This window comes from Vigna unguiculata, chromosome 2 (assembly GCF_037176805.1).
Source record: "Vigna unguiculata cultivar grain cowpea cultivar isolate G323 ecotype 2 chromosome 2, ASM3717680v1, whole genome shotgun sequence".
Classification (NCBI taxonomy): Eukaryota; Viridiplantae; Streptophyta; class Magnoliopsida; order Fabales; family Fabaceae; genus Vigna; species Vigna unguiculata.
Window position 1 is genome coordinate 22,654,908 of NC_140793.1, and position 72,089 is coordinate 22,726,996.

Genomic DNA, 72,089 nt, shown 5'->3' on the forward strand with positions numbered 1-72,089 from the left:
TAACTTGAAAGCTTGACTGGAAAAGTTTGAGGGATGATGCCTTGATTAATATATGAGGTTAAGATGTAAATGATATGTTGCTTCATTGTGTATGAATTGGAAAGCATGAGTTGTATGATTGGTTGTTATACATGATATTAGTATTATCGGAACTTTCTGATTGGTTGGTAGATCTTGTATCTTTTGAACTTCAATTATGTTGGATGGTGATAAAAAAATATTCATGACAATTACATTAAATTTTTCTATTGTAGTAAATAAAAGTTATTTATACAATTATAGTGAAAAAATTACAGTATGATTGATAATGAGTTAGAAAATAAAAAATAATTAGATAAATATATTGAAATAGTATTCTACATAATGAAAATAAACAACAAATAAAAATATTAAAAAATTAACAAATTAACAAATGTTTACAAACAATTTTAGAGACTATTAAAAGAAATCGCACAAAGGAAAATAAATGTATAATTATGGGTATGATAAATTGAAAAATATCATAGAGATCTAAAAAAAACTTTTCAAATATTAACATATATACTCAGTGGTGGTTGAAAAATAACAAAAATTGTTTTAGCGAAAGAAAAGAGTTCTTCAAATGAAACAAAAACTAATAATAATAAGTAAATGATTTTTTTTTATATTACCTAGCAAACAAAAGGTTTGTGCTATTAAATACTTAAATTAAGAGTATTAAACATTCTCATGTGAAAATAAAATATACAATAAATAAAAATATTTAAAAATAATAGAAATATTTAAATGTGAGACATAAAAACTTTTTAATTGACATACATCTTTTTAACATAATTACATAAATGTTATGATGAGATGAAAAATATAATTGAGATGCGAATGAGTTTCATGACAAACCAAATAATTAGAAAAAATAAAAATTAATATATATATATATATATATATATATATGGTTAGTTAATTAATTGTGAATATTTTAATAATTTAAATGGGGATGGTTATTATGGCGGATATATGTTCATCCCCATACCCATCCTCGTACCTAGGGATGGCAACGGGGCGGGGCGGGGACGAGTTTCACTATCTCATACCCATCCCCGTAAAAAAAATTCATCCACATCCCCATACCCAAACCCAACGGATATCAAACTTTTGTCTCATCCCCATCCCCACCAGGTAACGGGTATAATCTCGTACCCATACCCGTACCCGTTTACTTACTACTTTAATATTAATTTTAACTAATTTTTATAAAATAATAAAAATTACGGAAAGAAAACATAATATTATCAAATATTCAATATTAGGAGTATGATTGTTTCTTTGATATCAAATACTTTGAAATAAATTATAATTGTTTACATTTTAGATTAGAATACCAAATAAAATTTAATGAGAACCAAAACATTTATTAAATTTGCAAACATTAATGAAACCTAGTTGATAAACTTTAAAAATATTTTTTTAAAAATTATAAAAGGAAAAAATATTTTTAAAAAAATATAAAAGGAAAAAAATATTTAAATTAAAATATATTTTAAATGTTTGTTTACTTCAATTTTTTAAATTATAATGAATTTATATTTTATACACTAATAAAAGTTATAATACATCACTTGATCAAAATGACGCAAAGAACAAATAATAAACATAATAATAAAATTTTAACATAGATCTTGTATCTTTTGAACCACAATATATGTTGGATGGTGGTAAAAAAATATTCATGGCAATTACATTAAATTTTTATATTATAGTAAATAAAAATTATTTATACAATTATATTGAAAAAATTAAAGTATGATTGTAATGAGTTAAAAAATAAAAAAATAATTAGATAAAAGTTATCAAAATAGTATTCTACATTATGAAAATAAACAAAAAATAAAAATATTAAGAAATTATCACATGTGTGTCTTATAAACAATTTGGAGACTATTGGAAGGAATCACACAAAAAGAAACAAATATATAATTAAGGGTATGATAAGATGAAAAATATCTTAGAGATCTAAGAAAACTTTTCAAATATCAACATATATAATCAATGGTTGATAAAAAAATGACGCAAAGAATAAATAATAAACATAAAGAAATTTTATCATAGATCTTATATCTTTTAAACTCCAATATATGTTGGATGGTGATAAAAAATATTCATGACAATTACATTAAATTTTTATATTGTAGTAAATAAAAATTATTTATACAATTATAGTGAAAAACTTAAAGTATGATTGTAATGAGTTAGAAAATAAAAAATAATTAGATAAAATTTATCGAAATAGTATTCTACATGATGAAAATAAAAAAAAATATTAAAAAATTAACAAATGTGTGTCTTATAAACAATTTGGAGACTATTGAAAGGAATCACACAAAAGAAAACAAATATATAATTAAGGGTATGATAAGATGAAAAATATCTTAAAGATCTAAGAAAACTTTTCAAATATCAACATATATACTCAATGGTTGATAAAAAAAATGACGCTAAGAACAAATAATAAACATAATAAAATTTTATCATAGATATTGTATCTTTTAAACTCCAATATATGTTGGATGGTGATAAAAAAATATTCATGACAATTACATTAAATTTTTATATTGTAGTAAATAAAAATTATTTATACAATTATAGTGAAAAAATTAAAGTATGATTGTAATGAGTTAGAAAATAAAAAATAATTAGATAAAAATTATCGAAATAGTATTCTACATGATGAAAATAAACAAAAATAAAAATATTAAAAAATTAACAAATGTGTGTCTTATAAACAATTTGGAGACTATTGGAAAGAATTGCACAAAGAAAAACAAATGTATAATTAAGGGTATGATAAGACGAAAAATATCTTACAGATCTAAGAAAACTTTTCAAATATCAACATATATACTCAATGATTGAGAAATAACAAAAATTGTTTTAGCTAAATAAAAGAGTTCTTGAAATGAAAAAAAATAATAATAATAATAAGTAAAGATTTTTTTTATATTACCAAGTAAATGAAATGTTTATGCTATTAAACACTTAAATTAAGAGTATTAAACATTCTCATGTGAAAGGAAAATATACAATAAATAAAAATATTAAAAAATAATAGAAATATTCAAATGTTAGACATAATTTTTTTTTTAATTGACATACATCATTTTAACATAATTACATAAAGATTATGATAAGATAAAAAATATATTGGAGATGCGAATGAGTTTCATGACAAACCAAATATTTAGAAGAAATAAAAAATAAAAAGAATATATAGGGTTACTTAATTAATTGTGAATATTTTAATAATTTAAACGAGGATGGAAATATAGCGGGGACGGGTATTATGGTGGGGATATATTCATCCACATCTCCATACCCAATTGAAAAAACTGGGGATTTCTCATACCCATACCCATACCCATACCCAGTCAATGCGGGGATTCCCCGTCAAAACGGGGACAGGTTCGGGCAATATCCACGGGGACGGGTTTATTTGCCATCTCTACTCGTACCCAATTGAAAAAGTCAGGAATTCCCCATACCCATACCCAGTCAATGCGGGGATTCCCCGTCAAAACAGGGACGGATTTGAACAATATTCACGGGAACGAGTTTATTTGCCATTTCTAGTCCAGCGAAGGAAAAACTATAGTATATGGCTCCTTTTGTCTTTAAATATAATATATTTTCATATATAAAATAATTAAGTATATCATAAAAAGGTCGAGTATGTTTTTCATTCTAAACTTATAAGTATGTTTAACTTAAAAATATTAAATCTTTTTATGCTTGTTAAACGGTATTTTAATTTACATATAAATTAAAATGTGTTAAAAGGTTGCAAACAACTTAAATAAATCTAATTTAAGTGTTAAGATGACATATGAATTGTTTGTACTTATTTAATACGTTCTGGTTCAAATGTTAACTTTGAAACACCCTTTATCAAATACAATAATATTAACATCATTAAGTTAAAAGACTATATTTATTATTTTTAAAATTTTAAGACTAAAATATATCAAAATATGAAAGAAAAACAAATTACAATTTAACACAAAATTTAAGGACTAAAACATATTTAATCATCATTTTATCAAAGTATCTAAATATTATCATTTTAGTTCGTCAAATAGAATGTCTTGTAATACAAATCAAACCAACAATTGGTCTCTTAACAAACAATTCCATTAATTTTATCAAACCAATAAATAAAGAAAATCTATTATTGATTATTATACATGGTGTATTATGATATAATCTGAGTTTATAAAAGCATATTACATAAACCTTTTCTTCAAATTTGGCACAAAACCAACCATGAATGATTATCACTTTCAAAACTCTTGTTTTAAATTTACTGAACCCAGTAAGATCAAGAAAGAAAATTATTGAACTGAAAATGAACTGTTTTCTATCATTTTTTTCACAACCAATAAAAAAGAAAATATTCCAAGACAAGTTTCTAGCATTTTTTTATATTAATGTTAGTAATAGATTGCCTTTTTAATCCAAAATTAGTTTTTTGACAGACTACTCATTCTAAACCGTTACGTTTTTTTTTATAGATGATTACTCTCTAGGAGCATATAGGAAACATAATCATCTTAAGCAAAGTAAGTGGAAACAAAATGAAGGAAGGATTGAGATGCTTATAAGGGTAAATGTAAATTGTTCATTTGCTTCAACTGATCACTTAAAACAGATAAGACAACAAAAAGAAAAGGTTTGAAGTAAATAAATGAAAGGCACAGATCTTCTGGCTTTGGTAATGGAGAAAATGGCCCTGTTGTCTGGTCCAAATCCATTGCAAGAAAACCTGAAAAATGCCCTTGTTGACACCTTAGACATCTGACTATCGAATCATGGTCAATGCTGCAGAAGTAGAAGAATGTTAAAAGTAAGGAACCTTAAACAGTGACTAAAGTAAATACAGACATGTTTGATTTCAGAAAAAATGATTCTAGCACAAATCTTTGAACAGTAATTCTTTGAAAAAACCCGAGAAAAATGTCTCAAACTAAACAGACCCTAAGTTGCTCTCATATACAAGAAATTGCTTGTTTTCTACATTATGAATTGTCAAGAATTAACTACTATAATATGATGGCTTTTCACGCATTCAACAAGCAAATCATGTAAAGTAGACAACTTATTATGCACACACCTCAGGCTCGGTAGGTTTGGCTTCTTCAGCTTTTATGTTGTCCTCACCTGCATAATAGCATTAGCTTTTTAGTAGTTCCAAGTATGTTAGTATAAACCAAATAAAAGGAAACATGATCATGCTGTTAACTAGGAGTGACTCAGCTGAAGACACCACTCTTGAAACAATGACACCTTCATGATGATCTGTCCAAGAGCATGCAGTTTTGTTTTTCTCTGTTCATCCTAATTTGATTATTTATTTTTTTCACAAAGTTTGAGAGAGGGACAGAGTGAGTGGAAGATACTGTTGCAATGATATTGTACAAGTGTACATCAACCACTTTTGTCTCTAAGACATCATTATTGAGCAACATATGGTACAACATTTTTTGCTTTCCCTAGGAAAAAGTCAAATGCATCTTATATTAAGTTTTAATCATTTCCATACCTCCATCCTCTGGCAAATCAGAGGTCCAGAGTGTGAGGTTGTCTCTCAACAGCTGCATGATCAAGGTGCTGTCCTTGTATGACTCTTCACTCAGGGTGTCCAATTCCGCAATTGCCTCATCAAAAGCTTGTTTAGCCAAATGGCAGGCCCTGTAAGTTGCAGTAATGACATTCAGACAAGAGCTAGCAACAAATGCAATTCAACGGATCCATACAGAATAAGAGAACCAATAACTTACCTTTCAGGAGAGTTCATTATCTCATAGTAAAAGACAGAGAAATTGAGGGCAAGTCCAAGACGAATTGGATGTGTTGATGGAAGATCTGTGTTTGCAGTGGCTGAAGCAGCCTAATAATTAAAATATTTGTGAAAATCAAATGAAAGTATAATGTATAATATAAATAATAAATAATTTATGAAGTAGTTCAGTGCTGAAATACAGGACATAAAAAATGACCTCATATCCTTTCAGTGACTGCTCAGCTGCCTCTTTTCTTTCTTGGTCAGTCTTGAACTCAGCAAGGTACCGGAAATAATCACCTTTCCTGGACCAAAAAAAGAACAAGGAAATCAGGAATATCAAAGAAAATTATGAGGTAAACAAATAAATCCAATGACTCATTCATAGCATTAGATTCCCTACATATCCAATAGTGACTCTACCAATTGTGTGGACAAACATTACATCAGGAACAAAAAATAGGTCATCAAATTATCATATTCATACAGATTCTACACTTCCCAGAGTAAACCTGGCTGGTATCTTTATTTTAGACTTTAATCAGAAAAGACAATTATAACTACTCAGGGGAAGAAAATACTCAAAAAGAGTATGGAGATAAAGATAATGACTCGAACCAGGAAAGGAATTGAATTAATCGAGTGCATAACAAAGGTAGTGTAGCAGCATAACTCACATCTTATAGTAGAAAACACTAGCTTCTGCTGATCCAGAAGAAGGAATCAGGTGCTTGTCTATAATAGTCAGAATGTCACCACAAATTTTGGAGAGTTCATCCTCAACTTTTTGGCGGTAGCCCTTGATCAGTTTGACATTGTGTTCATTACCCTTAGCCTCTTCCTTCTGCTCAATTGAGGACATGATGCGCCAGGAGGCCCTCCGTGCACCAATGACATTTTTGTATCCCACTGAGAGGAGGTTCCTTTCTTCCACAGTTAGATCAAGATCAAGTTTTGCTACTTTCTTCATACACTCAACCATTTCTGCATAATAAGTATTAAGTTTCAGAAGTTTATTACAGAAACTAGAACAGTGATCAAAATATAATCTATATGTATTTAGAAAATTCAAAGTACAGGTCACTGGCATGCACTATGCCCTATGCAACATCAGACTTTGTCTATCCGGGCCCAAAATAAGACAATTAATTAAATAAAATTGGAAACGGATTAATTTTCAGCTAATCAGGCAAGAAGATGACACTCCAAAGGTAAAAGAAACAAACTGATCCGCATTTGCCTCTTTTCACCAAAAGGGTAGCCATGAAAATAGAGTTTATCAAGTAGAGTTCAAGTACAAATAGAAAGGGACAGTATCCTATTCTGAGTTGAAAGGTCTTCCCTCATTGGCCCCATCACAAACACTTTGGTAACACATTACAGTTTTGAAAATTAGGGCCCATTTGATTCCCTTCCCACCTTTTGATTTTAAAATCCAATTTTCCAAAATAATTTCACACACCAATCAATGATTCATCCAAAATTTTATTACTTTATGCAAATTATTTTCAAAATAAGTGTTTTGAGAAACAAAAAACATATTTGGGAGAAGTTAGCTCTAGTTTTTCTTATGCATTCATCTAATTCAACCTCTCCTTCAATTCTACACTCTTTTGTATTCCTTAGACCACCCTCCACCAACTATCTGAGTAACCTTATTCAGATGCATGTTGAAAACCAAAAACAATTTCTGAAAAAAAAAAAAAGAAGAACCAATCCCAGCATCAAATCCACAAAAAGAAGGTGGGGTTTCACACAGGGAAAAAGATCTAACCCAAAAACTGCTCCATAAAATAACCGAAAACCCACATCTCAAAATCAAATCTTTCGACTCTCCATCCACATTACTCACCCAACAGAACCACGAAACCGCTCCAAAAAAATAGATCCACATCAATGCCAGCATGAAATCACAAGCCCCATTAAGAAACCACAAAAGCAAACAGCGAATCCAAATGAAAATCAAAATAATAAAGAAAAACAAAAAGTGAGATTAAAAGAAAAGGGTGCGAAGACCTTCGTATCTCTCGGCCTGCTCGGCAAGTTTGGCCAAGTAAACCTGTGTGTCTCTCTCTTTCTCGGCAGCCATGGTGGGAGAGAGAGATGAGAAAGCTAGGAGAAGGACAAACACAGAAAATGGGCGTAGAAGATGATGAAGAATAAGGAGAAGAATAAGAGGGAAATGTGGGGTAATGCAAGGAAGAAGAAAAAAGAAGATGGAGTGATTATATAGTGGTTTTGAATGGAGCATGTTGTGGGGGTCAAAGGGAGACCGAAATCTCAACCGTTGGATCTCCTTGTTTGAAAGAGGAAGCGCGCAAATCGTGATCGACTCAGAGAAAATGCTTATGTGATTTTTGCTTATTATTTTCATCTACCACTTCCATGCACTTTCACTTTTCACTTCTAATTTTTCATTTTCTTTGGATCGATTTAATATAAATGTAATAAATTTCTTTGTTGTAATAAAATAGACTCACAATTTTTATTTTTTCCATTTCTTATTCATGCAAATTAATTAAATTACTAAATTTTGATAATGCCACATGCATATAATTAATCATGTGATAAATTTGTTTAATTCACAAATGTTATTGTAGTTTTTTTCTCTCTCTTACACTCTTTTTTTCTAACAGTCTTCTTTTAGTATGAATTGCACTTCTAAATCAGAAAAAAAAATCATTAAATGAAACAGTGAGATCATCAAAACTAATGATCTTAAATATAAATCTTATGAGAGTGTTGTTAATATTTTTGTTGCTTAATTATTACTCTAATAATTTCTTAAAAGCCTATTATTTTATGATTTATTGATAGTGTCAAAGTTATTATATTTATATATAATATATAACTATTAAATTATTTTTCATTTCATTTCATTTCATTTTTCATTTCATTTTTGCCCTATTAAATTAATATATGTCTCAAGGTTTTATTAATATAAAATGATATGATTACGTTGTCTAATTTTTTTTTCCCATTGCAACAGGATCATGATTTTAAGCGACTTTAACATGGGCTTCCTCGTTTTGTTTAAGTTATATTTTTAAGAAGTTGTTTTAATAAGAAAAATTAAATACATAAAAAAAAGGAAAACATTGATATTATATTTTTACAATGTTAATTAATTAAAAACTACACGGCTTTAACTTATAAATTAAATTATTTTAGAGTTAGTATACATAAAATTAAGAAAAAAGAGGAAGATGCTTTCATTTCTTTTACATGTAAATGTGGGACATTCTTTTTATGCATGCGTGGTAGATCATAATAATTAATTGTAGATTGCTACTTAAATATTAACACACTTTTTTTCTACTTTTGTATGTTAAAATTAGCATTATTTCTAAAGTTAAAATATTTTTATTATTTTGAAATGAGTTTTTTTTTTCTTTTATACTTTTTAATCTTTTTAAATTAATTTTTTTATTATGTAATATTTGTTAATTGATTTTGTATTGAATGGTGATAGATGAATGCATAGTATTTATTTCATATTTTTTTTAAATATCTTCTAATTGTATAATTTTTTAGAATTAACTTAAATTTTAAGAATTGGTAGAAATAATTTTTTTGACCTAATACTAAAAAATTTCAAATTTACTAAAGTAATATAAGAATATGAAATTCTTTATACTATCTCAAATTTATTTGTTTTTTTTCTTTATATCCTCTTCTTTGTTTGTATACACCTACTTAACAAAATATAGTATCTTAAGTTTATATATTTTTTCTTCATATTCTCCTTTTTGTTTGCATATGCCTACTTAACAAAATGTTGCATTTTGTATGTATTCTAACTTATTAGAATAATCATCTATTCTTTAAACTAAGTAAGTTCACCACACACATTTAAATTAAATACATAATCAATACCTAACATAAGTTTATTTTCGTTGGAGAAAATGTCTATTATCAACACTATCATATCCACAACAATTTTCATCTCGTACATACTTTAAATTTAAAACTCACAAAAATCAAAGTGCACTAAAATGTGTGTTTTACCAATGAAAATATAGTAAAAAAAAAAAAACTCTATAAACTACTTATAATTTTTTTTTTATCAATTTTTATTTCACTAAGCTAATCTTAAATTATGTTTTTTTTTTGGTTTGTGAAGACCTGGCTTTAATACTCATTGTTGTTGCTTTTTGAAAATTTGTTAAACATACATATCAACCCCCCTATTGTGTTTTTTTTTTACAACATTCAAATGATTAATATTTTTTAAAATTTTTTTAGCAACCTTGAAGAATCACCTACTATAAAGTCATTCGTAGACATGCTATTAAGATCATTCTCGACAAGTTTGATCCTCTTCTCTTTTTTCATAAGCTCTTCTACATATATACAAAATTTAAATTAAATTATATATATTAATATAATTAAATTAACTTAATTTTGTTATGGAATGCAGGTTGACAAATGGTTTGATCCACTTCGAAAGAATTAATATATTTTTATCTTAGTTAAGTTTTAAATATATCATAAATTTTGATATTTTTAATTAAGTTCTTATCAAAAAAATTGTTTTATTAAGTACTAAACATTTAAAAAAAAAAAATTCAAATGAGTCTTTCATTGTAAATTTCTTTGTTAAGGGACTTGCGTGATTTTTATATTGCCTTGTTACTTTGCTTACTATTTTCAGGGTTAAGAAATATGAAATTATGTAGTTAATATAAAATAATACTGTAGTTAATATAAAATGATGACAAGTGACTTTTATTAGTTTAATTAGAAACATATTAGACAATGAGATTATAATGCTTATCGATAATGCCTATGTTATCATTTTTAGTGATTTAGAGACTATCATCATCACTATTAATATAGGTGACGTTAACGATTTCCTTCTATCCAACATAATGAGAATAATAAATATCATTTTTTATTACTTTATAATAACTTCAATATTCTTTTATATTAACTACAAAACCTCACATTTCTTAATATCATTCCATTAAAAAAACAAAAACGATATAAACTCAATTTAAAAAAATACAAATTTATAATACTTAATAAAGTACCAAAAAAATTGTAATAAAAATTTACTTTAAAATACCCAAACTTATAAAGAACTTAAAACGTCACTAAGTTTTATTTATTTATTTTGCATACCTTTATTTTAATGCAATAATATTTAAGAAAAAAATAAATTAGCATTTTTGAGTTAAAAAACCACGCCTTCATGCAAATGGTGGGAATTAAAACTTTGTAAGTGACAAAAATTGTAATGAAATAACCTTTTTAACATGAGGGAAATTTAATAAGGTGGAAAAGTAAGATAACGATCATATCAATTACTTAACACCAATATTACTCGGTTAACAAAAATATTAAAGAGCAAAAGCTCAATTAAAAAAATAAATTTATTGTGGCAGTGGTGAATGTGATTTTAGTGTAGTGGTAGAAGTGATAAGGGTGGTGGTTGTATGGTGATTGTTGTTTTACCGTGGTGGTGATGGTGAAGATGACAACAATAATGATGGTGGTGACAACGATAATGGTAGTGATGATGACATCGGTGAAGAGTCATGAAATAGAGGATAAGGATATGATGAAGTGGAGGTTAAGAGTATTTAAGTGGAATATGAAACTAAATAGAACAAACTAAATGAAACATAATTTAACAAAATAAAAATCAAATTAAACATGCAAAAAAGAATAATCAAAATAAATAAACTCTAAAGACAAAAACCAACACAATATTTAAACTTTTTTTAATATTAGTTCTTAAATTTGATGGTTCTTCATCCTCAATAGTTTCTTCTATTCATTCTTGAATTTACTCTTGAAAGGGTAGATTTTGTAAATTAGTCTTCAAAATATTATTTTAAATAATTTATATTTGTCTTAAATATTGAGGATAAAGATTTTTTTTTATTTTCTTTATTTATATTTGTTACTGACTTATGTAAAGGTAAATTTTCACTTTTCTTACTTTTTTTATGTAATTATTTGCTTATTCTTGTATTAGATGATCACCATTTTCATTTCTTCTGTGAAATGATCACGTCGATAAGCAAAGGTATTTTCCTCAATTTTATGAGATATTTATTCTTTTCTTATTTGTTTATAATTTTTTTACTTTGACAATTTGAATAATAAAAATAGTTTTCAAAATTTGGACTCACACAAAATGTAAATAACATCAATTTATTTCCCTCTCTCATATAACCTAACAAGAAGAGAAACCAAAGCCATTTAATATGAGGCTAAACTAGAAGAAAAATTAATTTTCAATTATTTTTATATACTATGTACATGTTTTATGTAAGTCATAAATAAAACTGTAAACAAGAAGAAGGTGTAAATTCTCTTAAAAAAAACAGTAATGACTTCCTTATTGTATCACTTAAAGCTTAAACACATTTATTTAGAAATACAATAATATTTATATATTAATTATAATATGGAATTTTTATTTCTAACGTTAACCTCAACATTTGCTTAAACCTCACACACATAGCACAAATCAAATGCTTCTTCTCCGGCGAACCGCCACGCTAACATTCTCAAACCTCCGTTCCCTCCAACCCCTCCGCCGCCATCACCACCACCCGATTTCTCCGGTGAACCCGGACCACCTACTCCGAGTCTGCACCGTCCTCTACCAGCAGCAGAACTCGCCCGAGTCACGACTCACCTCCAAACTCACATCGTGCGAGTTCCAACTCACCCACGAGTTATTCCTTCAAGTATGCAACAAATTCCCGTATTCATGGCGTCCCGTTTACAGATTCTTCCTCTACACAGAGTCACAGCCTTCCTTCAAGCACACCACCGTCTCCTTCAACAAGATGCTGGACGTAGTAGGCAAATCTCGCAACATCGACCTTTTCTGGGAACTCCTGAACGACATGGCACATCGCCGTTTCGTTAACGACAAGACCTTCGTGATCGCGTTGAGGACTCTGGGTGGTGCAAGGGAGCTGAAGAAGTGTGTGGAGTTTTTCCACTTGATGAACTCCAATGGGTGTGAGTACAACTTGGGGAGTTTGAACAAGGTGGTTGAGGCAATGTGCAAGTGCAAGCTTGTTGAGGAGGCAAAGTTTGTTGTTTTCAAGTTGAAGGAATTGGTTAGGCCTGATGGGGTGACTTACAAGTGGTTGGTTGGAGGGTACTGCGATAAGGGTGATTTGGTTGAGGCTTCCAAAGTTTGGAACTTGATGGAGGAAGAGGGGTTTGAGCCTGATGTGGATGCTGTTGAGAAAATGATGGAGACCTTTTTTAAGGTGAATCAGTATGGTGAGGCTTTGAGGCTCTTTGATACAATGAGGTTCAAGAGGATGGATGAACTTGGGGCTTCAACTTATGGGCTTGTGATTAAGTGGTTGTGTAAGAAGGGGATGATGGAACAGGCGCATGAGGTGTTTGAGGAAATGCGCGAGAGGGGTGTTCGAGTTGATAACACGACTCTGGGGCATGTTGTGTATGGACTTATGACTAGGCGTAGGGTTAGAGAGGCTTATGAAGTTGTTGAGGGGATTGAAGTTCCTGATTTGAGCGTGTATCATGGGTTGATAAAGGGGCTTTTGAGGCTGAGAAGGGCGAGTGAGGCGACGCAGGTGTTCAGGGAAATGGTGAGAAGAGGTTGTGAGCCGAATATGCACACATACATAATGCTGCTGCAAGGGCATTTGGGGAGGAGGGGGAGGAAGGGGCCTGATCCGCTTGTTAATTTTGACACTATTTTTGTTGGGGGTATGGTGAAGGCAGGGAAGTCGAAGGAAGCTACTAAGTATGTGGAGAGGGTGATTAACAGAGGAATGGAGGTGCCAAGGTTTGATTATAACAAGTTTTTGTACTACTTTTCAAATGAGGAAGGTGTGTGTATGTTTGAGGATGTGGGGAAGAAGCTGAGAGAGGTGGGGCTGTTTGATTTGGCAGACATACTTGAGAGTTATGGACAGAAGATGGCAACCAGAGACAGGAGAAGAAACACAAGTTCAATTGCTGCAGATACTGAAGTAGTGATATCAGATACTGATAATCAGGCTGTGTAAATCTATAGACTATGTAAATCTATTGGATTATGATTATGTCAGTCATGCTTCACTGATTCAACAACAATGAAACTTGAATTAAACTATAAAAGAGATTGACATCAAAATTTTAAAATAAGAAATTTTTTAATCTTCCTTTTTATATGTTATTTAACTTTCATATATTTATTTAATGTAAAATTTAAACTTATACTTATATTCTTAACATATAAAGTAGCAGGTAATTTCTTAAAGGCACAAAATTGATTTAGTTCACTCTCGTATAGGTTTTATGGGTAACAATCTACAAATATCTTTGGTATCTATTTTTTAAGTCTTAGAGGTATGTGTTAATTTTGCTGGGCTATCATGATTCAATTGACTGAAACTTTTTACTGATAAAAGAAAAGAAGGTGATTTTTTAATATGAGATAATAAAAGTCGGTTTAATTGGTCAAATTTGGATTTGTATCAAGTTCTATAGACACAATTCATCGAAACCTTTTACTGACAAGTAAAATCTTTTCATAAGCACTCACTATCATTTAATGTGCAAAAGTGTTTTTGCTGATAAGCAAATTACTACAATAAACATCTAAATTAGTCTCTAAAATTGGTCAATTTTAATAATTAATTTTCTCAATTTTCTGTTAATCTTAATTTACGTGAAAAAAGTTCTTTATTTAAAATTTTCTTAGCCCATTTGTTACTAAATAGGAAAGTAAATGATTTCTGTAGAGGTAGAAACTGAGAACGCATTCAGAGAAGTTAACGGGAGTTTATTTTGCATTAATATAGTTTCCACAAGTGTCAAATAATGATCGAAGAATTAACAGAGAGAGAATATGAGATGTAATGTAATGGACAGAAACAAGCAAAAATATGTTTATACAAACTGGTGCATGGAGTTGTTGTATTACATGTATAACACAACTCTAATAAGTTATGTACTTTACGATAAATACTTAAGAATTGCTCTGTATATCCCGTCAACAGAAGAAAAAAAATACTCTGCATATGCTACAACTTCAAATTCATTTTTAAACTTCGTGGCCATTCTTATTCTTACAAAAATCATTGCGATTGTTTAACAAGAAGGCATTCACGTCCAATGATAAAAAAAATTGCTAACAAGATATAAATGAATGAATTAATGCAAACACATTTGACAAAAACAATGAATTGGAGAGCTAACTTCAACGTGAACCTTGACAATCTAGTGCTTCCACAATTCCCCGATCCAATTGCACAAAAATATAGAAAAACGTCAGGGCTCCAAGCAGTATATACAACATGCACTACAGAACAATTCACTCCCTGAAACTGAAATAGCAAACAAAATTTGTATTTAGTGTGCAGACAAGTGGCAGTTCCAAAAGTACCAGTGCTTCTTGCAGAGTACAAGTTATCATGGATGTTTAGATTCCAACTCTCCACACAATTAATGAAGCAACAAAATGAAGTTTGACAGATACATTCCACCTAGTACTAGTATAAAAAACAAATCCATATTAAGACCAATGTAGATTCCATGTCCTACATGACCAACACTAGAGTTTTACAGCATCCAATGATTTTCAATTTTATGTAGAATTAAATGATCACTAAGTGCAATAGAAGTTAAGAAGAATTACCAGAGGAAAACATCAAGTTCATCCGCAGGGTGAGACAAAATTTGGCAAATCCAATCATTTTTTCAGAAATGGTTTCTGGCAAACAAGAAGCAGCTGGTCACTTCCATTCTGAAGGTTGATTATCCTTGCTTCCCAACGTACTTGTGCAGCGAGTGTGCGAGCCATCTCTATAATTTGCATGTTATCAGAAAGAATAACCCATCCCTACCAAGCCATGTAATATGTCATGTCAATAAAGAGTTCAAGATCGTGTTCGTAGTAACACATTGTGCATATGGGGTCCTATGTAAATCAAGTTACCACATTTTCTGGTACAAAATAGTTATGACAAAAAACACACAATGATACCTCTGGACGCAGTATTCTGTCCATCTCCAAGAATAGGTTCACCATGCTGCATCTCTCTGAAGTGAGATGAGAAAGAAGTCCACTTGCGTGAAGCATATCATACGTCCGGGGGTACGTAGGGAAAGGTTCACACCTAAAGATCAATCACCAGATCACATATACGAAACCACTTATTTCATAAGAGCACTTATTGTCAAACTCAAGTTAACAAGAAAGTTAAGTACCGGAATCAAGAACAATTCTTATCCCCCCACCAGTAACAATGTTTTACTAGGACTCAGATGATCTGAAGAAATTAACTTTTTTATCCTCTTCACAACTTGCCTAGACCAAGAACAAAAAGCAACTTACCAGTCATGCACAACACCAACAAAACCTTTATCCAGTATAAGAGGAAGTGAATTAGAAACTGTAGCAGGAACAACATTCATGACCCAAACTGATTTTTTCTCTTCCAGAAGGGCAGAGTTCAACCCCCCATATTTGGTATTCATGTCCATTACATTACGAATCATGTTAAATGGAGGTAATGGATCTTCATCTCCCGGTCTCTTTGGATGATCAGAGAAAATTAGTGGTGTAAGCAAAGACCAATAGTTCTTGAGAGTTGATCTCCAGAATTCTAAGTCTACAAAATAATCTTCAGACTGAACTCCTGCTACAGTAGAGAGATGTCAGTGAAAAGACAAAGCAGTAGTACAGAAGGGTTGCAAGCAAATCATCTGAAAGTAAAATACTTTCCATTAATTTTAAGCTCCTCTGAACTCAAATCAGATCCAGAGGATCTGTTCTGTATTGCAATCCAGCGCTTGCTAGAGGTCCCACGTATACATGGTTCAAGAGGCCGATAATATGACTGAACATCATCAAACTCTTTGCATAATGGTATATCATGCTTCTTTCTACAGTGTAAGGGAACATGTCACTAAAAGAATTATGGTAGCAGACTACTTCAAGAGACCCATGGAGCAAGCCTTTAGCAGAGATAATGGTAGTTGATATAAGTAATCTTAAATAAACATTCTGTAGACAATATTATCAACTATCTTTACCTAGATGCATAGCAATTAACGTCAGCAGTTTTCTGCCAGATTAACAGCTCATCTTGCTGAGCTAGAAGCGTCCAACAGAGTTGCTGAGCCAGTTCTTCCACTGGCTTCAACATATTCCTCCTCTTCATTTTTGATGAACTTTCCTGTGACCTGCTAGGGGTCGAGGTTAACACAAAGTATCCTCCAGGTTTAAGAACACGGTCAACTTCTACGAGGAAAATTCCATCTGTTGAACATGTCAATGTTAGAGAAAAAATAAAGATACAAATTCATAAAGAAGCTAAATGTTATTAGCTAATACTCAGGAAGTAAAGACAACTCCCTAATTCATAAACATAATGGAGTTACCTTTTTCATCCCAAATGATGCCACATTGAGCACAGTGAACTATGCCATATGATAATGAAGGAAACGGAAGTTCTCTTGCAACGAAGTTGCCAATCACAGCAGGAAGGCCCCTCTCAAGAGCCAACTGAACCTGGCTACCTGTTGCCTCATATGCAGCAACGCAAACTGTCATTATATTCAGTGATGCCAAATGAGCTGCAAAGCTACCAAATCCACAATTAATGTCTAGTATAGTGCGAACCTGCGATAAAGTGATCAATATGGAGCAGCTATATTTATTATGCAACAAAAACATCAAAGTTCGTAATGGGAATCAAATAGACTTTACTACACACTAAACCATTTTCCCCCACAACCAGTGATCCCCAGAGGAGAAGAGCTCGTGTTGTGAGTGATGATAAATGGAAGACTTACACCAGCTTGAGGAAACTCGTTATCACTTCCCAAGCCAATCATCTCTGCAATTTGGCGAGAGTAGTCTTTCACACCGTCATCCTCCGAGCGGAAAGCAATTTGGTTCTCTTCTAGAAGCATTAACCTACATAATATATTGCAAAATTGAAGAAATAGAAAGACCTTAATAGTAATAATATTAACAAACTACTTGCAAAAGTTGCAGTGGTTTTCTTTAAGCAGTCCATTGTTATAGCCTAAACAGTATTTTAGCCCAAAGAGGTTCCATTTCAGTATAGTAATTGGCAAAGAGAAAGAAGTACCTTTTGGTCATACTTCCAGATGAAAGAAATTGGTTTCTGGTTATCTTCACATTTCCACTCCATATAACATCCCTGCTAGTTGGCCATTGGAAGGGAATTTTATATTCCGTAGGAGGACGAACCAAACACCTTTCTGCTTCAACTAACAGTTCACAATGCCTATCAAACTCTTCTCCTTCTTTAAACCCTGCTACCAAGTTGGATGAAACATTGTAACAAGGCACAAAATTCTCTCTTTCCTTGCCACAGAGGTCAAATTCTCTTTGTCTAGAGACACCCCTTGCCACAGACCTTAACTCTAAATAATCAACCGCCGCTTGCTCCTTAACCCTCCTATAGTTTGTGTATATGAGAGACACCGGAATATGAGGTGCCAGATCAACAATATTAGAAGAAGATGAACCTAGAACAAAAATCAGCAGAAGCAGGCTGATTAGGCACAAGAATAACCAGTTCACCGGGGATCTATGGCCAATAATGATGGATAACTTATTGAACCACGAGCTTCTCATGTCCAAATCCTTTAGCTTCCTTTGACAAACAGATTCAAAACCCAGAATTCCAAGAGCAGCAAGCAAAGAGAAAAACCACAACCTATCATAACATAACACAAGATTCTATGAAACCCTCACCATCCCTTAAAGCATTGAAACAATACCTCACACTCCTTCCCCAATAACGCAGGAATGCCAATGGATTCATCAAAACCCCAATTATGGTGCAAAAGGAGGTGCTCAAATTTCTCAATCCAAATTCCCAATTCTGAATCAAACCCAATACTTAACCAATCACATCACCTGCAACACAAATTCAAACGAGATTCACTCCATCAATCAATGCGCCCCAGCAACCACTCTGATAACAATTCATAAAAAAAAAAAAAAAAGAGAACTAACACCGATCAGATCAAAGCTGATAAATTAAGTGGCATATAACAAAGGAAATGGACATTTAGGGTTTGGTTGGTACCAAAGAATTGAGTTAGTTAAGAAGAGAGTGAGATTCATAAAGCAATTCGAGGGAATTAAGTTGAACTTTGTTGTGATGTCATGTGGTCGTTTTAGCATTTATATAAATGGCAACAATCATTCATAAAACAGATCATCACATTAAAATATAAAATAAGCATTCATAAATGTTTTGGGAAAACGAAAGAGAATAAGGAATAATTGCACTTTAATCATTGTTTCTTCCCACTACGCACCTTTAACTTCAGGGAATATATATATTATGTAAACCTGACGTATATAATTTGATAACCATCCAAAAGTATTAGTAGCTCCTTCCTAATATCTATATGTGATTTAAGATTTCTACACAAAAAGTAATCTATATCTATATGCATCGTCTCATATATTTTTATTAAAAAAGTTATATTTCTTTAATCAAAAGTTTACTTCCGTATTGTTTAATGTTTTTCGAAACTTACGAAATAAAACATATTTTAGTGTCTTTGATAAAATATCTATAACTTTTACTTTAATTTCACATCACAAGTATAATATCATGTATCTATTATAAAATATAACCAAATATGTAAGCATATACCTATGCATGCACAAAATATATATATATATATATATATATATATATATATTAAGTTTAATTTCTATTTTAATTTTATATTTTGAATTTCAAATTTTAATCTTTGTTTTTAGTCCAATCAAGTTCCATTATTTGTTAGATTCATGTGTTAAGTCTAATAAAATGATTAATTATTAATTTGATCCCTATATTGTTTTTTTTGCTTAATTAAATTTCTGTATTGTTTAAATAGAGACGTCGTAACACCTTTCATAAAATCAACCAAGTTAACATAGTTAGAAGGTGAGTTTAAATCCTTTACTCCTTCTTTAACCTCTTCTTTCCTGAGATCACAACCCCACCGAGATTGCCTCTTTCATATCCAAAACCAATTTTGATTCTAATATTTGTTTTTAGTTCAATCACCTCTCATTATATGTTAAATACATTTAATTTGTTAGTCTAATAAAATGTTTAATTATTAATTTGATTCCTATACTCTTTTTTGGACTTAATTGAGTTTCTATATTATTTAAATAGAGACGTTGTGGTCCCTTTCCTAAAATCAAACAACATTAACATAGTTAGGAGGTGAGTCTAAATCCTCTACACCCTCTCTAACCTCTTCTTCTCTGGTAGCACAACCTCACAGAAATCACCCCCTTCATATCCAAAACTGAATCCTTTTAAGGAAAGGGGGGGGGGGGGGGTGTCAAGGAGGGAGACACCACAACCAACATATATATACCAGATTACATGATGAAGAACGTCCATGTTGTCAAAATTACCTCAGGTAATGAAAAATTAGGATAATTAATCATGTACAAAAACCCTAAAATAGGACTAACCTACAAACTCTATACTCATAAAGGTTAGGGCCCATACAAGTACTATACATAACCAGTATTCACAAAGTATGCTAATAGATTTCATTTATTACATCATTTATTACTCCTACTACTAGATCAAAAGAAGACACATAGACAAAAGTTAAGTTACTCAAGACATAATGATTAAGAAAAAGAATGATACAAGTAGACATGTGAGACATGTGAGAGACCCAAATACATTTTGGTCCTACAATATTAGATTTAAAATAAAATAATTATAATATACAACATTTTGTCTCAAAAAAAGTTATTCGGAAGTAAATTACGTCATTTTTTATTCCTAATCTTATCCAAGATTACTAAATTTCTATACAACTTAATACCATCTAAAAAGAATAAGAAATCTATCTAAGTAATATTTATTCATATTAAAAGTCTATTGAAATTCTTATATACAATCAAGGTTGTTTTTAACACAGTTTACAAAGTCTTATGCAATAACCTCTACCTTTTTACCATGTATCACTTTACATAATTTATTACATTATTATGAAACTTTTATATATATATATATATATATATATATATATATATATATATATATATATTCTTTCGATAATTGATCTGAACTAGGTTAGATTATCATTCCATGTAACTATTTATCATTCCATATAACTATCAATTGACTAAAGTATACAACACATAACTAATATGTAATTTAGATGAAAAAATCACACAAAACATTTTATTTCAAAGAATGTATTTAAAATAAATAAAATATTATTTGAGGGAGATTTTATCGCTTAAGCATCATTCTTCTTACATATAGATAGGTTGTATTATACCATGCATCATACTCATAAATTTCCTTTCAATTGAATTTCAACATTTTCAAAAGTCTTTCTAAAAGGACTTTAAGAACTTATTTATTAGTAATGCTTTCATTAGTCGTAGCAGTCAGCAAGTGTAAATACATATCATTCATCCATTTCGTGAACTTACTCTAATCAATGTTTAAATAGTTTAAGTTTACAATTATTTTTAAAATAAAATGTTAATCCCGATACTTTTATCATTAACTAAAATAATTATTTAAGATTTGTCATCTAAACTAATAAACTAATTTTATTTTTCTATTTTCCATTTTATTATTTCAATGTACATTTATACATCATTACGCTTTCTTTCCTATTATAAATAATTTTTTCTCTTAATTAAGGATATAATATAAAAATAAGTTATTTTAGAATATAAAAAATGAGAAATAAAAAATTATTAAAAAAATGGAGAATTAAAATAGAACGACTAATTAGGGGTATTATAGAGAAAGGAGGTTGGCAGTTTGCGTTGTTGATCTGCGTGCACGTCGTGATCTTATTGTCAGCGAAACGGACGGCTAATAAATGAGTGACTACGTGTTCCTGTTGCCCTATTTGGGGACAATTCACTTTTTTATGCCACCCAATCACACTACTTTTCATCTCTTTCTTTTTCATCTACTAAAAAATGAGTCATATATTAAATGATGCTAATTTTTTATAAATATATTTTGAGGATTAGATCCGAGAGGTAGAAAAATTGAAAAAAATAAATAAAATAAGAGTAGAAGTTTAAGATTTGATAGATATAATAATTTTAAAAGAAATTATGAAATTAAATATTTATAAAATAAAAAATTATTCTTATTATTATAGATTATTTTATTTAATTATTAAGTTATAATTTTATTAATGTGGAACAAATGATTAAAATTTATGAGATAATATTGTTAGACAAAGGTATCATATGAAGGCTCAATATGAGTCTCGAGACATGTTAGATATGCAAGCTATCAAGACTAGACAAATCTTAAGATGCACTAAACGTAAGATATTAAATGTTATTCCTCATTAAACAAAAAGAGGTAGGTGAAAGTTGATAGCATAAAGTCAAGCACATTTTGAAAAAAATAGGATACAGAGAACAAACAAAAGCACGGGCTCATGGTGATGCTTTGTAAATAGAATATTGATATATAAATTTAAAGTTTAAAAGTTTGATAATTGCAAACTTGAAGATCTTGATGCTTCCAACCATACACTAACCATACACTAACATTAAAAATATGGGTGATATTTTTGTAAATAATAGGACCGTTTTGACATCGATCCAACCCCGTCCAGACATTACTTAACGTTAAATCAATAGCCTCCGACTTCAATTAAGCACATAATGTTGGCTTCGTTTTCCACCATTGAACTTGTTAAAATTTTATTGTGAATTGATTTTATGCGTTTTGCACCGAATACTTTTCATTTTCGTCCTCATTTGTAGTGTTTCTTTGGTATGTCCCCATTTGATATTGTTCTTCATCCCCATTTGACCGACAATGCGTGGAGACCCTAAGGCCACCCTCTCATATTTCGTCTTTGGCTTTGCTACAAGAGGTTAGTTTCACACATTTTCTTCCTTTTGTACTTTGTCTCTTGTTCATTGTATGTTTGTAATTGCTTATATTTTTTCTTTCCTATTATAGTTTTAATCTTAGACTATTTTTTTAGTTAGTTTTCATGGCCTATTTTTTTTTATTTGAAATTTTATAATAATATTTGCAAAATTTGGAAAAATTTATATTTATTGTTAGATGTTGCATGTTTAAACAATTCTAATTGTATTTGATTTTTGAATATTATCGTTGCATTGTTATTTTATATATGAATGTTGAAAGGGGAGTTGTTTCAACTCAAGTGAAAATGGTTTTGATGATGTCCAAGGCTACACATCATGTGCATTACTAAATTATGATTAGTCCTGTTTTCCTAGCTTGTGCATTAGATGTTGTAGATAAAAAATTACATGTAAAACAAGCTTACATTGAATGTATTAACCATCAAACTCTTGAATGTGAACTCGTAAATATATTAGCTACTTAACTAATAGATTAGATGAGGGCACTACATTGATGCAGTGAAAATACACTTACGATAATCTATTAGGTAAATGCCTAATCTATTAGTCACTACAGCAGAACTCTTGTATAAAAATAGTTTTTGAAATCAGTTTTGAGAGAGAGAGAGAGAAAACTAACTGAAAAACTGAGAATTCATCTTTCAAGACTGCTTTTTTAAGATTTATAGAGTTCTTGTGCGTTCTTGAGAGATCATTCAAGTGAACCTTCAAGAAATTTGATGGTGGATTCAATCTTGATGGGTCAAGCTTGGATCTAGGAATCAAGTGACAAATCTACACAACTACTAGGTGTATTCTTTCCTTGTTTCTTTTCTTGTTGTATTTCTGATTACAGATTAATTCACTGTGTGAGGTGAAGGTCTAGGTGCAATTGCATTGCATCTAGGGGGAGTTCTTGATTTGTAGATCAAGCTCCTTAGTCTTTAGGATCTTGAATTATATAAATGCTCTTGTAATTCTTGTATCTCTATTTGATTCCCTCCTAAGTGAGTTGCTTAGGAGAAGACTGGACGTAGATTCATCTTGAATTGAACCAGTATAAATTGTTGTGTTCTTTGTTTCTCCCTTCTTTCATGCCTTTATCAATTGCTTTACACAGTCCATTAACACAGAACTGTAAAACTGGTTAATTGAGGTATAAAGCTTAAAGAAACCTTCAAGATCCGTTTAAAATCAGTTAAAGATTCAATACCCAGTTCATCCCCCTTTCTTGGTTAGGTTATATTAGATAGATATGTTTTTAATAATTGGCACCAGAGCAGGTTAATCGCACGATAATCGATTAGACAGATCCTAATATGTCTAATACATCTCAAACCTTTGCTGAAGGGGCATCCATCAACAGGCCACCTCTGTTTGCTGGTGAAAACTACCCTTTTTGGAAGATTAGAATGAAATTTTTTCTTGAATTAATGGACAAAGGTGTATGAGATGCTGTGGTAAATGGACCTTTTAAACCAATTAAAATTGTGGAAGGTGAAACTGTTCCCAAAGACTTCTCACAGTGAACTCTTGATGAGAATAAGAGGGCACACTATGATGTTAGAGCCAAACATATTATATCTTCTACACTAACTTTGGATGAATTTTGTAGGGTATCTGTGTGTGAATTAGCCAAATAAATGTGGGATGTCTTGGAGGTGACCCATGAGGGCACGAATGAAGTAAAAAGGGCAAGGAAGAACACTTTCATTTAGGAGTATGAAATGTTTAGGATGAAAGCTGGAGAAAGCATATGTGATGTAAAGAAGAGGTTTACACATATAGTAAATCACCTCCTAGCCCTTAGCAAGACCTTTGACAAAGAGGAACTAAATATCAAAATCTTGAAGAGTTTAAATAAGACATGGCAGCCTAAAGTCACTGCAATATCTGAATCCAGAGATCTCACTAGCATGAACATAGCCACTCTCTTTGGGAAACTGAGGGAACATGAATTAGAGCTTGGAATACTGAAGGAAGAAGATGATGGAGAAAAGAGGCACATAATAGCCTTGAAGAGTGTTGTAAAATCTGCAGTAAAACTGAAGAAAGCAGAATCTGTAGATGACTCAAATAATAAAAATTCTGACAGTGAAGCCTTGAGTTTAATAGTGAAAAGGTTCTCTAAATTTTTGAAGTTTAAAAATAAGACTAGCAATAGCTATGCACGAAATAAGAAACAGTCTAGAAAACAGGAACGTTCTAGCACTCCAACCTGTTATGAGTATGGCAAAACAGAACACATCAAACCAGATCGTCCTGTACTGAAGATGAAATAGAAACTGGAAGAGAAGAATGAGGCAGAAAAGCACATGAAGAAAAAGAAAGCTTACATTGCTTGAGAAGAAAATGATTCCAGCACATCCAGTGAATCTGATGAGAGCACTGAGGAAGAAAACAATTTGTGTCTAAAGGCTGAAACAAGATCATCTAAAAGCAGTGAGTAGTTTCAAATCTGAACTTGAGGAAAATTATTACCATGAACTGCTTGATGCTTTTAATGAATTGCATAAGGAAGCCACGAAATTGCAAAAGTCAAATAGTAAACGTAAAGGAGAAATTAAATGGCTTGAAGGTAGAGTAAAACAGTTAGAAGAGGAAAATGAAAATCTGATAACTAGTTTGGAGAAACTAGAAAAATCTGAAAAGTACTCTTGGTCCAAATGTAAACAATGCCTAGAACAGCTAGAAAAGATAAAGTATTTAATGAAAACTCTCTCAAAATTCTCTATGGGAAGATCAAACCTAGATATTGTGTTAGGATCTCAAAGGAGTGTGCTTAAGAAAGAGGGAATAGATTACAATGACAAATCTAGCCGATTAGGTCCCAGAAACTTCCTTAATATCAGTAAACCATCCTCTATCACCTGCACCTATTGTTATGAACCTGGCCATTCCTCAAATTCCTGCTACTTTAAAAACAGCGGGGTTCCTAAAGGGGAATTTAAATGGGTACCCAAAGGCACTACAAAACTGTCTAACATGAAAGGACCCAAGTTTACATGGGTACCTGCTTCATCCAAACAATCTGATTTGCAGGTAAATGTTGGAACTAAGCAGTCAACATGGTACCTGGACATCGGTTGTTCTAGACACATGATAGGTGATATCAAAAAATTCAGCAAAATCTCTCACAAGGTGAGTGGACATGTCACATATGGTGATAATAACAGAGGTAAAATTCTGGGTACAAGTAAAGTAAGGTCCTCATCTGTTGTTGAAATTGAAGATGTGTTGCTAGTTGATGGACTCAAGCACAACCTTCTTAGTATTAGTCAATTGTGTGATAAGAACCTAAAAGTAACTTTTGAAGTTAAACACTGTTTGATTTGCCATGCATCTACAAATGAACTGGTTTTTGTTGGAAAAAGCATTCAGAACATATACATGGTAGATTTTGAAAAAACCTCAATTGATTCTATTGCTTGTCTATTTGCTAAAAATGATGAACCTTGGATTTGGCACAAAAGACTTGCACACATACACATGGGACACCTAAATAAGCTTGTGTCAAAGCATTTAGTTACTGGTTTGCCTGACATAAAATTTCAACAAGACAAACTGTGTGATGCATGCCAAAAAGGTAAACAAGTAAAGTAAATACATCTTTCAAGTCAAAGCAGCATATTTTCACTTCTAATCCATTAGAATTGATACATATAGATCTGTTTGGGCCATCTAGGACCAAAAGTTTAGGTGAAAATTACAATGCACTTGTACTTGTTGATGACTACTCTCGATTTACCTGGACCTTCTTTATCTCATCTAAAAGTGACACCTTCCAAGTCTTTAGAAAATTTGCCAAAATTGTTCAAAATGAAAAAGATTTGAAAATCAAGTCTATTAGAAGTGATCAAGGGGTGAGTTTCAAAATGATTCTTTTGAAAAGTTTTGTGAACATCATGGCATCTCTCATAATTTCTCAGCCCCTAGAACACCACAACAAAATGGTGTTATAGAAAGGAAAAATTGTTCTTTACAAGAGTTGGCAAGAACAATGCTAAACTCTTTGCCAAAATATTTTTGGGCAGATGTTGTAAGCACAACCTGCTATGTGCTGAATAGGGTCCTAATCAGACCTGTTTTGAAACTCACACCATATGAAATCTTCAAGGGTAGAAAACCAAATGTGTCATATTTCAAGGCCTTTGGTTGTAAGTGTTTTATACTAAATAATGGTAAATCCAATCTTGACAAGTTTGATTCTAAAACTGATGAAGACATCTTCCTAGGTTACTCCTTGACTAGTAAAGTTTATTGAGTCTATAATAAACACACATTAACCATAGATGAATCCATTCATGTTGCATTTGATGAGTTTATTGAACATCAAACTAATTCCTCTGGCCCATGAAATAGAGCAGAATTAATTGCAACAGGTGCATATTTGACACAAGATGACTCTAAAACAGCAGTAGGAGACTCACCTAGTGCTACTGAAATCTCATCCCCTGCAACCCACAGATTGGATTGTTCCTAAAAACATGTCTCTTGACAATATTATAGGAGATATCTCCAAAGGTGCATCCAATCGAAGTCAGCTCAGCCATTTCTGCTTGAACATGGCTTTTGTGTCTCAATTTGAACCAAAGTCAGTGGTTGATGCCCTCAAGGATGACAGCTGGTTTTTAGCAATGTTATTACTAATTGTTGGAATTATCTGTTGTATTATTACCGATTGCGGGTGTCGACTTAGTTTTAGGAGCTTCTTGGTTAGCAACATTTGGGCCTCATGTAGCTGATTATAGTTCTTTGACCCTTAAATTCATGATGCAGGGGAAATTTATGACCTTACAAGGAGAGCAACATATGGAAGCCCAGCAAGTAGAATTCCATCAGTTTAAGAGGCTGGTCCACACTCATTCCATTGCAGAAGTTTTCATGATGCATTGGCAAATGTCGAATTCCATTGATGATGAATTCCAGCAACTCCTCACAGATATTCCAACCGACTTAGCCTTATTATTATGCTCATATAGTACCATGTTTACTAAACCAATAGGCCTTCCCCCTAATAGGGGGCAGAACCATGCCATTCCTTTGATTCCAGGCTCAGCAGCAATCAAGGTTAAACCTTATCGGTATCCCGATAGCCAAAAGACACAAATTGAGAAAATGGTACAAGATATGTTGTAGGAAGGCCTCATCCAGCCTAGTACAAGCCCTTTCTCTTCTCCAATTATTTTGGTGAAAAAAAGGATGGGACTTGGAGATTTTGTACCGATTACCGAGCTTTAAATGCAATCACAGTTAAAGACAACTTTCCCATGCCCATAGTCGATGAATTGTTGGATGAATTGTGTGGCGCTCATTATTTCTCTAAACTGGATTTGTGGTCCAGCTATCACCAAATTTTGATGCAAGTTGAGGATAAGATCAAAATGGCTTTCCGAACTCATCATGGCCACTATGAATGGTTAGTAATGCCATTTGGACTAACCAATGCCCCAGCTACATTTCAAAGCCTCAAGAATCAGATTTTTCAGCAGCATCTTAGAAAATCAGTTTTGTTTTTTTTTTTATGATATTTTGGTCTCTAGCCCTTGTTGGGCTTCGCACTTACGACACCACGAATATGTTTTACAAGTACTCCAGTTGCATCAATTATTTGCTCGACTGTCTAAATGTTCGTTTGGATTGACCGAAGTAGATTATTTGGGGCACAATATCACTGTAACATGTGTTGGTATTGACAAAACCAAGGTGGAAGCAATATTACACTGGCCAACACCTTGTAATGTTAAGCAATTGAAGGGATTTTTAGGCCTCACGAGGTACTACAAAAATTTTATATGAGGTTATGCTACTATTGCTTCACCTTTGACAGATTTGTTAAAGAAGGACGTGTTTTGTTGGACTGCATTAGCTCAAGATGCCTTTGCTAAATTAAAGTTTGTTATTACTCATGCCTCGGTGCTGGCTCTCCCAAATTTTGCTCGGCCATTTATACTTGAAACGAATGCCTCGTGTATAGGAATTGTAGCCATTTTGAGTCAACAATAGCACCCTATTGCTTATTTCTCCAAAAAGTTGTCTTCTCGGATGCAGAATTATTCAGCATATGCAGGGGAGATGTATGCCATCACTAAAGCATTAGCCAAGTTCCGCCATTATTTTTTAGGTCATCAATTCATTATCAAACAGATCAACAAAGCCTCCAAAATTTGACCAATCACTCCCTCCAAACCCCGAAACAACAAAAATTGTTGTATAAGTTTCTGGGCTTTGATTTTAAAATTGAGTACAAACCGGGAAAGGAGAATGTGGCTGCGGATTCTCTATCTCATTCTTTTTTATTGGCATGGTTAGAAACCAAATCTGAATTTCTCGACAAAGTCAAGGCAGTTGTGTTAAACGATGGTGAAGTTAGTAAACAATTGCAACTATGCTTGGCTAATCAACAAACTGACCTTCACTTTTCCGTTAAAGATGAAATGTTGTATTGGAAGAAATGATTAGTTATTCCCACTAACACATCCTTAATTAAGGATATATTGAAAGAGTTTCACAGTTCACCAATTGGGGGACATGCAGGGATTGTTCGAACCACGACTATAATTAAAAGAGAATTCTATTGGCCAAGAATGCAAAAGGATATTCGGCATTTTGTTCAACATTGTGTTATCTGTCAGCAGGCGAAATCCTTGAACACGTCCCCTCCAGGGTTGCTTCAAACCCTTGCCCATCCCAAATCTATATGGGAAGACGTGACGATGGACTTTATCACTGGAATACCAACTTTGTTTGGATACTCGGTTATAATGGTGGTAGTTCGACTATCAAAATATGCACATTTTTCGGCGTTGACAACGAATTATAATAGCAAGAAGTTGGCGGTTGTGTTTATGTTAAATATTGTGAAACTAGATGGTATGCTCAAATCCATAGTTTCAGATCGAGATGAAGTATTTATGAGTCAATTTTGGTAACATCTGTTCACAGCCCAGGGAACTACACTAGCCATGTCATCAACATATCATCCACAATCCGATGGTCAATCAGAGGTATTGAATAAATGTTTGGAAATGTACATTCGTTGTTTCACCTTTCAAAATCCCAAGAGTTGGTTCAAGGTATTAGCCTGGACGGAGTATTGGTACAATACAACTTATCATGGAAGTTTGGGAATGACCCCGTTTAAAGCAGTCTATGGCAGAGATGCCCCAATGTTAACTAAGTATAATCGGGATGCTCTGGATCCACCCGCTTTGCAAGAATTGTTGCATCAGAGGGATGCAATTATGGCACAGCTAAAACTAAACTTAATGTAGGCCCAAGCATATATAAAATTCCAAGCGGATAAAAAGCGCACCCACCTTGAATTCAACATTGGAGATATAGTCTTAGTGAAACTTCAGCCATACATGCAATTGTCAATCTCTAAAAAAAAAATAAGTTAGGCATGCATTATTTTGGCCCTTTCAAGGTGTTACAAAAGGTGGGATTTGTGGCCTACAAACTGCAATTACCCGAGTCAGCTAAAATCCATCCAATTTTTCACGTATCTTTGTTGAAACCTTTTAAAGGAGACCACTCCAATCCGTATGTTCCCTTATCATTGTTAACAAGTGAAGACGACCCAATGCTGCAACCGATTGCAATCCTACATTCTAGAGTGATTTTGAGAGGTAGGGAGCATATTCCCAAGTATTCGTCAAATGGGAGGATCTAAAAGACTACGAGGCCACTTGGGAGAATCTGGCAGTGATGGAGTAGAATTATCCAAATCTTAACCTTAAGGACAAGGTTCTTCGAAAAGAATGGGGCAATGTAACAGATCCAGTAATGAGTAATGCCAACAAAGAACGTGAGCTGGATAATTTAGAGATAGGGCAAAGTAGTAAAAATGATGGTCACAAAAGAATAAACAGCTAACACAAGATCCAAGACATGTGGGAGTGCGTAAGAGTGGAAGGAATGTGGTACCATGATAGAAATAGGGCATCAGAATAAGGAAAGGGGGGACTGATAGAATTTTCCTCTCATTTCATTTTCTCAGTCTTACGTTTCTAAATCTGTACTAGCTAATAGCTGATGAAGCTATAGCTTTTCTTCCTATACATTGTAAGAAACCCATCACCATAATACGAGTACAGATTATCTTTTGGATCTATCCGTTCTTTCACTTTACAGTGGAGCTTACAGCAATCCAATTGAAAGAGAGTTTTATTAAAAAATAAATAAAAAACATCACAAAACAATATCTTATAATCAAGGAGAGAAGGAGTACTACTCATCATCTATTTGTCAAATCTATTAATAGAGCAAAGTGGTAATTCAGAATTTGACCTATGATTTCAAACACATTGTGATTTGGTTGAAACTCAAATTCATTCACCAATTCATTGATTATTGAACATAGCTTTACACGGTTGCACAATCTCTAAAAGAGTTAATAAGAATATCTTCTTTCAGATTATGGCCTGTCATTCAGAAAGAAGAAAAAATGAGTATGTTAACAAGGTGAAGAGGGTCTTATTCACACCCCAAATTTGTGCTAAAACAAGAAAAGTTCATCAAGTTACCTATAAAGACTATCTTATTTATGCGTTTCTCTTCCTTTTCCCACTTGCGAGATGGAACAATCTCGTATAGTTCCCTCACTGCCTGCAACATTTTCATGAACATATGGTTTTAAAATAATACAGACTAAATAAATATAAGAACCTATCAATCAGACAATGTAACTTCTTTGCATTCATCTCAATCAAATAGCATATAGGATATTAAATAGATTAACTAATCAAATCTTCAGAAGCATTTATAAATGATATAAAACCTTTAATCAGGTTAGAATCTGGTGTTTCAAACCCTCATGCTTGCAAGAGGTAAAATAGACAATAAATAATAAGGAACTAAAATCAATCAGCATTATGAATCTGTCAAGGTCTGATAATTTCAAATAAAATGTACTTGTCAGTTGAACACATGGAGGTGATGATGTTTTATACACTAAATACTATTATCAAACAGTGTTAGTGAATGAAATGGTACACTTAATGTTAGCATATAAATAAAATTTTAAATATCCAACCATACAAAACAACATGAATGAAGCCACCAAAGTCTTACACATTGTGGAAAATCTAAATCATGTTAAGTGTAACTTACCTGCAAAGTATGCAGTTGATCAGAATTTTGAACACTTAACACTCCCTTGCAACGGTATACATCCATATCATATTTCTTCTCCCAGAGAATCTCCTCAAGCCATATTCGAGTCTATCATGGTTGTAAACAATTTATAAATAGAAGACAGGACAGATAGGGGTTTATACAAAACACTAACTTGAAAAACAGTGAGTTCAAGACAAAATGATTTTGTGCCCTGAAGAAATAAATGATTTTGCTTCTGTGGAACCTGTGGAAACATAATCAACATATTTTGAACAAATAAATGCACAACTTTCCTATCTTTTTGAGAGAACTTCTAAAAATAAGTGACTATTTCCTAAATTCAAGCTTATCACAAACATGCATAGAGCAACCACTAATTCTTGAATAAACTACAATGGTAATCGACTATAAACTGTGGAAAAAGGGAAAACTATATACATGTGCCTGTGGCTACATTTAATGAAAACAAAAAAACTATTTTTACAAAGGAGGAGCAAATCTGTCACACAAACTATACATGAATGACTGAGATTAATAGCTAAATCACATGAGCATCCTAAATCATCTTTATATTTTAAATTTAATCATTCATGATGAGATCTCATGGTCAATATTTGTGCCTCTTACAGAAACAACTTTCTCATTTGATGGGTCTTATTGGATATATACCTTATCAAGATCAATCATCTGTGTCCCAGAAATACATAAGGTTCTCACGCCACTATCATGGAGCTTTTTGGTAGACAAAGAACGACTTTCTTCTAACAAAGTCTCTAAATGTGTGGCACGCTAAAAAGAAAAAAAAGCAAAAGTAAGTGTAGTCACATGGAGTGGGAAGAAAAACTAAGCATGAAGAGCAAAACAAAATGTATTATATTAACTGCAGTATCGTAAGCTTGGCGGTTCAATATCCTAGACAAATCAACTTGACACCGAACCGAATGTATTATCTCTGCAAGGGAGTTAATGTTATGTATTTCCTCCTCAAGTTTCTTCAGAGCTCCAGAGCTCTCTGCAGATACCAAATCAACCTTGTTAAGAATTATAATGTCCTGAAACAAGTAGCAAAAATGATTAGCTCTTCAATACCCGATTTCACTAAATACTTGAGCTAGATATACTACACCAATACCAGACCTAAATCATTAATATAAATAGGGGTACGAGATCAGTATTATACAAAACAACTACTTCAGAATCTCAAATGAAATATATCTTTTAGTGTTTCCTCTATATTTTTCTCCTTCATCAGTCTTCGAAATTCTGGAAGGTACTATGGGAAAATGAAAAATATGTAATCAATAAGCACTAATAATCCAATATCAAGTCAATATAATTAACAATTACCGCAAATGCAATCTGAAAATATGCTTCAGGAAATGAAGATGAGTCACGGTGCTCATCAAGCTGGAAGCGCAAATTTATAGCATCCACCACCTAGTTGAGAAGAAACTCCATCAAAAAGAGGCCATGATTCACAAGCCATGATTTTATATACCAAGGAAAGAATAAAATCTATCATTATATAAGTGGAAGAGCCACAAACACAAGAGAATGACAATTTTGCCGGAGGCGACAATAATTAAAAGAACTTTAGTTCATTTGACATGGAATGAAACAATTATAAGCATGTCTTATTATAGAGGAAATTAGAGCATATTCATGCCAAAGAAGGGAGACAAATTATTATAAAATACATCAAAAAAGAAACTTACGGTGACTATAGAGTCAAGCTTCACTTCTGATTCCAACTGTTCATCCAACCATAGAACAGATGCCAAAGGTGCTGGATTTGCCAATCCAGTGGTTTCCAGCAATATATGGTCAAGCCTAAAGACACACAATAAGAAAACTACTTAATCGAGCCAAAATATGCAGCAGAGTTGGCCCACTTTACCGAACACCATATCAAATCATGATAAAATGAAAATAAGGTAAAGTGAATGGCAACGTTAGGGACTTGTTTGAAGCGCTTCTAGAAGAGAAAAATAAGCAAGAAAATGAAATTAGGTTATTTTTAAGCGAAAATTAACTTATGCAAGAGTTAAAAAACAGATTTGGAGAAGCTAATAGGAAATATCTTCAACAAATTAATTCAAACATAAACCAATTTTAACTTATGGAGGAGGTGATTTCATTTTGCTCTCTTCCTTTTCTCTTTTAAAAGTGTTCAAGGAAAAGTTTCTCCAAAACAGACCCTAACTGATTTAACCCCTGCTTCAACTTTCCATGCCCCAATTTCACCACAAATATAGAAGTATTTGCTTGCTTTACCTTTCCTTTCTCTGAACAAGCTGCTCAAGTGCTTGAACCAAACTATGCTTGACTGTGCAACATATACACCCATTGGCAAGCTCAACCCATTCTTCAACAAGTGCACCCTTATCCCCTTCATTGATCATGGCTCTTTCCACGCCAATTTCCTCACCGAACTCATTCAAAATGACAGCAATCCTCTTCCCATGTTGCGAATTCAAAATATGATTCACTAGCTGAAACCCAATGATGCAGTCACAACATAACAATTCCACACCACAAAAACACAAAAAAAAAAAAATATCGTCACCATTCCAAAAGAACTAATGCCAAAAAGGGTTTAGAGTGAATCATGAGCATGGGAAATGATGGGGGTGTTTGGAATGATGATAGAAAAAATCAAAAGGGTTTAAAAACTTACAGTGGACTTGCCCGCACCAAGATATCCAGTGATGAGAGTGACCCCAACAGAAGATTTCTGAGAAACGAATTCATCATTTCCTTGAATCTGAACAGCAAGAGGTGGCTCTTCGTCTTCCTCGTGCTCCATCTTCTTCAACTGGTTTATTCTGTGTTGCGTCGTTAATGGCTTTTCTTCTCTATTCGCTATGTTCTAATTTTTCGTGTATACACAGATAGCGTTTAGGAACGAAATTCCGAATTTATTTCCTCTTCAACAATCATATATTTGAAAACAATTAATTGAAATCAAATAAAAAAACAACTAATTGAAATTGTTTAATATGTTTTTTATCCTCAAAAGTAATAGTTTCTTTGTTAATTTTAATTTTACATTTATTAAAACTGAAGTAATTTTAAGTATTCATTAAGAACTCACAACATGTACACTATTGAGACTAATAAATAAATAAATTAATCATTTAGGTGAATATATATATATATATATATATATATATATATATATATATATATATATATATATATATATTTGGTGAATTTATATTTATATCTCATACTTATGATACACCGATACTTTAATTTGGATTACGTATATGTGTTTGACATGTGTCTGATACTTTATGATACTTTAGCGATACCTATCAATGAAGTATCTACTTGATAAATATCTAATTTATAAAATCGTAGTATGCTACAATAAACTCTTTGAATAGTGACAAATTTTAGTGACAAAAAATAATTAGTCACTAAATAATGACCAAATTGACAACTAAAATAGTTTCAAAAAATTATATTTAGTCTCTAAATTGATAATTAAAATAGTTTCAATTATGAATTAGTTTTAAAATTGGTCACTAACATTAACTACCAAGTTTTGGCTACCAAAATAATTGGTCTCTAATTTGAAAATTTGGATTCACATACTAACAATCATATATTTACTATGTTTGTAAGAATTATTGTACACTTTCAATTCATATATCACGTATCCTATCCTATACATATGGTATCCGATACGTATCGTATACTATTATTTTGATAAATAAATATATCGACGTATCAGATACGTGTCACGTATCATATCTATGCATCATAGTCTCAGACAATTGCAATATTATTATTTGATATTTTTAAGGAAATAAGTTAATCATTTTAGGGGTATTTATGTTTACTTAAAAAATTAAATTGTGTTAATGAAATTAAAAGAAATAATATAATCTGTTGTAATTTTTTAGTCAATTCCAACTAAGATTACAACACGTGGAATTATCAAATTGGCTTAAGAAAATGAAATGGGAATATGTGATATTATATGAAATATCACAGAGTTGGGTAATGTCTATTTAAGGTGGCAAGTCCATTAATTTGCATTGTAAATGTCCATATAATTTGTATTTTAATCTGTTTTTAACTTTTATAAATTGTATTTATAATTAGAATCTGTGGATAAAACAGGTTAGTTCATACTTAGAAAAATATATTAAATTTTTTCACATGTATTTTAATAACAACAAAAAAGTGAAAGGTTGAACTTCAGATTGAATTAGAAATAGTAAATTAACTCATACGTTATGTAGATCGTACATAAAAAAATCACATTAAAAGTTTATGAAACATTTCTTCAGCTAATCTCTTATAAAACAATTATTCATATTCAATTTTTTATTTGTGTTAAAAAGTGGTAGTACAGGCATTCCCAATACAACCTTTTTCATATTTAATTTTATCTCAAATTATTCTTCTAATTTAGTCTTGGTAATGTATTATACCTTTTAAATTTATCTTAAAATTTCTTTCTATTTTAATCTTCGCAATATTCTATACTTTTGGTTGTCCAACATATTATATTTTTGGATGTATAATAGTATATATTTTATGTAATTAATAAATTTTTAACAAATAAAAAAATTCTTATATTTTAAAATATTAATAATACCTTTTTAAGTTAAATATATTTTTATTTTTTAAATTATGGGTTAAATATACTTTTTATCCGTCAATTGTAACAAAAAATTGCATTTTTCTTCAAAACTATAATTTTGTTTGGTTTCGTTCATTTCTAAAGTAATGGATTTAATCCAAATTTTCTAATGACATTAAATTTTGTCTCACATGATAAATGATATTTCACAAAACATCTACATTGGTTACATTGCTTATAGTGACATGTGTCTACTTCTATTGAATCTTTTTTTGAATAAAAATTAAACCTTTTTAATGAAAATCTTAAAAATCTTCATTATACCCATTCCTTGTTTATTCTTTAAATCACAAAAATCTCAAGTGTTTCTCCATCCTCTTCATCACGTAAAGCTCTAGGAAGGGCACCCAAGTCTCGCCATTGTGCGCCTTATGACTTTCTTAAAACTAAACTATTTTACTCATTTTTATTGTATTATAGTTAAATATTTTTTTTAATTTATTTATTTTCTTTTATTTAAGGGAAAAAAACAAATGTTGATGTATAAGCAATTAGACATATTTCTTCAGCATCACACCATACAACTTATAATTAACTTATTTTACAATAAGTATGCATCTTATATTTTACATCATTTAGTTCATATTATATTTAGTTATATTTCCTTCCTCTTGAATTATGGAGGAGGAAAATTATGTATAGGATTCACTTGAATTATTGGAGTAGGTAAAAAGTGACTTCAATTTGTCATTCGATGATAACAAGTGCATTTGGTGCGATTACTAAGTTATTTACTGCATTCGTTTGTCATGCATTTCTTGGAAAGGCGGTTACAATATCGACAAGGAAGGGATCAAGCATATTAGGAGCAATCATCTATGATGAGATTATAAAATTTTGTTTTTCATACACAATCATAAAATAAGAAAGTGAGACAAATACCATAAAGATAAAACGAAATAAAGCCCAACATTTATATAAATATACATAGACTTTTTTTTATAGAGCAATTATAAATTATTTTTTAAGTGACTAGTCCAGATAAATGAGCTTTACATGACCAATAACAATAATTCAAAATCATCTTCTCCTGAATAAAAAAATTACTCATTTAAGTCTCCAAGGCATAACCTTCAATTAAAAATTAATTTAAACTTGAGAGAATATAACATATGTAAATAACCCGATTAAATTGATGTAAAAAGTCATATACTTTAATTGAAATAAAATAGATAAAATGATAAATCAATATATATTATTTATTTATGATAATAAATTTGATTTCTTACATATAAATTTATATGTATATATACATGTATTAAAATAATATTACTTAGGTAATTACAATTGCCTTTTTATTATCGTAATAACTTGTATATTTCTAATTAAATGAAATTCTTTAAAAACCTTGCATTTGGTTAGTGGATAAGATATTTGAAGTTAGACATGCCTCACACATTGGGAACAAGTTTGTGGTGAACATTGATCAAGTATCATGCACCTACATGAAGTGGAGCATCACTAGGATTCCATGTTGTCATTCCTTGGCTACAATGAAGTTTTTAAACATAAATGGAGAAGAATTTATATCCAATTGGTATAAGAAGTCCATGTATGAAGAGACCTACTCATCCATCATATTCCCCATCAATGTCCAGAAGGTGTGTGACATTACACCCTATCCTGATGTCTTGCCTCCTCCAAAAACAACATTGCCAGGTATACAAAAAAAAAAGATTACAAGAATGGGAGCAAAGAAAGGATGATACACAAATGAGCAAAGCGGGATTACGCAAAAGATGTCGTATATGTAGGCAAGTTGGGCATAACAAAAGCAATTGCCCCCAAGCATATCAGGCACAATCACAACAACCAACCCAAGCACCACAGGCTTTTGCTCAGTCATTCCAGCAACCTTCACAACCTTCTGATGCAACATCCCAACAACATTCACAACCATCACAACCTTTTAATCAACCATCACAACCTTTTAATCTACCAATATATTTTGTTCTTATATGTAATTGGGTACTGGTGGACCAATTTTTTTAGATGTTAAATTCATAAGTGGTGGACCACTTTCTTTAGGGATGTTAAACATTTAACTAGTGGACCAATTTATTTTGGAAATATGAATATGAAGTAGGTGTTCAATTTTGATGTGCAATTTTGAAGTGGTGGACCACTTTAACTTATAGTTATCGGTATGTATGTTTCAGAACCAGCGCCAAAAGTTTTTTATGCAACTTTAAAAAAAAAATATTGATAAAGACTACAACATTAACATTGATTTTCCAAATATTACATAAAGAACACAACCCACTCCTGCCAACTACAAGAACACCTCTCTAAGGTCATATTCTAATTTTTCATCAACAACATAAACACAATAACCATGTTTAGTACACAACCAACATAAACCACTCCAATCAACACCTTAATCCTATTTTCAAAAGACTTAATACATGTTTCCAAATCATAATCTTTTTTCATATGAGCAACCACTTCTTCTGCCATGCCGCAAGTTGTCCCATTTGTTGGGAATCGATAGTGCCACCAGCCCTTGCTTCATTCGTGACAATGCAAACAACCCTTTCTTCAATCTTCACACTGCCACTAACCTTTTCTTCATTCTTGACGTCGCCACAACCCTTATCTTCAATCACAACAGTGCTTGTAGAACCCCTTTCTTCAATCCTAACCTCAGTAAACCAACTGAAGCAATTAAACCTACCACAGTGTTCACTTCCACTTTGTTCCAAATACACCATTGACATCATTAACACAAAACAGAAAAACCATACAAAAATTACAAAACAACATTACCTTGAAGTTGGGCACCCCTGAAATCTTTTCCCTTTGTGTTGTTTTCACGGTTCTCAACACATACTTTTCACCACAATAGCAAGTGGGTGTTCCAGTTATGCTTCTACACCCACCTCCACCACAACAAGACATACTAGGGTTCTGCTTTCCCCAAACATTCGAAGTGGAAGATGAAGAAGAATTACCCATATTCGTGACTCAATGAAGGAGAAGAAGATGAATGCTTATTGAACAATTTAGGGATTCATAACATATGACACGTATTTCTGCCAAAAATTAAATTTTTTTACACTGCATTCCAATATAACTGACATGTATCCATAACACAAATCCACCTCAGCAACCACAAATGATGTTTACCACAACTTAACAGAAAGGGCATCTTTGATACCTTTTAACAAAATTGGGGACCTAATTGAGACTTCTCAAAAAAGAGGGACCAAATTGAGATTTTGGAACAAAAATGGGACCAAGGGCATAATTAAACCTAATTTTAATATGGTGAATTAGTTTATCATTGTGAAGATTGTGTTAGATGATGAATTACATGCACTTTTGTTTTCTAGCTCATCACTAGACAACTCGGACATTTTAGTGGTATCTTTGAACAACTTTTCTTATAATGCGAAATTAACTTTTGACATGGTCGATGCTAATTTTTTAAATGACACAACTAGGAAGAAGAGTAATATTAGGGTTACCTTTACTCAAAATAAAGTTTTAGGTATGGAGTTAAGGGGAAGAAATTCATACAAAAATTCTAAAAAAGGATTTATTATCGTAGCAAGCCAGGAAGGAAGTTAGGGACAAGGAAAGACATCACATGTTTTCATTGTAATAAATCAAGACATGTGACGAAGAGTCCATGATCTTCAAGCGAAAAATATCAAGGTGAGAGAAAAAACAATAGAAGAGATGATAAAGATAGATTTATTATTGCAATTGTATTTAATAATGAAGTTTATATTATTTATGAAGATGACTTTGTTATGTGCCAGAAGTATGAATGGATTATTGACTTTGTTGCCTCATTCATGCTACACCACATTGTGATTATTTAACATCTTATACTACTAGAGATTTTAGACATGTAAATATGAGAAATTATTTAACAATAGCAAGGTTATTGTCATTGGAGAAACATGTTTAGAGACTAATACCCGATACAAGTTATGTTTGAAGAAGTTAGAGACATTCTTTATATATGTCCAAGGCTTATCTCTATATAGGTACTTGACAAATATGATTATCATAATTCTTTTACTATGGTGGTAGCAAAAGAAGAGTAGTAAAATACTCTTTGTTGGATATAAAAAAAATTGTTTACACCTCAAATGAATGCAATTGAGAATTGTTCTACAAAAGTATGACATAAACAACTTAATCACTAGAGTGAGAAGGCCTCGCTACTCTTGCAAGACAATGGTTACTTTTTGTTAAGATGTACATTTCTTAAAACATGTTCGAATTGTATCTTTGGTAAGAAACATAAAATTTGTTTTCTCTTATCCTCCGCATAGAAAATCACATGTCTTGAATTTAGTTTAGAGTGATGTTTGCACTATGGAACTAAATCAATTAGTGATTACATTTATTTTATTACTTTTATTGATAATCATTCTAAAAGGGTTTGGACTTTTATTTTGAAATTCAAAGACCAAACAATTGATGTATTAAAACACTTACATACAAGTGTTAAAAGAAAAATAAATTAGAGTAGATAGTGGTTGTGAATACATATAACCAATTATAATGAATAATCGAATACAAACTTTACCTCAAATATCAATTTTATAAAATTGAGTTAGGCCTAAAATCAATTTTCATAATATAAAATTAAAACCTATTAATATGTATAGAGAGATTTATTTAATATATTGTAAAGCCTGGTATCATACTCCCTTCTATTCTAAAGAAACTATGCTCTCTATGTGTAAAGCATCTTAGAGCAAATACATTGCATAGATAATTGCCAAGAAGAAATATACATTGTGATTAAGCCATATCCATCCACACTCATTGTAGTTATAAACTAATAAAATTCTATACTTTTTAATTGACTAGTGTTAAATTTAGTAATAAGATGTGTTCATTTATTCTTCAAGCAAGATAATATATTTATTATAGTGTTTGATATCCTAAGGTAAATCATATTCATCTCCGCCAACAAGAGGGGCCTCGAAAGCACAAACCTTCGTAGAAACCACCGATCGATGGGTAGGTTTATATGTGAAAAATGTCTTGCTACAGCTTATTAAATTGTGTTACTTTTGTTCTTATATCAGTGGAAGCTTGCAAGAATTTGAATCATCAACTGAAAAATAAATTAGAATATATATAAGATAAAGATCTTTACGTTATGCCCTAGAATATGTAGGACGGCCAAGTAAAATCACAGAACTTGATAATGTAATTTATTGTATGAAGAAGAAGGAGAAGAAATTATTTAGCCCTAGTTTTTGTTTGTTAATTGTTCCATTGAGCAAAATCCATGGCGTTGAGAAGAAGCAATGTTTTTGCAATGGCAGTGATTGTGAGTGTAATTTTTCAGATTGAGAAATGCATCTCAGAGATCAATAGGCAAAGCTTTCCAGAAGGTTTTGTTTTTGGCACTGCTGCTTCAGCTTTTCAGGTTTTCTTTCCACTCTTCAACACTCACATTTTCTATTTGGATCACCCCATTCATCAATATTTTTAAACAAATAATCACTTTTATTTGTGCAGTACAATATAGTTACTGTTCAAGAAAGTTTTTTTTTTTTTTAGATTTTGGGGGAATAACTTTTTGAACACTCTTTTTGTTTTTTCACATTCTTGAATATCTTTTTAAAACACTTTTTATTTTCTTTTTTTTAACAATTTGGAAAATATTTTTTAAAACATGAAAATCAAAAAAGGATTTTCAAAATAATTGTAATTCATAAGATTCTGTGTGAGTGGAATATTACCATTTTGAATAAGGAAGAGAGAAAAATGAAGATAAACATGTCATTTTAAATAAGAGAGACAAAAGGTGTAAGTTTATAAAAAGTGTGAGTGTAAATAGCAGAGCCTTATTTCACCTGAAAAAAGAGGGAACCAAATGGGCCGAAAATATAAAATTAGTGAATCAATACCCATCTTTCCACAGAGCCACACTATTATGTCAATTTATAATTTTAATTTAAAAAACAATTGGAATGAACTGAGTTATTTCTTGTAGATCCACCATCGAAGCACTTGATTCCTAAGATTTAACATAATATGCAAAGTAATATTAAGAAAAAAAATTAGCAAATATACCTAATTTCAAAACATTAAAATATATCAGGTAAAACACTTATCATTGTGAATTAATAAAAAAAGTAAAATTCTATAATTACTATAATATAGTTTTTATTTTTACATATTTACATATCTGTTGAATTAATAATATTGTTGATATTTTTATAGTACGAAGGAGCAGTAAAAGAAGATGGAAGGGGGCCATCTGTGTGGGATACTTTTTCTCATTCACCTGGTAAGATATTAAAAATGACTCTGAATAATAAAAAAGAAATGGAAAAATTTTCTTATGTGTGCTTAGATTAATCATTTGAATACAAATTTGTCAAGAATTAAAGTAATTTTTTATATTTTATTTGAAGAATATAAGAACATTGTAAATTCAACTAGTTTGAAAAGATTTTGAAAGGAAACACAATATGTGATTATGTTGTTACTGCAATTTGTGTTGCATTTGTAACAGGAAAAATAGTGGATAATACTAATGCTGATGTAGCAGTGGATGAATACCATCGTTATGAAGTAAGATGAGTTTAGTTGGTGGCACCATACAATTTTATGACAATTTTAGTTTCATCATAATCATACTGAAGTTTAAGAACCTGCTCCACTTAACAAACTGAACCAAATTAATTTTACTTATATATACCAAACTCAATTCAACCAAACATAAAATTTTATCATCTTTGATTTAAGTGTCTAGCAAATTGATATTTTATTTACTGAAAAAAATTATCAGTACTTTTTTCTTTCTACTTTTTTTTTTATTTTATACCAATTTTTTTTTTTTTTCAAATAAATGGTTATCTCAATCAACACTAAAAAGTTTATTAAATAACAATAAAGTTTAGAAATAGAAAAATTAGTCATTATATTTAATTATGTTAGACACTATTTTCTAAACTAAACATTATTAGTATCTAAAATAGTTTTTTTATTAACAAAAATTATAATTAATTTATAAATTAGACTTTAAAATTGATTAATTATTAAAGTTTATTTATTTATTATCATTAATTTTAAAATATAGACACTAATTTAGAATAATTGAATCAATTATAATAAGTAGATCGGTAACTAGAGAGAATAATTTAGATTCTAATTCACAAATTAATTATATTTTTTTACTAATAATAAATATTATTTTATATACGAATAGTTTTTAATTTATATAATGTATCTAACTTAATCAAAGATAATTATTTTTTATTAAATTTAGTTATTATTTAATACTTTTTTAGTGGAATTATTTAAATATTTTTTATTGAAGTTTGTAGTAATCATAAGGAAGAAGTAAGAGTTGTTAATTTGGTCCAGCTTACAAGATTTGGTCCTAAATCACATGGGCAGAGGTCAAAAAAGTCCACAGGACAAAAAACTACATATTAGAGAAGTCCACATGGGCCAAAAATCACCCTAACAGTCTTGTGGGTCAAGGCTAGTCCATGGACTCTCTTCTTAAACATGAAAAATGTATTAGTTTTTAAAATATATTACTAAACTTCCTATTGTCGACTTAGGTCGGCCAATCTAGACAATCAGCTCGTCGGCCCATCCAGAACATCGGCATGTCCGGACCGTCGGCCCAGGCCAACCGATTTCGATCATCAGCCCGTGGCCGTCCATCTCAATCGTTAGCCCGGATCGGCCCGTCTCGGTCTTCAGTCCATGTTGTCCCTAGCCCTTAGGCCGACCAGTCTCAGTCTTCGACTTGGACTGGCCTATCCAGACTGTGGGTTCGGGGTGACCGTTCAGATTGTGGGTCTAGATCGACCTATCTCAACCGTCAATCTGGCTAGAACTGTCCGAATCGTGGGCACGAGCCATCCCGTTCAGACCATCGGCACAGACTGACTCGTCCAAACTATGAGTATGGGTCGGCCCGTCCAGACAATCGACATGGATCGACCCGTCTGGACTATCGACACGGGCCAGCCTATCCAGGCCGTCAACACAGGCCAGCCTATCCAGGCCGTTAACACAGGCTATCCTGTATGGTTCATCAACATGGGCTGGCCCGCCCAGATCGTTGGCTTAGGCCAGTTTGTAGGGCCGACTTGTTCGCACCGTCGGAACCTTCCATACCGTCGACATGGGCTTGATGTTTGATTTAGACTGAAAAGATTCAAAGTGTTGTTTTTAGTGGGTCAAACCTTGACCCAAAGCCACTTGATAGAGGTCTTTGGGGACTGAAACTCTTTTTTGGCTCTTTCATTTGGACGTCCCCTAAAAGGGAGTTTAATAAAGTGTGTAACGTCCCATTTAATCGATAATCATAATTAAAGGAAACGTCACACAGGATAACATAGTCGCGCTGTCTTGGAACATAAGTATAACTCCTTACAATACTCAAGGCACACCACGATGGCAAAAGCCAAATAAGATACAAGGTTCAACAATACTCCAATTTAAAATTAAAGGCCAAGCAAATACATGGGCCATAGCCCTATAACGAAGCCTAAAGTAGTATAATCCAGTCCAGGCGGACTACACAGCGGAATCATCCATTCCCTGTTGACCTCGAGTGCCTCTCGCATATGCTCACATCAATAAATTGATGATCATCGCAAAAGGAGAAGAACCACATACAAGACAACCAAACAAGCAACAGGGTAAGCTAGAGTAGAAACAATTTATCATGCAGTCACATGTTATCACACAATCCAAACAATATTTATCAACCAATCATGTTATGACTTCTCAAACAATACACTAGACTCAGACTCGACTCATCCGGATTACATATAATCTAGTCGGATTCAGCGAATGCTTGCACTTGTGGTGGATATCTCTGCTCACCCCCGAGCTGCTAACCCCCGAGCTAAGTGTTACAAGTGGTACAAATCCCCCACACACAAGGTTATCTCTTAATGAGTTTCAAGTCTCCTGCTACTCTCACCACAAGAGTCAATCTGCTCTAAGTGAGACTAACTTACTCCTTAGAGTGTCAAGATGCAACATTACCTTGAATCCTTACCAAATTATATAGATGGGGCACCACCATGAACTCCCACTAATAGGGGTCATGGAATTACGTCCTGACCATTGAAGCACCACCATGAGGTTTCACCTAGAGGCTCATGGAATTACGCACTGACACAGACCAATCATACTCAATCAATCAAGTATTATTTATCATGCACATAACTCTCATGCCAACCTTTATAACCAAATCTACATTCATATTCCATGTTGAATCCATTCCAACTCATCCTTCCCAATCCGTGAAACCCTAGCTTCCCTTACCTGGAAAGGGGTTAGCAGAGGACTTCGACACCCAAACCGTGACGAACAGTAGCTCAAGCAATAGCTTCGAGGGCTTGAAAACAGTGGAATAAGCTTAAAACGAGTTCATTAAGACAACCCTAGTTGGAACTACGAAGAATGAACAGAATGGAGCAAGAGCATGAGTTGGAAGCTGACTTACAAAGAGTAGAGAACTGGTCTGAGTCACTTTATGAGAAACAGTGGCTGAACCCTAGCAGAACTTCATAGTTGCTCAAAGAGGAAGTAAGGGAGAACTATTTTTCTGAAATGATACGAATGAGTGGGTTAGGACAGGTCTTGTGTCATTTAGCTCCCTATGGACCAACCCTTAGGTCCATTAGACCTTAGGGTACCATAAAGATTGGGGCTAAAATAAGAGGGTTTTACAAAGTGTAGATGAGGACTGACCCATGAGTCAAGCGATTATGTCACCTTTAAATTATAATCTTACAATAATAAGTTTGTTGATTTTTTTTTCATATACTGTTTATCTCACTCATATTTATTTAATTTCAAACTCTTACTTCCATATTTCAATACTCAAGCATAAAATATGAGATTTTAATAATTCTTTTTATTTAAACCCATTGATATAAATTCCCGTGCATATATTTTAAATGTAACTAAAAGAATGTAATAAGTTGTACCGCGCAAATAAACTCTTTCTTTATGCGTTGAGTTGATTTTTCAAGTATAAATGGTGAAACCCGATTTCATATAATGTAAATGTAACATTTTATCCCACTATTACTTTAAGCTTTTTAATTTTGTTTTTATTTTTAAATTTACTAATTTAGTATCACTTATTTTGAAATAAATTTAAGTAGTCCATTTCCTTAAATTAAATTAATGGAAACGTTATAGATGGTAAACTTTATTCTTTATGATGTGTTGGTGGATAAATAAATATTGGTGCAAACATAAAGACAAAAATATAGTGTTAAAAACGTTTTATATGTTTAGAATCAATTTTTAATCATTGCAAGTGATTATAGTTTTTCATATGCTGAGATCATTAAAGGAGTAAATATTTCACCCAAAACCTTAAAAGCGAGTATATCACATAAGTATTAAGGAACATTTTCAAGTTGAAAGTTAATTATCTTTTTTGAAAGGGATTAATAACTCAACAAGTACATGTTAGTTTTAGAAGAGAATTGAATATTCATTTTTGAATATTTTAGAATACTTTTCAATAAGAGTGAGAAGATTAGTTTAAAATAATTTGGTTAAAGGTTTAAGAGTGTTTAATGAAGTAGACTCTTTAAAAGCTCAAGAGCGTCTGGTGTTGTAAGTATCAAACTGTCTCTACTCTACATTAGTTATAATTTCTTTTGTTTCTTATTAAAGCTCTTATTAAAGCTCGTCTCATTTAACACTCCAAGTTTAGATGTGAAGCATTGTTCACTTATCTTCTTCAATTTATGTAAAGTGTTGTCACTATAGTTTATTATAAAAAAATGAAAAAATATTTAAAAGAACTATTTAAATGAAAATCAAAACAAAAATATATGCAAAAAAAAACTATTTTAAGTTAATTATTTTTTTAGAACCAACAAAATATGTATGAAGTTATTTATTTGGTCGTGATAAGAATTGACATTGCTTATATGTACATAGATTAACAATGAAAAATTCAAGGATAGATAATTGTTTGAGTAAAAAGATTTTTGTTATAAAAATATTTATATGAGGTTGACAAGAAATGGTTGATGTTTTAATTTTAAAATTTTAATATTTTAAAGTAATTTAATGAGATCTTTTTTATAATTTATGTGTTTACAGGAGATTATACCTAATTCTTTTCTAAATTATACAAAAATAAGGTAAATTATATATCAATAATGTAGATATTGTGTGGATCTTATTTAGATGATAAAATAAAATCACAATGTTTGGACTACGCCATTATCAATTATAAGTTTTAGAGATTTGATCCAACATATATATATATATATATATATATATATATATATATATATATATATATATATATATATATATATATATATATATATATATATATATATATATATATATATTCTTCTCTTGACTTTATATCTTCTCAAGGCACTTAAATTTGAAGTGAACATGTTTCTTGCATTTATAGTAGACAACCCAAATATTCTAATATTTTGAATCCATTACTTGTCAAGATTGGGATTTTCTTCCTCTTATAAGCTTTCTTTCTTCGTCCATTTTTGATGAATATTTTTGGAAGTAAAAGATATTTCATCTTCTTCTTCAAATTTATTGTCTTTTAAGGCGGGATCGATGATTCTTTAGCCTTCATAGCTTTTTGTGAGAATGTTCTTCTTTCTCTTTTATTTAAGTGCAATGAATTTATCTTTTTTTTGGAGAAATTTATCTTCTTGAAGTTCTATCTCGTATACCTTTAAAATGTCCATGAATTCTTCTATTAAAATCCTCCCATCAATAATCCATACATAATAACGTTGAGATTGAAACACACTTGAAATGTTTAACAATTCATTATATCAAGTCCATTTTGTATCTCTTAAAAAATCATCACAAAGAACATTTTTTTTCTTTCTATAAACTCAAATCATAGTTGTCTCTCATTCAAAAAGTTAACACATGAATAATAATATACTTCATTAGGGTATCAGTTTGTTGAGCATATTATATAAACTTTTCTACACCAATTTTATTATGTAACAATCTTATTTACAAATATATTATTATGTAATGCTCACTAATTAATATTTTTTAGCCATTTATTTGATTTTCACAAGTATATCTTGAATTGTTTTTGCAAGTATAGGAAGATGTGCAACTTATGAAAGACATGGGAATGGATGCTTACAGGTTTTCAATTTCTTGGTCTCGAATTTTCCCATGTAAGCATTCTTCTATTCAAATATTTCGATATTTTTTAGTTGAAATAAAAAAATTATTATTTACATAAAAAAAACAAAAAGAGGGGAATATATAACATGAAAACAATTTTTCATTCTTACTTTTAATTCCTTATCCTTTCTCAAATCTTTAAATGAATTATTATACGCAATTATTTGCTAAGTTGCTTGAATATTTAGTATTAACCTTGAAAATTAAGGACTATTCTAGAATTTGAATTTTAACCTAAGTGTGTAAATGTAAAACTTAATGTGACAGATGGATCTGGAGAAATTAACCAAGCAGGAATAGATCACTACAACAAACTCATCGATGCCTTACTAGCCCAAGGTAAAAAAAATTTATTATTATCATCATAAATCATGTTTTAAAAAATTATTCAAATTTATACCTACACATTTATACATCCTTCATCTAGGTATGTCCATTTATAAAAAAATAAAAATAAAAATTAAACTCACATCTCTTGAAATTTTTTTGATTTACAACACTATTTAATACAAGTGGGTTTTAAGCCTAACTCAATCTCACAAAACCAACTTATAAGGTGAGGATTGTACCCACTTATATATTGTGAATTAGTCTTATCTCTAGTCGATGTGGTACTTCCAACACTATCCAACTTTTGTTTTTTTTTTATTTTTTATTTTACATAAAAAAATTTCTTTTGTTGTAAAAACATTAATTTTTCATTTATTCTTACATTATTGCACATGTAAATACCTTTTATAAGAGTCTAATCAATATGAACCCTAATATATATTTGTAGGAATTGAACCCTATGTGACCCTTTACCATTGGGACCTACCCCAAGCCTTGGAGGACAAGTATAAGGGATGGCTTAGCCCTTTCATCATGTATATGAAATTTAATTCACATTATAACTTGGAAATATTATATTATGGTGATAATAGAAGTAATTTATATGAATGTTTTTGGATTTATTGAACAGAAAAGACTTTGCAAGATATGGTGAATTATGCTTTGAAAAATTTGGGGATAGAGTGAAACATTGGATCACTTTCAATGAGCCTCATACATTTGCAATGATGGGATATGATCTTGGACTTGAAGCTCCTGGAAGATGTTCCATTCTTCTTCATCAACTATGCAGACATGGAAACTCTTCTACTGAACCTTATATCGTGGCTCATAATGTGCTTAATTCTCATGCAATAGTAGTAGACATTTATAGGAAAAAGTACAAGGTAAAGTAAAAAATCTAAAAAAATAAAATAATATTAAACACTTATTTTAATATAAATATGAGTTTAAATCACACATTAAATACAAATATTAAAGTTGAACATCATATTCATAAATTTATTAACAAATATCTTATTATTGTTATATTTGTCATGAATATTTTTAAAAGATGAATGATTTATGTATACAATAATGGATTGTTATGTAGAAAATACAAGGTGGATCTATTGGGATATCTCTGGATGTGATTTGGGTTGAGGCAGCAACAAACTCAAAAGAAGATATTGAAGCAGCACAACGAGCCTTAGATTTTCAACTTGGCTGGTAATAATTATTATTATGTGCAATCTTTCACATCAAAAGTTTCATGTTGTGAAGAAGGACAAAGACCACCTAATTAAATATCTTCACGACAAAGAAATTTTCAAAGCAACTTTGTTGAATTTGTTGAATTCGTATCCTGATTTTGAATTTGCTGGGGAAATATTCTTCATAAGTATTTCGAGGCATACATGTTAAAAGTAAGAATTTGAAGAAGTTATATAGAAGAGTTTTTAAAATTCTTTTATTCATAAATTAATTTTAATTTATGAAAAAAATTAAATATGTATTTAATCTTTATACTTACATAAAATTGTGAAATTGAAATTTGTCTCATATCACAAAACTTTGATATTTTAATCTTCAATCATTAAAAAGTAAATAAATATAAATTTTTTTAACTTAACGACATTAACTCAACTCTTTTTTTTTTATGTGTTGAATGATATTTTAAATTGACAATTAAATTGTTTATACAAATTATTGTATTTCAACTCAAGTGCCAATCTAAATACACAAAAATGTTAGTGTCGTTGAGTTAAAAAAATTATATTCTTTAACTAAAATATATATAATATTAATGAATTTTAATTTTGTATTTAAATTTGAAGATTAAAAATATATTTAATTAGATTATTTTTCTTTTATATAAATATAAATGGAAAAGCTTGCACAAAATTTAAAAATGACATCTAACAAATTTACGAATTTAATAGTTTTTTGGAATGTTGATTCTCTATTAAACCTTTCCAAAAATAAACTGATTTTAATATTTTAAAATATATTAATCTTTTAATATATTAAAATCAATATATGTTAAAAATACATAATTTTAAAAAACTATCAAACAATATGGATTTAAAAAATTTACAGTATTATTTAACGTCCGCTAATTTGCTTTTTTTATTATTTATATAATTACAAAAATTATTCTTTCAACTATCACATTATCTTTGAAAATAATTTTTAAAGTGGTGGTTTGAGTGTAAAAAATAATTTTTGAATTGAAGAAGTATAGTTGTTGAATTTGTTGACAGGTTTCTAGAGCCATTAGTTTTTGGAGATTATCCAAGCATAATGAGAAGTAGAGTAGGTAATAGGTTACCAACATTTTCTAAATCTCAAGCAACTCTTCTTAAAGCTTCATTAGATTTTGTTGGCATTAATCATTACACCACACTTTATGTCTACAACGTCGCCGTTTCGCTTCATGATTACATTGAAGATTCTGGTGTCCTTACTCTTCGTAAGTTCAAACTAAATTCTCTTCTTTTTCTTCTATTATTCCATGACTTATTATTTGGATGCATTTCATTAATGTAGACCTAATTCACTTTTCTTATGCTGTTTTCTCATTCATTTCAGCATTTAATGGTACCAATGTCATTGGAGAAAGGGTGAGTTTCATAATTTGGAATATATTTTTCTGTTTAACTTAATGAATGCATTTGAATCATAATATAATATTATTATGACAAAGATCCATGTTGTGCTTAGATCATTATTTATTTTTACCAAAAAAGTTATAGATAATAATTAATTTTAGTAACAAAATATGTTTAAAAATCAATTCTTTAGTTAAAGACCAATTTATAAATTAAATTTTTAATAATCAAAATTAATATTAATGATTGATTTAGAGATTAATTTACAATAAAAATTATTTTAATTATTAATTTATAAGTCAATTATAAATTTTTCATTCATAATAAAAACTATTTTAGTTACAATAATTTTTAATTCATAAATTAGCATTTAAATTAATTATTATATGCATATTATTTTTATTATTAAATTTAATTATTATTTAATTTTTTTTTGTAGTTTATTTTATGATTTCACGTGAATGAACACAGATGTTATATTTCCTTTTAGTTGTTGATGTAACTTTTTGTATTAAAAGTAGCAAAAAAAAATATGAGAAAAAATATTAAGTAGAAATTAGGTTTAATCAGTCGGATGATACTCACTTTTGTTTGGATATGTTAGTCTAGTATCTGTTTTTAAAAATATGTCAATTGAGTCCAAACTTTTGGAAATATGTCTCAATTAAGTCTTTTTTAAGAAAAAATTATTAATGTCGTTAATAGTACTGATATTTAAAATGACTTACAACAAAATTAAGTATTGATATTTATATTAAAATTTAGTGGTAAAAATTATGAATAAAGTTAACGACATTAATAATTTTGTTCTAAAAGGGATCTAATTGAGATACATTTTCAGAAGTTGAAACTCGATTGACACACTTTTAAAAATGAATATCAAACTAACATATTTAAACAAAAGTAGGTATTATCCGACTAATTAAACCTAGAAATTATTATTCTTTAATCATATTTGTTTCAAGATACTAACAAATGAAATTCGTTGAATGATTATTTGTTAGAAGTCATGGATAAAGTTGTGAGACAAATTCTTTTTAAACAATTTTTTATTTCCCAGAAAAAAAAACATTTATAATAAATATCACAATTCAATCCCAATTGCTAAGAGAATAAATTTTGGCATAAAAACATTTAAGAAAATGAAGAAGAAATTGATAGACTTAACTTCCAAAAATGTGACTTACATTCATAATTTTAAAAATATCACATCATTTTCTTTTATACTTTAACCAATGAAAATACATGCATTATATGCAAGCCGGTTAATATTTTTTATTATTGTTATAATTATAATTATAAAATTAAAATAATTTTTGTAATTTTATTATAAATAATTTTTATTTATTTTGTAAGTAGTTTTATTATTATAAAAATATTAAACTTAAAAAAATAGTTATATAAAAAATGATTAAATTTCAAGAAACGATCACTTAAAAAGTAAAATTGATAAAATAATTATTTTAATATAAAAAAAAATCATATAAAAAAGTAAAATTGAAAAATAAATATAGACATCGAAAAGAGAAGTTTCCTTTATACATATATGAGTGAAAACACATATCCTACACCATGTTTGTGTTCACTTTTTGTTATAAAAAATAATGAAATAATAATAATAATAATAATAATAATAATAATAATAATTATTATTATTATTATTATTCACTTTTTGAATAGTTTTATTCACTTCTAAATTATTTTTGTTCATTTAATTTACAAAAATAGTTAAATTTAAAAAAAAGGTCATATCTAAAAATATTAACTTGAAGGATAAAATTAAAAAAAAAAGACAATAAAAATAAAAATAGAAAGGGGGTTTCTTTCTACACCGCCAATATTTCTTCTACACCCCAAATAATTTTCCATTTCCAAAAGTATCCCTCGACCATTTGACGACCAATAAATTTAAAAAAATAAAATTAAACTCACATTCTCTCTCTTATTTAACGAAAACTAACTCACTCACTCACATCTCACCCTAACCCTAAAAGCACAGCGCCAGAACTCTCCTGCCACCCCTCACGAAACTTACATTTTCTCTTTCTCTTTTCTTCACATTCTCTCTTTCTCTTTTTTTCACATTCTCTTCCATTGTGGTCCTTGTGTTGCTTTGTCTCTTCTTTCCCGTTCACTCCATAGACATTTACATAGGTAAAATCCTCTCTGTATTGTTGATGTAAATTATTTTTAATGATTTACAAATAGGGTAGAGTAGAAGTGTTTTTTTTTATGCTTTGATATTGTGAAACCATTAACCAAAAGTGAAAGCCACGGATCTGAAACGTGAACTCGATTATGACAATCAGAAGTCGACTTCCGGTGAAGCAATCGACTTTTGGTCAAGGAACACGACTTTCAGTGAAGGAAAACAAAATTGAAAATGATCACCGGAAGTCCACTTCCGTAGGATAAAAACACGTACTGGAAGTTGACTTTCGTAAGTGAAAAATGGTTAAAATTGAAAATGACCACCTGAAGTCAACTTCTGTAAGATAGAAACACATACCGGAAGTCGACTACCGTAAATGAAAAATGGTGTTGAAAACCCATCATCGGAAGTCGACTTCCGTAAGTTAAAAATGGTTTTGAAAAATATCACCGAAAGTCGACTTTCGTAACTTTATCATGGGTCCGAATGTGAAGAGATTTTCGAAAGTGGATGAAATTTGAAATTTGTTAAGTGAATTTCCAAAAATTGACTTCCATAAGCTTATCATTGTTTCTAGAAATGAAAAATTAGGAATGTTACTTCCGGAAGTCGACGTCCGGTTAAGTGTGTTTCCGAAAGTCGACTTCCGATTCTTTTAGTTTAAATTTTGTATTCATTATTTGAAATTTTATTATTTTTAATATTTCTTAAATTTTTAATTTATATTTTCTATTTTAGTTTTTATGTTATTTTTATGTTGTAATTTAAAATTGTAAATAATATTAATTTTAATATGTTTTTGAATTTCTTTATTATAAAGTATAAAAATAATAAAACAATAAAAAATATAAAAAAATAATAATATTCACGCAACAATAAATTAAATATAAAATATAAGTAAATTAAAATAAAATAAAGCGTAAGTAAACAAAAACAAAATAAAGCATAAATAAATTAAATTAAAATAAAGCATAAATAAATAAAAATAAAATAAAGAATTAATGAATAAAAATAAAATAAAACATAAATAAATAAAAATAAAATAAAGTATAAATAAATAAAAGAAAAATTAAGCATAAATAAATAAATAAAATAAAGCATAAATAGGTAAAAAAAATCATAAATAAATAAAAATAAAATAAAGTATAAGTAAATAAAAATAAAATAAAGCATAAAAAAGTAAAAATATAATAAAGCACAAATACACAGTAAACCTTAGAAAAATATCAATTTAATCAAAATAAAAATAAAATAAAAATTCTATAAGTCTTACTTAATCAAAAGTCTCAAAACTATTACAATTCCAAAAGAGTGTGGATATGATTAATATGACTTCCGAAAAAATTAAATACTGGAATTTGACTTCCAGTTTTGCGTCAATATATAACAAATACCATCACTTGTGCGTAACTTCATAATTACTTAATTATTACTTTTACTTGATTCACTTTTTAATTTTCATTTAATTTTTGAAGGGCATAAATGAAATAGCACAAAACTTTGGAGGTGTAGAAGAAATATTGGGGGTGTAGGAAGAAAACCCCAAATAGAAATTGCCTCTGTATTTAGATAAAGATAAAGTAAAGAAAAGGATAAAGCATACCCATTATACAATTAAGCTTTAACCACTGTATTTCTCTTCTCCACTAATAGGATGTGGTTTATAGTTTAGTAATGGATTCTGTTATTTGAGTTTAAATGAAGAAGACTTCTCTATTGATATTCACACCCCCTTTTTGGCCAAGCTCACAAAGCTACTACTAGATTAAGCACAACTATTCCTACTATTGACACCACTCATATACTATGTTCCCCCTACCTTGGAACAAACATACTCACATCTCATATGCATATTTAAACTATAAATTTAATTAAGTTCGAAAGATTTAAATTTACTTTGTGTGGCACTTCTAAAATTAATTACACCCACTTGCAATTATTGCCTAAAACAAAATACCCTACATTTAGCCTTTTAAACTTTGATGTTAATAACTTATACATTATCTTAAAAAGATGAAGGTCAAGCCTACAAGATATACAACTATATTAGAACATATCTAATGTGATTTTTGTTATAAATAAAAAATATATTTTAATATAAATACTACAATGAAATAGTTTTAAATAGAATAGTTTATAGAAGAAACTCTATTCAATTTTATGGAATCTATATTTACAGTACTCACAATAAAATATTATTTTTAAGGGTAAGAAACTTGCATAAAAACTTCCATTAAAAATGGTAATAGAAGCTTGTACACAGTTTTTATTTATGCAATTTATATCTTTATTATCTTATATTTTGTGTATATTCAATTAAGCTTCTTAAGCTTTCGTTTGAATTCATCTAAATAAATTATTTTAATATTTATGAATAATGATAATGATATTCAAATTATTACTTGCAGGCAAATTCTTTGTGGTTGTATATAGTCCCACACGGGATGAGGAGTACAGTGAATTACATCAAGCAAAAATACAGAAATCCTCTCATCATTATCACAGAAAACGGTAATCTTAAAAGAAGAAGCAAATTTTGAAGTAGAATGAATTACATCAAACATAAATGCGATTTCTTAATGATAATATAAATTTGAAATTTTCATTTAGGCCTCGCCACTATAAAAATATCTATTAAATAATAATTAATTTTAGTTACTAAATTTCTTTAATTATTGATATGAATAAAAAAATTATAATTATCACTAAATTAGTCATTAATTAATTAAAGACTAATTTAGAAACTAATTCTTTTGATAACTAAAACTTTAGTAACTAATGTTTAGTGATCCATTTATAAACTATTTTCTTTGATAGGTAAAGTTTAGAAATTAATTTAGAAATTAATTATAATTTTTTATTCATAGCAATAACTATTTTAGTAACGAATAATTTTTTAATTTTTAAATTGATATCTAAATGGTCATTATAGTGACTAAAAATTATTAGTCCCCAAAATTAATTGTTAATGAAAGATTTTATTGTACTTTTTACACATAATGTGTTTGTATTTACATTTGTGTTTTAGTATATTGGTTTTATTACATGCCATCTATCACTTCATTATTTTGCCTTTTTTTTACATAGCTTATTTTTAACTATGTTTGTTAAAAAATTTCTTAAAAACTCAAATTTACAAGTTGCCAAAAAATTTATAAATTAAATATTATCTGACATAGAAAGTGAAACATATAAGATCAATTAAAGTTATAATCGATGTAATATGTCTCCATTTAAGATTATAGTTACACAATTTTGTATTTGCAAGATCTTTATACATCGATTATTATATTGATGTAAAATGATTCCCATACTATATCAATTAAAGTTATTAATGATATAGAAAGGTTCTCGTACCAAATTAGTTTAAATTATAATACTAATTTAAAATAATAAATTATCCTTAATTCTACTACAGATTAACAAGCATGATTATAGTTTCATAGGATAAATCTAATGTAGATTATATGAAACAAATTTGCCAGCTAAGACATTGTATACCATAATAACACTAAAAAGAGATTCATTATTAATTTCAAACACAATAGAAGAACTAAAAATACATTATTTTGTAGTTAAAACATACACATGTTACTATAAATTTTATGTTTACATTTGACTTTTTATCTAATGAACAAAACAACAAAGGAATATTGTTTGTTGAACAAATAATCATCAGTTGCCAATGATATGTAAATTAAAGATGTTGATCAATGATATTATCGTATTAATTATGTAACATTTATAATGAGTGAGTTGTACTGACACATTCATAAAATGGGCGACATAAATCTTATTTTCAAATTGTTGAATCTACACCAAATGTAAGTTTAACATTGCATCTTTGTATGCCCATACTTTTGTATTATTTAAGGCTCAAATAAATAATACAAATTAATGCTCCCTGTGTTTAGAATTACTTAATTTACATACCAACATTATTGACATAAATATCAATCACAATGAATCCTTTTATCAAACATAAGTTCAATAAATGATATATAGTTATAGTTTATGTACATCATCCATAGTTGTAGAATTGCAATGTTCAAGATCGGTAAATGATTTCATAAACATCTTGCATGTTTATATTCAATGGTACATTTCCATTGTCGATGTCAAAGATTGTTGCATCTCAAGGTATATCGTAAGATGTTTGAAACGAGTCATGTGAAACCTTAACCAATTCTTGTATTAGATAAACATGAGATTGGGCCTCAAAGATAACATCAAAGGTAATTGTTTTTTTTTTGTCTCCTCCTAGGGTACTACATGACATAATGACAACACTAGACATGTTATACAATTAGTTTTTATTTTTTTTATAAGATTGAACGTATATGGTAATACAAGTTTTATATAGTGTTCATCTTCCATAGTTTAGAAAAAAAAAACCATTGTTTGTCATATCTTTCTAATTTATTAATCACTTTTATTATAGAGCTAATTCACATGCTTTCACTTGTCATAGGGATGGATGATCCAAATAACCCATTTATCTCCATCAAAGATGCTTTGAAGGACGAGAAAAGGATTAAATACCACAATGACTATTTAGTTAACCTATTAGCTTCAATTGAGTATGTAATTAATTTTATGATTATGTAAGTGTTTTTATATGATTTGGTTCCTACATATAGTTATTAAGCTAATAAAACTTTCATGTTATTGTTTACAGAGAAGATGGATGCAATGTAAAAGGCTACTTTGCATGGTCACTACTGGATAATTGGGAGTGGCAATCTGGATTCACTTCTAGATTTGGTCTATATTTCATTGATTACAAAGACAATTTGAAGAGATACCCAAAACAATCTGTTGAATGGTTCAAGAACTTCTTGAAATCGAAAAATACATGATTTAAATTTAGTGAGAAATTGGAAATGAGACATGATATTTGACTTTTAAAACTTGCATAACTTATTTGTAATACCAATAATCATATGTAACTAGGTCTAGGAAGGTTGATAGAAAAGTCTTTCAATTGGGTAACATATTATTTGAAAGTGACTTTAATTTGGCCATTACGCTTTAAATGGAAATTTCAAGCATTAGAAAATTTAATCACTATTAAGATTGTATCAATAAGCTTTCAAGTTGTCTAATCTTTAGATCGGAAGAGTAATTTGTTAAGTAATCCACACACACATACACCCCCAAGACATAGACACACAGACACACAAACATAGACACAAACACACAAACACACACACAATGATACGTAAATGGTAACAAAATTAGATTTAAATATGATGGCAAGACTTACATGCAAGACATAAAGGAACTAATAAATAACCGCAAACTAATAACCTAATTTGAGGATAAAATTCACATTACAATTTCAAACCCAAGGTAAATAATACTAAATAATACTAAATCATTATATATGAAAATGTATGTTCAATAACCTATTATTGAAATTCTATATAAAAATGAGAAGATAAAGAAATCTCATTATGAGAATTTATTCTATATCCTAACACACGAGAAGGGCAAAGTTCTAATGCCATCCTTTAGGCACACCCATAATATTCTTAAACACCCATAATATTCTTAACTTCCTATGACATGAGCTAGTGAATCTTGACTTGATATGTTTTGTGAAAGTAGAAATGTTTTTCTACTCGAATGCTTTATTATTTTTTTTCGCATATGATGAAAATTTTTATTAATTAGACTTACAAAGAGATTAGGAGATTACTAAAGTTATAGTATTCAACATTTGATTTGTCCTTTCTTGGTTACAAAGAATCTTATTTATAATTGATTATTCATCTTAAGGTTATAATTATGCTTTCCAAATCAGGAGTATATAATCCTTGACTTTCCTCTATCATTGAATTTGTTGATTCTTTTGATTATTATGTTGACTTGGTTAATCTTAAAAGTAGTAAATATAATAAAGTATTGTTAATAGTCTAGATTCATTTTGTAGTTACCGTTTAATCTCCTAGGGGGTTTGTTGGTGCAACCTTCTCTTTAATCTCCCAACATACCTCATCTAGTATATCTATCTTGAAGCAATCCTTCTTGTAATTAGGATGCTTCATGGCTTCAAACACATTGAAATTGACCTTATCCTCCTATATTTGTATTTTTAATTTGCGATTTTCAACAACATTGATGATTTTGGTTGTTTTCATGAAAGGTCTCCCTAGATGAGAGGTACTTATAAATCTTCCTCCATATCCACAATTACAAGGTCTATTGGGATGTAGAACTTGTCCACCTTCACCAACAAGTCCTCTACAATTCCATATGGATATTTGATACATCTATAAGCCAATTGGAGTGTGATTATAGTTGGCTGAATTACAACATCTTATATTCTTCTTAACATGGACAAAGGCCTTAAGTTGATACTAGCTCCAAAATCAGGCAATGCCTTGCCCACAGTCAAGCTACTAAAAAGCCACAGGCAGTGTAAACCTACTTGGATCCCTGCATTTTTTAGGCAAAGACTTCTGAATGATGGCATTGCAGCCATCCTCAAGTTTCACAACATCCTCCTCTTGTATTCTCCTTTTCTTTGTGAGTAGATCTTTCATTAACTTGGCATAGGTAGGCATATACTCAATTGCCTCTGTGAAAGGTATATTGATATGCAATCTCTTTATCATGTCTAGGAATCTAGTGAATTGCCTTTCTTTATCATGTCTAGGAATCTAATGAATTGCATATACTCATGGACAAAGGCCTTAAGTTGATACTAGCTCCAAAATCAGGCAATGCCTTGCCCACAGTCAAGCTACTAAAAAGCCACAGGCAGTGTAAACCTACTTGGATCCCTGCATTTTTTAGGCAAAGACTTCTGAATGATGGCATTGCAGCCATCCTCAAGTTTCACAACATCCTCCTCTTGTATTCTCCTTTTCTTTGTGAGCAGATCTTTCATTAACTTGGCATAGGTAGGCATATACTCAATTGCCTCTGTGAAAGGTATATTGATATGCAATCTCTTTATCATGTCTAGGAATCTAGTGAATTGCCTTTCTTTGTCCTTCTTAGATGGTGCATGAAGATAATGCAAATTTGTTACAACATGACTTCTCATCTCAACATCTCTCTTTTTTCTCTCCATCTTTCACTCTCTTTCTTCTATTTTTTTCTTTTTCTTTTTCTGTATTTACATCTACTACTCCCTCTACATAAACTTCTTTTCTATGTATATTATTTTTCTCACATTCACCACCTAGCGCAGTTCTATCACTCAACACTGTCTCCTCCTTCTTTTCATTCTGATTTATTCCTTCCGCACTATTTTTCCCATTTTCTTTATATAGATTGCCTCCAATCCCTTTGTTTATCACAATACCTTGTCATGTTGTGATAGATTTTCAGATTTCTTTGGCATTTACTTGAGTGTTGAGTGAAAATCTTGTTGATCAACCAATTGTATACCCATTTGTCCAACCTGCACTTCTAAATTTTTGACAAAGTCCTATGTGTTCCTCTAAGTTGTTGTTGAAACTTGAATAAATTGAGCTAGAGCATCCTCTATTTTAGTTAATTTGTCTTGCTGGAAGGGGTACTAGCCTTGGTAAAGTGCTTGTTGGCTTTGTCTTTGTGAATTTCCAGCCTCTTGCCTCAAACCAAAATTTTGGTGTTGATTATTCCTTCAATGTGAGTTCTGGCGGAAGTTAAAATTCGTTAGTTTTCTTGAGCCACTAATAAAATTGGCCTACTCATGTTGAATGAATTTTGTTGTTGAACATTGGGCATTTGAATGATCACCAGTGCAAAAATCACACCTCATAATTTGTTGAGGTGTGCTAGCTATTTTTGCTCCAACCTACATTTTAAAGATTTTCTTTTTAATGTCCTCCATCTACTACGAAATCAGTTTGTTCTAAGATGGCGCTTTATGTGTCTAATTCCATAATTCTCTCCTTATGGTTGGCTCTTATTATGCTGCACTTGATGATCACTTGCTGGTAAGGATTCTATGATTTAAGTTGCTTTTACTACGTCTTTTCTCATCATAGTTCCACTTGCAAAAGCATCCAAAAGCATTTTGGTTTGTGGTTTCAGCCCACTATGGAAATATTGAGCTCATCTGCATCACCAAATCTATGATTTGGACACTTTCTTAGAAGAAATTTGTATCTTTTTCATGCTTCACGTAGAGATTCATCTATTCCTTGTGAGAAAGTTGCAATTATTGATTTGGGACCAACAATTCTTGATGGTGGGAAGAATCTAGTGAAAAACTTTTTTTCCACATCTTCCCAATTCACCAGAGTTTGATTAAGCTGAGATGACAACTATATTTTTGCCTTTACTATTAAGGAAAAAGGAAAAAAAAATCTGAGGTAAGTTGCCTCTTCATCCTTTATAGATATTCCCATGGAGTACTACAATTCCTAGAATGTGGTTAGGTGATTGTAAGGATCTTCATTGTCCATTCCTGCAAACTGATTTGAAGTAATCAGTGATAGTAAGGCATGTTTCATCTCCACACCTTTGGTATGTCTGACTATGATTGGAAACTACATTGGCCCATACTGTTGCATATAATCTGCTGAATTGGATTTGGAGAAAGTGATTTTTCTCCAACCTAATGTTGCTCGAGGTTTCCTTGCTACTTTTTCTTTATGTTTTTTCTTGTTATTCCTCATTGTAGTATTCTCAATCTCAGGGACAAAAAACAAAGTTGTTTCCTGTCTTTTTCTTGGCATACAAGATCAACCCAAGACTAAGTGAGCTAAGTAAAATAAACTTGAAAACATAAATAAACTAGACTAAAAACTGCGCAAATTTACACAAATATACATCAAACTTAAACTGATTATAAGTTATTTGATTTATCATAGCGCAAATCCCCCACAACGACACCAAAAACTTATTGACCTCACACTTTGGGTGTAAATTATTCAGCAAGTGCATTGGTTTGAGTGTACCACAACACAATTATATCCACAGGGATTTGGTTTGATAACACACTAATCTACAATCTATTCAAGTTTGTAATAGAACAATGATAAAGATTTGATAGTTTTGATAATAATTTTGATAAATCACAAAGATAAATGAAGCTAATTAAGATGTTGGGATTGAAGCTTGCTTCTTTCACTCAATTGCACTACTCTTGATCCTCTATAAGTTATGTTCTTTACTTTAGTGTTCTTAGAAGTACTCTTTAATGTAATTCTAACCTCATTCTTGTAGTATTAGAACCTAAGGTTATCAGACCCAATGTGATCCCTCACCCTTGATTGAATGACTCCTTGCATTAATGAACAAGACTCTTTAAACCAACTAAAGTCATAGATTCATTCAAGGTATAGACCAAGCATTAGGAAATTTAATTGAATCTAAGCTCTAAAGTAGTTCCCACTAGGGATGGCATTGGGGTGGGGTGGGGATGAGTTTCACTATCCCATACCCATCCCCGTACAAAAAATTCATTCTCATTCCCATACCCAAATCCAACGGGTTTCAAACTTTTGTCCCATCCCCATTCCCACCGGGTAACGGGTATAATCTCGTACCCATACCCGTACCCGTTATTTTACTACTTCAATATTAATTTTAATTAATTTTTATAAAATAATAAAAAATTACGGTAAACGAAACATAATATTATCAAATGTTCAATGTTAGGAGGATGATTGTTTCTTCAATATCAAATACTTTGAAATAAATTATAATTGTTTACATTTTAGATTAGAATACCAAATAAAATTTCATGAGAACCAAAACATTTATTAAATTTGCAAACATTAATGAAACCTAATTGATAAAATTTAAAACTATTTTTTAAAAAAATATGAAAGGAAAACAAATATTCAAATTAAAATATATTTTAAATGTTTATTTACTTCAATTTTTTAAATTCTAGTGAATCTTTTCTTTATACACTAATAAAAATTCTAATACATCACTTGATCAAAATGACGCAAAGAAAAAAAAATAATAAACATAATAATAAAATTTTGACATAAATCTTGTATCTTTTGAACTCCAATATATGTTGGATAGTGATAAAAAATATTCATGACAATTACATTAAATTTTTATATTGTAGTAAATAAAAGTTATTTATACAATTATAGTGAAAAAGATTACAGTATGATTGATAATGAGTTAGAAAATAGAAAATAATTAGATAAAATATATCAAAATTATATTCTATATGATGAAAATAAACAAAAAATAAAAATATTAAAAAATTAACAAATGTGTGTCTGAAAAACAATTTGAGAGACTATTGAAAGAAATTGTACAAGCAAAAATAAATGTATAATTAAGGGTATGATAAGATGAAAAATACCTTACAGATCTAAGAAAATATTTCAAATATCAACATATATACTCAATGGTTGAGAAATAACGAAAATTGTTTTACCAAAACAAAAGAGTTCTTCAAGTGAAACAAAAATGAATAATAATAAATAAAGAATATTTTTTTATATTACCTGTAAATGAAAAGTTTATGCTATTAAACACTTAAATTGAGAGTATTAAACATTCTCATCTGAAAGGAAAACATACAATAAATAAAAATATTAAAAAATAATAGAAATATTCAAATATGAGACATAAAAATGGCGGGGATGGGTATTATTGCGGGGATATGTACATTCCCATACCCAATTGAAAAAGTCGGGGATTTCCCATACCCATATCCATACCTAGTCAATGTGGGGATTTCTCGTCAAAACGGGGACATGTTCGGGAAATACCCACGAGAGCGGGTTTATTTGCCATATCTAGTTCCCACTCCATTTAGGCTGGTGAAGTATGATGATTGATCAAGTCACACTAAGTCAATAAAAGCAAATTAAATAAGCAACACATAAAGCAAGAACGTAATATATATTGAATCAATTACAGTACGAAGAGTTTAGAGAAGTTATATCCAATCTTAACTAGGAAGAAGTTAGTTTCTCATAATGATAAGCGCAATAAGTTGCCTTCCTCCTTCATGGTTCTCTCTAAGGATATTAAATTAGTGCCTAAGAACCTAGAACTGAATTACTAAATAAGTTCTCCAAACCAGCATACAAATTTAACATACGAATAACAAAAGCATGTTCTATTTTTATAGAAAAGTTGTGTGCTGCTTGAGCTTCCGTGATGTTGGTCAACCATGAGGTTTCCTCCCTAGGTGGATTTTCTTGTGAGGCTCAACTATCATTCTAGAGCTTGAGGCTTTCTTGCAGTGAAGGTTTCTTCATGTGTGACTGAGTGACAATTTTGCTGTTCTACCGCATGATTTGTATTTGAATCTTCATAGACTGCCTTACGGGACTCGGTGTCAACTTTGGGGCTCAACACCAACTTCTCAATTTCCTTCATTTTACTTGCAAAAATAGCATAAACATATCAATTTCCACTTTTTATAACTTATCTACTCGTCATTATGTAATTAAAGGCAAAATGGATCGTTTTACTAAGATTTACATCTAATTCATGCAAGATAAGTGTATAAACAATGTGTAATTATAAGTAAACTAGACACTTAATAATTACCCTTTTATGGGTATATGCACTGAGATACTTGAGATTATATTGTGACTTTTAGGGTCATAATATTAAGTACGAAACTTATTAATGAAAGAAAATATTTTATTTTTCACTAATGATTTGATCATATAGATTAAGACTTCAAGTGGTGAAGGAAGTTTGTGTATTGAACTTACAAAATAAGTGCATGAACTACTCTCATAATAGTTTAGAATGAATTTCCAGGTAAAATATTAATCTCTAACGAGGTATATGCTTAATATGAGTCTTTAAAAAGCATTAAATATGACAAATAAAACTATTGCATTGAGAAGTAGATGAGAGTTAATGTTTTATGGGTAAAAAGGGATTGATCTCTAATTTGTTGTATTTATACTATATGTTCACTCTATGTTTACAATATGACGTGATTTATACGTATATGTGTTAATTTATATGTATATCATGTTGTTTGATAGCTCAACCTCATGTAAGTTTGTGTGAAGTGTTATGATCTACATAGTATGAGAACCAAAACAAATAATGTTACATATAATAAGAAAAGAGTTAAGTTGATATTTTTATTGTCCTAAATTTTATATATGTATTTTTTTATAACAATATAACAATGGTAATATTTGTAGCACTCATATATTTCTTTTATCATATTTAAATTCTACTTGCATTTTACAACATTTTTCTTACTAACATCTAACATATAGGGAATCTTACCAAACATTTATTTAAAGTAACACTTAAAATTTACTTAATAAATTAAAAAAAAATAATGCACACAAAAATTCATATTGAATCACAATTAAAGAAAATAAAACCAAAATCATGACTAAAAGATTAAAGGAGAAACTAAATTTCAATACCTCATGGGTTGGTAATGAAAAATATTTAACCTATTATGGAAAAAAATATTTTCCTTTTAGCTGTGCACTGACGTGATAAATTAGCCCTTCTAACGCGCTTTTGCACTCAATTACAGCTTCTATATTGAGAATAAAACAAACTACCCTTCCCCTAAGATAAAAACATGTTATTATGTTCCTCAAACACAGCAAATCTCTTTATCTTGTCTACGTTTCTTCCTTTAAATCATGTAACGTAAAATGGCACACCAACCATTTGGTTCCATGTTGTACCTTCATTTAACTAAAATTAATGTCCATGTGAAAGTTCATTTGGAAAAAGCGTGGTTTAGGTCAAATTTTAAAAAGGAAAAAAGAACTTCAAAGTAAAAAGAAAAACATTTGGTTTCATCTAGTTTACTATTTTCAAGGTTTTTGCTAAACCAAGAACATGTGTCATACTCAATGAATTTGTTTCTTCATGTTTTGATATTTTAAAATTTGATTGATGACACAGAAATCATGTCAACCGTAATGTTTTAAAATAATGTAAAATTGTTAGAATTGTGTATCGAATTACTAAAATTAAAATATAAAACTTAAAATTAAAGAGTTTATTTCGTATGTTATAAATGTGAAAAGTATAATTTTATTATAAATATAATACCTTATTACATGAAATATAATATATCGATAAAAAAAATCTGAGTAATTAATATACAATTGTTAGAAACTTGGTGCACTCATTTATTTATTTTTAATATAAAAGAAAAAAATCTTGTACAGAGAGAGGTTCTTTTGAAGTAAAAAACGAATTCCAAATGAAACTAAACAAATTCTAAATAAATAGAAAAAGTCAACAATATAAAAATACGAGCTTCTTAAAATATCTTTACAAACTGTTTGCTATTAAAATAAAATTTAATATACGTTTTTGAAAAAATAATCTATTTAAGAAACTTAGTTCAGAAATCTTTATTAAAATTGTAATAATATCATTTATAAAAGTTTGGTACATGGGGTTGGCAGCCCTAAAGATATATATACACATAAGCATGCACAGTGGAAAAAAAAATAAAATAATAAGGTCAACGAGTTGGGTCTACTTGAATTACTTTAAACATAAACCTCAATATTTAAACCAAATTAATTGGTTTAACTAAAAAGTTTGAAAATAAAAATTTTTCCCAAATGTCACAAAATGGTGACTTTGAGTAGAAAAAGCAAAAGGGTTGATTCAGAAAATGGTGAAGTTCATATTCAGTGGCATCACCATTATTATGGTCACGAAAAGAGCTATTATTTATTTGCACTTCTCAAGTGATACGTCACCAACCTCACATCACTTGTTACCATTACGTTAATCTAGCCAATAGTTTCGGAACTCAAAGTCTCAAATTTCTCCTTTTTCACCTAAGTGTTTGAATTTTTAAGCAATTCTACTTTTATCTGTTTTATCAACTAAACTCGTTAACATTTATATTAACTTGTGTCGATATTATCTATGATGAATCATATGAAATTTGTAACATATTAATTATAATTATTTAAGTTAAATATATTTTTCGTTTCTAAATTATTATAAAAAATTACGTTTTTTAAAGTAAATTATAAAATATTTAGTTCGTATATTTTACGAAAGTTAATGTAAAATATTATTTTTAACAAATAATATATATATATATATATATATATATATATATATATATATATATATATATATATATATATATTACGTGAAGTTTTGTTTGTCACGTAAAACATACTCTATAGGTAAAATATTTTATATTTTTTTATAAACTATACATTATTAAAAGAACATATATCTTTTATCATTTTTTTTAATTTTTTTTAAGAAACACTTGCCAATTTTATTATAAATAATGATTTGTAAGAATTTATTATCAATATTTTTATAAAATATTTTAAAAAAATAATTTTTACAGAAAATTTTGTAAAAAATACTTACGAATTTTATAATTTAAAAAAATAATTACTCACAAAAATTTAACTATCAGTAGGAAAAATAGTTACAAAAATATTTTATTATAAAATTTTATAACAAATTTAGAAGAAAAATCCAATAAAATATTAAAAATTTGCAGAAATTAAATATTTTATAATTTAATTTAAAACTAAATACAATATTGTAGAGTTGGAAGAAGAAAAACATTTTTAACCCTAATTTACTTTATATGTTGCAACTTGACTTTAGGTTTAGTGGTGTGATCCCTACTCGGCAACCCATGCCAATGTTCAATAATATAAAGCAGTCATTAGGCAGTTCTGCAATAAAACATTTAGGTGTGTTTTTGACTATTCCAAAACCATGTTTCAAAAACAACTAATTAGAGTGGAAAGTAAAAAACTTGCTTGTGATCAATGTGTCCTTCAGACTGTACTTCCTAAATGAGATGGACATGGTTTACATGTTTGGAATAAGGATAATTTTAAAAGAAAAAGAGTGTGGAATGATTTATGGTAAAATATATTATTTAATAAATTTGAAAAAGTTTAAATTATAAAATTTTAAGAATATATTAAATAATTTTAAGATCTTAATTTCATTCAAATAGTAAGTATTTCATTCTTTCTTATTTTTAAATTTATATTTTTTTCTTCTCGCGAATTAATATTAAATACATTTATTTTCAATTTATGTTAAGTGGGACTATTTCGATTTATATAAATTAAACATTTTCAACCAATATCAATTAACTTTTGTTGTTAATAATGTATGTGAGGTTATTTATCCATTAATATTATTTAGGATTTTCTTCGTTAACATTCGACTAATTATCTGTGATATCAATAAGTTATTTTTAACTGATATTAATAAGAGTTATTTTTTATTTATTTATAATGTTAGGATTATTTTACTAGGAGTTGCTTTTTATTTATAATTTTAGATTATTTTTGTTAGACCACTCATTTTTTATTTATTTGATTTATAATTTTGAGTTAGAGTCGAGACGGTTACTAATAAGATCTTAGAAAATGATATAAAAGTTTTGGTGATTTTTAAACCATAACATTATAATATTTTAATAATAAAAGCTTTAAACTATAAATAGATTTTCAATTAACTGAAGTTCATTTTGTAAAAGTCATAATTTTTTTATAATTTTCTATTTACCATCTTTCTAAATTTCTAACTCCAATATTTATCTTTTTGAAAATCAAAGATCATAAAAGTGTTTCTAGTAAAGAACTCTACGTAACTATCCGAATTAAAGGAAGAACAAAGTAAGTTTACTTTTTACTCCTTTTTAGGTTGTTTGTTCCTTGGATTACATGTGGTCTATATGGTTATGCATGTGATTTAATGGTGGTCTAAGTGAATCTATGTTGATATGAAATAATGGTGGCATGTTTAGATTTATAATTGGAGTATTTATTGTTTAGTTAGGTCATCCTATGTTAGATAGAGGTCTAAGGAGTAACAATGCGAGAAAAAGTTGTTTAACCAATGTAAGGAAAGTTAATGTTAATTGTTGTATGTACTTGATAGAATTTAGGACTATATTGGTATGAATTTTTTGAAGAATTGATTTAAATTGATGGTTGGTTTGAAATCTGTGAAAGTGTGATTTAATTTCCTTATGTAACTAATTGATTGATTAAAATTGTGAAGTTGAGAATTGGGCATTTGGGTGGAGCAATTGGTTCATAAGGACGTATAGTTATCAAAATGGGTTAAAACCCATGAGCCAACTCGACCCCCACCACGAGTTCGAGCCGGTTTGACTAAATTTTTTTTGCAAATTTCAATACGGGCCAAACATGAACTCGGCCCACTCGGGTTGAACCCGTCATAGTGCTGGGCACCACTCTAGACCCATCAAGCGCTCACTTCATAGTGAGTTCCAATGACCCAAAGCGTTAGGCGCCACACTTAGGTCATTGAGTGCTCACTTAATAGGGCCTCCTAGGCAATTAGTTGGGCGTCACTCAAGTACTGTTGGATGGCATTCTGGAATTTAAATTCGATAGAGCTCCCGGGCCTAAGGCGCTTTAATCAATTGGCATATCAATAAAAACTACAAAATTTTTTTGAAGCTAAACTAATTCCCCTTACTAATAAGTACATAAAGACAATCATTGCACAAATTTCATGTTCCAAACATTTCAATCCAAAATAACCATTCAAAACTTAATATCCAAATCAATGAAATTCAATCATTGATAAGTTGTACAACAAGAAAACTCATGTCCCTTTATTCATTAGGCCATCAATATAAATACATATTACAAGACTTTGCTACCCAAAAATAAGGCAAAACTACAACCACTAAAAATATCCATCAAATAATGTTCATAAATATGACCATAATTATGCCCATAAATAGGTTAAGAATATACCTCCTAATCAATTATAAAATAAAATATGTAGTCATAATGATAATATCTCAATATCCCCTTAAGTTAGAGCATGAAGATCTTAAATGTATAACTTGTGATAAAAAGACTCAAATTGTGTTTTTTCCAAGGAATTTGTAAAAGTGTCTACTAGTTATACCTTGGTGGGAACATGCGAGGGACAAATAATGTCAGTTATTACTTTATTATGAACAAAATGACAATCAACTTCAATATGTTTTGTTTTTTCAGAAAAAACTAAATTTTGAGATATATGTAATGTTGATTCACTATCATAATACAATTGGATCCCTTTAGAATAAGTAAACCCCAAATCAATAAGTAATTGTTTGAGCCATTTTAACTCATTTGTAGTCATCGTTACTGAGAGATATTCAACCTCTACAATAGAGAGCGAAAGATTGTTGATTGTTTCTTAGTTTTCCAGGATTCTAGAAAAAAAAAAGCCAAGAAGCATCATCCAGCTAGTCAAAGAACGTCTTGTAAGTGGACAACCTACCCAATTTAAATAACACCATCCCTGTAGTTCCAGTTTACTATCAAATTGTAGTAGAATACCTTACCCTAAATGTTTCTTCAAATATCTGATAACCCTTAAGGCAACATTCTAATTCTCTTTATGAGGTTTCTATACAAACTAAGATAAAATGTTTACAAAATAAGCAAGATCATGTATAGTCACAATCAAATTGATAATTGGTAATTGTCATTATCATTGTTTTTATTTTGTTTATTTTTATCTTTTATTGGTATTATTATTACTTTTTAGATAATTAAGGTTTTTATTTAATAAATTTGGAAATAGAAATATTTGGTTCTTATTTGTGAAAATATTGTGCAAATAAGTAGCAATCAATTAAGATTGAAGAATATCTCAACAAAATTATTTATCAACATATGAGTTACTTCAATTATAAAAATCAAATAAATGAAAATAATTGAAGATTGAAGAATATCTCAACAAAATCAGTTGTCAATAGATTTGGTTACTTTAATTACGAAAATCAAGTACAAATTTAAGGCCTAGTCCAGTTCAAGCAAACTCGCCCATATCCTATAAATAGGAGGTTTGACAAAGTTCTAAAGACACACCCTTAGGGCATAGGAAACTAACTCTAAGAGAGATATGGCAAAGGTTCATTCTAGAGGCTAGAGGCATTCATTTTTATTCTTTTCTAGAGTTTAGAATGTATTGGAGTAACTAACCCCCTTATTCATTGTGGTTGGACGTAGTGTATCTCCAGTCATTGTGATTTCTACTATTCAATATATTTCTTTTACATCACTCTTGTGTTCTATTCTTGTTCTTAACTAGAGACTTATTGTTTACATATTTGGTAGTACCTACCAATTGAAAAATAGTTTGGAAAACTTGATTAGGATAGAACAACTAATAGATCTCACGTGCTGGACATAAATGTGAAACAATTGGTCTTTCATAACATCATAATTTTTTTCTTAATGCAAACTTATAATAAAAATTGCTAAGACATTGTAGTTTTTATTATTAAAGTTTAGACTTGTCACTAAGACATTAGAACTTGTTACATATGGTGTGAACGTTAGGGTAGGAATAGAAGTATATTGTTTGGCCTTTTGCATTTAATTGAATCATAAAACCCAACCTCGATGAAGTCTTTACCATATATTTCATTAAATAAATTTAATTGCTTTATACAATTTTACAATTATTTAGTAATTAATACC

At 30.1% G+C, this 72,089-nt stretch overlaps 5 protein-coding genes across 12 annotated transcripts; 2 read left to right on the top strand and 3 right to left on the bottom strand.

Moving 5' to 3' along the window:
- Positions 1–4,605: 4,605 nt before the first annotated feature.
- On the bottom strand, positions 4,606–8,025 carry GRF12 (general regulatory factor 12). Its single transcript, XM_028055860.2, has 7 exons — positions 7,826–8,025; positions 6,487–6,793; positions 6,027–6,114; positions 5,808–5,917; positions 5,570–5,718; positions 5,141–5,187; positions 4,606–4,848 (listed from the first exon to the last, which is right to left on the bottom strand). Exons 1-7 carry the CDS (start codon positions 7,896–7,898, stop codon positions 4,843–4,845), a joined length of 780 nt encoding a protein of 259 aa, XP_027911661.1. The 5' UTR covers positions 7,899–8,025; the 3' UTR covers positions 4,606–4,842.
- A 4,213-nt stretch (positions 8,026–12,238) lies between these two features.
- LOC114172992 (Pentatricopeptide repeat (PPR) superfamily protein) lies at positions 12,239–14,017 on the top strand. The gene has a single exon (XM_028057173.2). It carries the CDS (start codon positions 12,295–12,297, stop codon positions 13,819–13,821), a length of 1,527 nt encoding a protein of 508 aa, XP_027912974.2. The 5' UTR covers positions 12,239–12,294; the 3' UTR covers positions 13,822–14,017.
- Positions 14,018–14,818: 801 nt separating this feature from the next.
- Positions 14,819–19,087, bottom strand: LOC114173376 (putative methyltransferase PMT4). 8 transcript variants are annotated; one of them, XM_085669874.1, is made up of 11 exons: positions 18,868–19,087; positions 18,557–18,695; positions 17,899–18,301; positions 17,597–17,720; positions 17,183–17,423; positions 16,835–17,060; positions 16,522–16,684; positions 16,134–16,435; positions 15,783–15,915; positions 15,435–15,638; positions 14,819–15,123 (listed from the first exon to the last, which is right to left on the bottom strand). In XM_085669874.1, exons 3-10 carry the CDS (start codon positions 17,907–17,909, stop codon positions 15,489–15,491), a joined length of 1,350 nt encoding a protein of 449 aa, XP_085526000.1. In that variant the 5' UTR covers positions 17,910–18,301; positions 18,557–18,695; positions 18,868–19,087; the 3' UTR covers positions 14,819–15,123; positions 15,435–15,488. The 8 variants fall into 8 exon arrangements, with proteins under 8 accessions (XP_085526000.1, XP_085525999.1, XP_085525998.1 ...); XM_085669873.1 differs by having other exon boundaries at positions 18,557–18,753; positions 18,868–19,072; XM_085669872.1 differs by having other exon boundaries at positions 18,795–19,072.
- An 11,734-nt stretch (positions 19,088–30,821) lies between these two features.
- LOC114169716 (Cobalamin biosynthesis CobW-like protein) lies at positions 30,822–34,725 on the bottom strand. Its single transcript, XM_028054985.2, has 9 exons — positions 34,477–34,725; positions 34,074–34,291; positions 33,515–33,629; positions 33,147–33,236; positions 32,681–32,851; positions 32,469–32,588; positions 31,794–31,904; positions 31,208–31,289; positions 30,822–31,105 (listed from the first exon to the last, which is right to left on the bottom strand). Exons 1-9 carry the CDS (start codon positions 34,603–34,605, stop codon positions 31,047–31,049), a joined length of 1,095 nt encoding a protein of 364 aa, XP_027910786.1. The 5' UTR covers positions 34,606–34,725; the 3' UTR covers positions 30,822–31,046.
- A 6,988-nt stretch (positions 34,726–41,713) lies between these two features.
- Positions 41,714–58,556, top strand: BGLU40 (beta glucosidase 40). Its single transcript, XM_028059038.2, has 13 exons — positions 41,714–41,854; positions 42,655–42,721; positions 42,950–43,008; positions 48,539–48,614; positions 48,892–48,963; positions 49,403–49,490; positions 49,586–49,841; positions 50,048–50,163; positions 51,198–51,406; positions 51,526–51,557; positions 56,106–56,208; positions 58,169–58,277; positions 58,376–58,556. Exons 1-13 carry the CDS (start codon positions 41,714–41,716, stop codon positions 58,554–58,556), a joined length of 1,509 nt encoding a protein of 502 aa, XP_027914839.1.
- The last annotated feature ends 13,533 nt before the right edge of the window (positions 58,557–72,089 follow it).

What these genes read in the sequence shown, in the direction of transcription:
- BGLU40 (XM_028059038.2), top strand. Translation starts at nt 41,714, where the DNA reads ATGGCGTTGAGAAGAAGCAATGTTTTTGCAATGGCAGTGATTGTGAGT. An exon ending in TTCTGGTGTCCTTACTCTTC is followed by an intron (nt 51,407 to 51,525) that starts GTAAGTTCAAAC and finishes CATTCATTTCAG; the next exon opens with CATTTAATGGTACCAATGTC. An exon ending in CCAATGTCATTGGAGAAAGG is followed by an intron (nt 51,558 to 56,105) that starts GTGAGTTTCATA and finishes TATTACTTGCAG; the next exon opens with GCAAATTCTTTGTGGTTGTA.
- LOC114173376 (XM_085669869.1), bottom strand. Translation starts at nt 18,410, where the DNA reads ATGAGAAGCTCGTGGTTCAATAAGTTATCCATCATTATTGGCCATAGA. An exon ending in CATCATTTGGGATGAAAAAG is followed by an intron (nt 17,061 to 17,182) that starts GTAACTCCATTA and finishes CATGTTCAACAG; the next exon opens with ATGGAATTTTCCTCGTAGAA. An exon ending in GTTGGTGTTGTGCATGACTG is followed by an intron (nt 15,916 to 16,133) that starts GTAAGTTGCTTT and finishes ATTGATCTTTAG; the next exon opens with GTGTGAACCTTTCCCTACGT.
- LOC114169716 (XM_028054985.2), bottom strand. Translation starts at nt 34,605, where the DNA reads ATGGAGCACGAGGAAGACGAAGAGCCACCTCTTGCTGTTCAGATTCAA. An exon ending in AGATGATTGATCTTGATAAG is followed by an intron (nt 31,905 to 32,468) that starts GTATATATCCAA and finishes CAACCATGATAG; the next exon opens with ACTCGAATATGGCTTGAGGA. An exon ending in ATCAACTGCATACTTTGCAG is followed by an intron (nt 31,290 to 31,793) that starts GTAAGTTACACT and finishes AAAATGTTGCAG; the next exon opens with GCAGTGAGGGAACTATACGA.
- LOC114172992 (XM_028057173.2), top strand. Translation starts at nt 12,295, where the DNA reads ATGCTTCTTCTCCGGCGAACCGCCACGCTAACATTCTCAAACCTCCGT.
- GRF12 (XM_028055860.2), bottom strand. Translation starts at nt 7,898, where the DNA reads ATGGCTGCCGAGAAAGAGAGAGACACACAGGTTTACTTGGCCAAACTT. An exon ending in AGTGTTTTCTACTATAAGAT is followed by an intron (nt 6,115 to 6,486) that starts GTGAGTTATGCT and finishes TTTTTGGTCCAG; the next exon opens with GAAAGGTGATTATTTCCGGT. An exon ending in ATAATGAACTCTCCTGAAAG is followed by an intron (nt 5,719 to 5,807) that starts GTAAGTTATTGG and finishes TGCAACTTACAG; the next exon opens with GGCCTGCCATTTGGCTAAAC.